The sequence below is a fragment of the Zeus faber genome (assembly GCF_960531495.2).
Source record: "Zeus faber genome assembly, chromosome: 3".
NCBI lineage: Eukaryota > Metazoa > Chordata > Actinopteri > Zeiformes > Zeidae > Zeus > Zeus faber.
In genome coordinates, this window is record NC_137190.1 from 14,009,185 (window position 1) to 14,078,990 (window position 69,806).

At 41.8% G+C, this 69,806-nt stretch overlaps 9 protein-coding genes across 11 annotated transcripts in view; 4 read left to right on the plus strand and 5 right to left on the minus strand.

Annotated features, from left to right (window-relative positions):
- Positions 1-1,682, plus strand: part of zdhhc7 (zDHHC palmitoyltransferase 7) — a 16,312-nt gene extending 14,630 nt beyond the window's left edge. Inside the window, exon 7 of the mRNA XM_079996997.1 lies at positions 1-1,682. This exon is cut by the window's left edge and continues 959 nt beyond it. The gene's annotated coding sequence lies outside the window, so the exon portion shown is untranslated.
- A 2,361-nt stretch (positions 1,683-4,043) lies between these two features.
- On the plus strand, positions 4,044-12,883 carry terfa (telomeric repeat binding factor a). The gene is made up of 12 exons (XM_079997634.1): positions 4,044-4,242; positions 4,998-5,093; positions 5,306-5,436; positions 5,953-6,039; positions 6,343-6,483; positions 7,067-7,188; positions 9,216-9,737; positions 10,129-10,236; positions 10,566-10,700; positions 11,989-12,071; positions 12,162-12,196; positions 12,528-12,883. Exons 1-12 carry the CDS (start codon positions 4,083-4,085, stop codon positions 12,684-12,686), a joined length of 1,779 nt encoding a protein of 592 aa, XP_079853760.1. The 5' UTR covers positions 4,044-4,082; the 3' UTR covers positions 12,687-12,883.
- Positions 12,884-13,021: 138 nt separating this feature from the next.
- nip7 (NIP7 nucleolar pre-rRNA processing protein) lies at positions 13,022-16,725 on the minus strand. Its single transcript, XM_079997635.1, has 5 exons — positions 16,425-16,725; positions 16,227-16,313; positions 15,581-15,719; positions 14,971-15,111; positions 13,022-13,563 (listed from the first exon to the last, which is right to left on the minus strand). Exons 1-5 carry the CDS (start codon positions 16,478-16,480, stop codon positions 13,444-13,446), a joined length of 543 nt encoding a protein of 180 aa, XP_079853761.1. The 5' UTR covers positions 16,481-16,725; the 3' UTR covers positions 13,022-13,443.
- Positions 16,726-18,787: 2,062 nt separating this feature from the next.
- Positions 18,788-23,531, plus strand: LOC307228113 (CDC42 small effector protein 2-like). Of its 2 annotated transcripts, none has more exons than XM_079997636.1 (4): positions 18,788-18,968; positions 19,866-19,967; positions 20,151-20,229; positions 20,767-23,531. In XM_079997636.1, the coding sequence occupies exons 1-3, from the start codon at positions 18,915-18,917 to the stop codon at positions 20,223-20,225; spliced, it is 231 nt and encodes a 76-aa protein (XP_079853762.1). In that variant the 5' UTR covers positions 18,788-18,914; the 3' UTR covers positions 20,226-20,229; positions 20,767-23,531. The 2 variants fall into 2 exon arrangements, with proteins under 2 accessions (XP_079853762.1, XP_079853763.1); XM_079997637.1 differs by having other exon boundaries at positions 20,935-23,531.
- Positions 23,532-26,011: 2,480 nt separating this feature from the next.
- On the minus strand, positions 26,012-30,720 carry LOC307228366 (uncharacterized protein; the record flags this gene model as incomplete). The annotated part of the gene is made up of 8 exons (XM_079998004.1): positions 26,012-26,148; positions 26,322-26,409; positions 26,542-26,594; positions 26,944-27,000; positions 27,099-27,278; positions 28,739-28,838; positions 28,948-29,041; positions 30,677-30,720. The coding sequence occupies 8 exons, from the start codon at positions 30,718-30,720 to the stop codon at positions 26,012-26,014; spliced, it is 753 nt and encodes a 250-aa protein (XP_079854130.1).
- Positions 30,369-38,647, minus strand: LOC307228196 (uncharacterized protein). The gene is made up of 10 exons (XM_079997766.1): positions 38,560-38,647; positions 38,399-38,472; positions 38,188-38,299; positions 37,417-37,571; positions 37,007-37,158; positions 33,652-33,796; positions 33,355-33,448; positions 33,156-33,234; positions 31,613-31,692; positions 30,369-31,529 (listed from the first exon to the last, which is right to left on the minus strand). The coding sequence occupies exons 1-10, from the start codon at positions 38,571-38,573 to the stop codon at positions 30,800-30,802; spliced, it is 1,635 nt and encodes a 544-aa protein (XP_079853892.1). The 5' UTR covers positions 38,574-38,647; the 3' UTR covers positions 30,369-30,799.
- A 2,916-nt stretch (positions 38,648-41,563) lies between these two features.
- On the minus strand, positions 41,564-47,239 carry LOC307228195 (interleukin-7 receptor subunit alpha-like). 2 transcript variants are annotated; one of them, XM_079997764.1, is made up of 10 exons: positions 46,695-47,230; positions 46,534-46,607; positions 46,316-46,427; positions 45,274-45,428; positions 44,858-45,009; positions 43,691-43,835; positions 43,347-43,440; positions 43,148-43,226; positions 42,841-42,920; positions 41,564-42,757 (listed from the first exon to the last, which is right to left on the minus strand). In XM_079997764.1, the coding sequence occupies exons 1-10, from the start codon at positions 46,706-46,708 to the stop codon at positions 42,022-42,024; spliced, it is 1,641 nt and encodes a 546-aa protein (XP_079853890.1). In that variant the 5' UTR covers positions 46,709-47,230; the 3' UTR covers positions 41,564-42,021. The 2 variants fall into 2 exon arrangements, with proteins under 2 accessions (XP_079853890.1, XP_079853891.1); XM_079997765.1 differs by lacking the exon at positions 42,841-42,920 and having other exon boundaries at positions 42,580-42,757; positions 46,695-47,239.
- Positions 47,240-48,098: 859 nt separating this feature from the next.
- On the plus strand, positions 48,099-57,096 carry nsmce1 (NSE1 homolog, SMC5-SMC6 complex component). Its single transcript, XM_079997768.1, has 8 exons — positions 48,099-48,225; positions 49,064-49,186; positions 50,016-50,137; positions 51,562-51,639; positions 52,462-52,608; positions 52,775-52,891; positions 56,603-56,729; positions 56,925-57,096. Exons 1-8 carry the CDS (start codon positions 48,222-48,224, stop codon positions 56,957-56,959), a joined length of 753 nt encoding a protein of 250 aa, XP_079853894.1. The 5' UTR covers positions 48,099-48,221; the 3' UTR covers positions 56,960-57,096.
- Positions 57,097-66,512: 9,416 nt separating this feature from the next.
- On the minus strand, positions 66,513-67,574 carry LOC307228367 (trace amine-associated receptor 13c-like; the record flags this gene model as incomplete). The annotated part of the gene is made up of 1 exon (XM_079998005.1): positions 66,513-67,574. The coding sequence occupies one exon, from the start codon at positions 67,572-67,574 to the stop codon at positions 66,513-66,515; it is 1,062 nt and encodes a 353-aa protein (XP_079854131.1).
- Between the last annotated feature and the right edge of the window lie 2,232 nt (positions 67,575-69,806).

Genomic DNA, 69,806 nt, shown 5'->3' on the forward strand with positions numbered 1-69,806 from the left:
TTGTTGCCGCTGTTCACTTTGACAGTGGCCGCTCCTTATCATGGTAATTTAAGAATGAATGGATGTGAATCACTGGAGACGTCTGTGCTATCGTTGCATTTCTATGTGTGGACATTGGTTACAGAGTAACATCGTCAGTTACAGTTTTTCACAGGTGCACTCTCATCTCATTGCTGGATTAGCCCTGAGTGTCTGACCACGACAGTTTTAACAATTTTGGCTTCTGCGAAGACGGAGCATTGTCGAATTTATGTTGTTTATACGGATGGGGGAAATAAATGTCTGGGCGAATCAAAGTTTTAAGTGTTTTTGTCGACAGTGATGTCACCTCGCCGTGAATCGGTGACATCACTGTCGACCGAGAAAAGTTTTAGGTAATCGAACTAAACCCTAATCTGGGCATGGTTTTTTGAATTACCAACTTGTGGGTCAGTTGAGTGAATGGTGGAACATTAGTTCCGCCATCAACTTGCCGAACAACCTCGTTTTTCAAGTTCTTACCTCTTACAGAACTGCAGGAATGGACTCCACTGTGCGGATTTTGAGAAGAGCGGACCTGCTGCACGTTGCACAAGGCTCATTGTACAACCTTAAATATCAAGCAGGTTCCGTGTTGCAAAGCAGGTGCTTGGTCTCCCTATTTCACTGTAAAATCTGTTGGCATTTTTTAAAACTCGATGCCCCAGTAGTAATCACCTCACAGCATTCTGCATCAGCATTTGTTCTGTGTGCGACAGAAAAATGTACTCTTTGCCAATTAGTGAAGTTTAATATCAGAATCTTCTGCTTCTGCAGGGGATGCCCTCCACTCGTATCTTTAGAATCTTTGTGAAGTTTGGTTTCAAAAGTTATTCTCGATACTGTCTGAACACATCATGTCAGGAGAAGAAACTCAATTTCTTATTTGTTTACACTAAATGATGTATGAGATCTGATGACCTGTGGCATTGTATCATAGAGAGATTTTTTTAAGGCAATGCTTTGATAAGAATGTAAAACTTTTGTATCTTTTTTTTTTTTTTTTTTTTTTTAGTTTTATGGAGTAAGGGAAACAGGGGCACAACACTAAAAGCTTAATGACAATATCAGGGCGGCTTTTATCGCTGCCCCCTTTTTTTACATGCAGTACAAAGTTATTTGCTACAAGTATTTTGTTGGATTGGACTGCATCTCTGTTCTGACATTCTGATGGGATCAGATCCACCGACTTTCTACTCCACGCCCAGCATGTTACTTTCTGCTGGAATGTAATCTTAGAATACATTTTAACTGAAATTATCGAGGAAAAAAAATACAAAAAACATTATTCCAGTCGATCATGAAACTAGTTTGTAAAGTGAGACTCCTAAATGGCAATCCAGAAAGTATGCACACCTCTTGTCAAGAAGGAAAATAAATCTTTTGGGTTCATGGATTATACCTGAAAGAATTTGGGTGAAGTTTTAAATAATATATAGCAGTATTACACTGGAGATTCAAATCTGCATCATACATTCATCTCTTCCGAATTCTGGGATCCAATAACAGGGTATGTCATTACATGTTATTGCTTAGTGTTAGAATCAAGGAATGCATTATGATCATTTAAGTGAATGTTCTTTTAAGAACTGAAATTATTCATCTTTATGAATGAGATACGGATTATACGGATTACATCATAATATTTAAATAGACTGTGTAGTTGGAGGTTTTTTTTTAATATAAATGATCTATATTGTCATGTTTTTCATTAATAAATTTGTTTTGTTTTAAAGTATGAAACATTGTTTTTTGTTTTTGCACTGTTACATTTTATATCCATAATTCTGGATATGGATACAGTATATCCTGCACAACATTATATGTTGTGAACATGTTGACTTTGACTGAGGGGAAACCTGTGTGACCTGTTAGAATTTGTAGATAGGCCTCTCTACAATTCACATTTTGACTTGTCATAATAGTCAATACTAGAAACCAAATATATTACTATTTATAGACATCTAAAATGACATTTGACTGGTGATTTGTTTAATAGTTAAAAGCAGAGCAGGGATGAGAAATGATTACGGTTTGTGTGTGTGTGTGTAGAAATATCTTTAGAATTGTATGAATCAAGGGGGTATTTTACATATAGATTATTTAAAAAAATATTGTCTTGAAAATTCTATATGAAACTATACTAAAAACAAAAAATAAAAATAAAAAAATTGGACCCTCCAGAACCATAGGGTCTACCCCGAGGCGTCTCATCTTGAACATTCAACATTAGATTCTGCCTCTGAGTCTTACTCTGTTACATTTCAAGGCAAATACCTAAAATTAGCTTTTATATTCCCGTGTGTGTATATATATTTATATATATATATATATACGTCAAAAGCCAGCTAAAGTAAAACACGAAATCAGAGACAGGATACATCAAACTGCTGATTTAGGATTACTCAACGTTAGTCATTCGGTTTCTATTCTTGTAAATAACTGACACCATCGACACTATGTTATTTTAAATTATAATCGGGGTATACTACAGTACTCTTTATTAAAGGTATACTACAGTACTCTTTATTAAAGGTATACTACAGTACTCTTTATTAAAGGTATACTACAGTACTCTATATGAAAGGTATACTACAGTACTCTTTATTAAAGGTATACTACAGTACTCTATATGAAAGGTATACTACAGTACTCTATATTAAAGGTATACTACAGTACTCTATATTAAAGGTATACTACAGTACTCTATATTAAAAGTATACTACAGTACTCTATATGAAAGGTATACTACAGTACTCTATATTAAAAGTATACTACAGTACTCTATATGAAAGGTATACTACAGTACTCTATATTAAAAGTATACTACAGTACTCTATATTAAAAGTATACTACAGTACTCTTTATTAAAGGTATACTACAGTACTCTATATGAAAGGTATACTACAGTACTCTATATTAAAAGTATACTACAGTACTCTATATTAAAGGTATACTACAGTACTCTATATTAAAAGTATACTACAGTACTCTATATTAAAGGTATACTACAGTACTCTATATTAAAAGTATACTACAGTACTCTATATGAAAGGTATACTACAGTACTCTATATTAAAAGTATACTACAGTACTCTATATGAAAGGTATACTACAGTACTCTATATTAAAAGTATACTACAGTACTCTATATTAAAGGTATACTACAGTACTCTATATTAAAAGTATACTACAGTACTCTATATGAAAGGTATACTACAGTACTCTATATTAAAAGTATACTACAGTACTCTATATTAAAGGTATACTACAGTACTCTATATTAAAAGTATACTACAGTACTCTATATGAAAGGTATACTACAGTACTCTATATTAAAAGTATACTACAGTACTCTATATTAAAAGTATACTACAGTACTCTATATGAAAGGTATACTACAGTACTCTATATTAAAAGTATACTACAGTACTCTATATGAAAGGTATACTACAGTACTCTATATGAAAGGTATACTACAGTACTCTATATTAAAAGTATACTACAGTACTCTATATGAAAGGTATACTACAGTACTCTATATTAAAAGTATACTACAGTACTCTATATGAAAGGTATACTACAGTACTCTATATGAAAGGTATACTACAGTACTCTATATTAAAAGTATACTACAGTACTCTATATGAAAGGTATACTACAGTACTCTATATGAAAGGTATACCACAGTACTCTATATGAAAGGTATACTACAGTACTCTATATTAAAAGTATACTACAGTACTCTATATGAAAGGTATACTACAGTACTCTATATGAAAGGTATACTACAGTACTCTATATGAAAGGTATACTACAGTACTCTATATTAAAAGTATACTACAGTACTCTATATTAAAGGCTCCGTTGGTGCAGCGGTTTGGCCCATTCTAGTCCAATAGGGGGCGCTGTTAGTTTCCCGTTCGCCGACAAGAGCAGAGCAGAAGAAAGAGTGGCGCCTCGTGATTGGCCGAGCGCAGGCGGGGCGGCGGTTGGCTGCCGTCTCCCCCGGGTCCGGTGAAGCGCCGCCGCGCACAGGGGAGCGAGCGTCGCTGCGTGCGGACATGGCGGCGAACGAAGCCGCGGGCACAGCCGAAAACCAGGCGTTCGATGTCGAGTGTATCGTCAACCGCTGGCTCGTAGATTTCTACGTCTTTCTTGCGTTGGACGCTTTTAAGAAAAACAACTACCCCGAGTTCTGCGGAGTCAGAGATGTACTCGACAGTGAGTAACAACTTTGCTAGCTCCGCTGGGTTGCCAGTCTCACCTGCGTCGTCGAGGCCCGGTACAAGCCCTAACACTTGTTGAAGGTTGTGATTCAAAACGGTCCACTATGGGCCCTTTTCGCAGTCGACCCTCTGACGTGATGGTTAAACCTTGCTGAAGTTAAGAACATTGGTGCTGATCCATTAGGCTGTTATTGTGAACCAACGTGGACGCGCTACACCCACAATTAACGTTAACGGTAGCTGTGTTTACCATTTTTTTAACTCTCCGCCAAGTGGGATTTATATTATCCATGTGATTTATGTTATTTTGTTGTCCACGTGTCTGCACATTTGATTTAAAAATCTGTACTATAATACGTTGTTCCCCCGCTGAATAAAAAAAAATAAAAGCACAACAAGCAACGGCCCTACGTCTGTCTGCTGTGTAAGCCATGCACAGTGCAGCGTCAACAAGGGTTTAAAATCTGTTTGTATTGGCAGAGAATTGACTAAATGAAGATAGATGCACGCAGCCCCTCGATTCAACACCCATAAACCACGACTCTAGCATGTCAGCTTTATTGGTGAAGTTTGAAATGGGGTCCTTTTCCCAAACAAATAAGGGGCAACAACAAATATCTGAAGAGTTGCGCTGGCAAAGATTTATTTCTTTATTTTTAATTATTATTATTATTTTTTTTAATAGTGAGTGAGTGAGTGCTGCTACAATCTAAATCAGGATTCACATCTAGCTCCTCTGTAACATTACAGGTTTGTTGTCTCGGCCTTTGGAATCCACAAAGGCTCTGCCAGCCAAGCTTCGAGTGCTGCAGTTTCTCTCTCGGATAAACGATGGTGACAAACTAGGTGAGGTTGGCCTGAAGGCACAAACATAAATGACACCGATGGTCGTATAATTGCTTGAATATTCAAATAGTTCGATTGGTATGCATGCCCGACATCAAACATGACTTGGTGATTATCAAATTGTAATGGTCCTTTCCATTTCAGATTGCATTCATGTCACCAAACGCATGTCTGCAATAGACTAATGTATGTAATGTTCATCTTATCAATAGACTACTCATTTGATTCCGATGAAACTGTCACCCCTCTGGAGTCGGCCATAGAAGTGCTGGGAAACATGAGGCAGGATTGCAGTATTGTTCAAAAGGACATGGAAAAAATATGTACTTCAATTAAGGAAATGGTGAGTTTCATTTATACCCTTTTTTTTTAAATTCATCTTTATAATACTTGTGAATCAGCTTTTGGGTTTTTTTTTTTTCATAAAGAATGTAGCATTGGCATTAATAGTTACATTAACCCTGTTTCTCCCCAAATGTAGGGTTTAAGTTGCTTTTGAATGGATGAATGTCTACAAATTAAATAATTTTGTCCCGTGTCACCTTTCAAATTGCTTGAAATTTCAGCTATGTAGAATGTAAAGCAATTAATTAAATCGAGCCATTACTGAATTTGAAACATTGGATACGTGCTGTAGTCACTGTTATAAGCCCTCGGCCAAGATCCAGTGGACACCAAAATGCCAGACAGTGTGTGGCATCATAGCACCTAGTTAAATATACAGTGATTGAAGACAAAGAACAGCGCAACAGCCTATCAGCAATTACCTGCTGTAACCCGATGTGTTTAATTTCTTTGTTTTACCTAGTCAAGCCTTTTAATCGTTCTGGTCTGAGTTGTCCATTGTTTTCTTCCTAAGCTGGTGGTGATTTGTTTAAAGAATGGTGAATTTGAGAAGGCAAAGAACGTGCTGAATAAAGATTTTCCCAAAGGAATGGTGGGGAAGGTAAGGGCATGTGGGCTTCCCAATTGTACAATAATATCATTTATATTTGTTAATATTTTATATAACTAATAGTTTTATATTGCACCTTTTGTACTAATTGTTATGACTTGCATGTAACTACAAACATCCTGAATATACTGTGATGCAAAAAAGGTTGCAATTTGAAAAGGAAATCTAACAATGGTTTATTTCTGTAAAATCACCAATTACCAAGTATTTCTAAGCACAAAAAACAACTGGAAAGGAGTACATACACATTGCTTAAGTGATGAGTTTGAAATTTGCCTTATTTGTCCTATGCAGAAAGCTATATTTTTGGGTCTGGCCAATAAGAAAAGTAAAACTCATGAAGTGCTGGAGCAGACCACTTTCAAAAAGTTCAAGGCTGAGATGGTACAGTTTTGTGAAAGCCTCTACCCACCCTCTGTCCCTTTTCTTCACAAGGTATTTTTTACCATGTAATAACTTGCCTATTGAATAATTGGACTTTCATAATGTTTTACTGAATGTTTTGGGGATTCTGTGATACTGCGTGGGCCAGGATCCTGTGCAGTATTCCTTGGTTGAATTGGTTAAAAAATAATTAATTATTGCAACCATAGCACTAGTGTTGCCCAAAAAAGTAGGCTACTAAACCATTGTAGTTCTTCATCTTTAGTTCAGTCATTCAGTGCAACCAGTTGCAATACTCTAAAGCAATATTGATAAAACAGTTTTACTTGTCCATCTACTTTGGGGCTGGGAGATTGATTGTGAATGTTGTTTTTAAGGCTGCATTACAGTAAAGTACCTCCATTTTCTGAACTTCATAGATTATTCTAGATGTGCTGATCAATCCATCTACTTATAATATCCACATTATTAGTGGTTTTTTTTAGCTTGTGTGTAAGTATCCTATGAAAGCAATAGTACTCAAAATATAATCAAATTATCAATATCTAAGTATCAGTCAAAAAATGTTGTGACTGTTTTAAATATTGCCCATCCCTATTTAAACTTATGCCACGTTATTTTTATTAACTTCTAGGCTGCAAAACAACTTATGCTGAAAAGACTTTTTGAACGAGAAGAAAATGCTGCTGAGCCTCACCCTAAAGAGGCTGTACCATCATCAAGCTCAAAGGAAAACACGGTCCAGCTGGTGCAAGGGTAGGTCTCCTGCTCAGACTTATTCATGCAAACACATACTTAAATTTATAATGATGATAATTAATCTAGTTTGTTTAAGTTTGTCAACTGAAATTGCTACATACCGACATGGACAAATTTGTTGGTACCCTTACAGCTCATTGAAACAATGCTTTATTCCTCCTGAAAAGTGACGTTAAAAGCAAGTTTCTCATGAATACCTGTATGCCTTGGGTATGTCATAGAGTAAAGCAAAGAAACTGTGAAAAGAGATAAATTATTGCTAAAGAGATCAATTATATTCTAAAATGGCATGGACAAATTTGACGGCACCCCTTAGAAAAGATGATGATAATGATGGTAATAATAATAATAATAATAATAATTAATAATAATAAATAATTGGATTATAGTGCTATTTCAAACTAACTGGTTTCTATAATTGGTATCACACATGTCTTCAATCTTTTAATCAGTCATTCAGCCTATTTAAATGGAGAAAAGTAGTCACTTCTGTTTGGTATCACTGTGTGCACCACACTGAACATGGACCAGAGAAAGCAAAGGAGAGAGTTGTCTGAGGAGATCAGAAAGAAAATTATAGACAAGCATGTTAAAGGTAAAGGCTATAAGACCATCTCCAAGCAGCTTGATGTTCCTGTGACTACAGTTGCAAATATTAAGAAGCTTAAGGTCCATGGGACTGTAACCAACCTCCCTGGACACAGCCACAAGAGGAAAATTGACCCCAGATTGAACAGAAGGATAGTTTGAATGGGAGAAAAAGAGCCAAGTACAACTTCCAAAGAGGTACAAGCTGAACTCCAAGGTCAAGGTACGTCAGTGTCTGATCGCACCTTCCATTGCTTTTTAAGTGACAGTGGGCTCCATGGAAGAAGACCCAGGAGGACTCCACTTTTGATAGAAAAACATAGAAAAGCCAGACTGGAATTTGCTAAAAATCTATATTGAAGCAGTCTGACATTCTGGGAGAATGTCCTTTGGACAGCTGAGTCAAAACTGGAGCTGTTTGGCAAGTCACATCAGCTCCATGTTAAGAGATGAAAAAATGAAGCTTTCAAAGAAAAGAACACCAGACCTACTGTGAAACATGGAGGAGGCTCGGTTATGTTTTGGGGCTGCTTTGCTGCGTCTGGCACGGGGTGCCTTGAATCTGTGCAGAGCATAATGAAATCTCAAGACTATCAAGGCATTCTGGAGCGTGTCAGAAAGCTCTGTCTCAGTCCAGGGTCATGGGTCCTCCAACAGGATAATGGCCTAAAACACACAGCTAAAATCACCCAAGAATATATAAGAACAAAATATTGGACTATTCTAAACTGGCCGATGAGCCCTGATCTGAATCCTATCAAACATCGATGGAAAGAGCTGAAACATGCAGTCTGGAGAAGGCAGCCCTCAAACCTGAGACAGCTGGAGCAGTTTGCTCAGGAAGAGTGGGCCAAACTACCTGTTGACAGGTGCAGAAGTCTCATCGAGAGCTACAGAAATCACTTGATTGCAGTGATTGCCTCCTAAAGGTTGTGCAACAAAATAATAGGTTATGGGTCCCATCATTTTTGTCCATGTCATTTTCATTTGTTTTATTATGTAAAATATTCTGTTGAATCAAAAATCAAAAGCAAAGTCTGATTTCTATTAAATATGGAATAAACAATGATGGATGTCCATTACCTTTGTGAGTTTTAAGTTGTTTCAGAGAAAATTGTGGGTTCTTCTTTTTTCGTTGAAGTGTACCAACGAATTTGTCAACGTCTCTACACTTTTTTTTATTTTATATTATTTTTTTTACCCACTCTTAAAATTGCTCTTTATATTTTATAATAGATAATTGTGAGAATGAATTGATCTCCAATGTAAAAATATGGACTAATGATATCAGAAGGGAGACAACGGGAAATATTCTAGTGATATTTATATATATAAAATAAAAACTGACACATGGAATATCAGCTAATTTGCTTTAAATCTACTGTACCTGTTGATTTCTACCATTCCTTCACTTCACTACCTGTCTTCCGTGCCAGTGACATGATCCAGAAGAAAAGACTGGAGGCCGTCTACAAGGCTTTGTCCAACAGTTCATGCAGGACGCCGTTTTCCGGGCTGGAGGAAGAAGTGGCAAGGGATCAAACTGAGACCAACAACGACTTGTGCCTGCGGATCTCAATCAGCCCCTCGCCAGACCCTGACGGCGCAGAACCACCGGAGGACCGTCTCTCTTGCACCGACGCTGTTTCCCCGAGCCGCGCAGATCCCCTCGCGAAGGCAGCTTCACCGCAGAGGAGGCGGCCGTACACTGTGGCTCAGCTGGTTGTGGGTCCAGACAGCCAGCTCCAAGCGAGCACACCGGGCTCGGCAGCCTCTGAAGAGCAGCTGGAGGAAGAGCAGCTTGAAGACGAGAAGGTAGGCGAAGCTGGAGCAGCAGAGCCAGCGCGGTCTTCAGCAGCGTCCAGTGGAGATGAGGCTGGCAGCCTGAGAACGGAGAACACGTTCAATTCGCCAACAACACGTGGAACCCCCCCTAACCGAAGAGCCAGAAGCAGAAAGTGAGTTTATTCTGTCTGCTTTTTAAAGCCGCTTTGCCCGGAGCAATTCAGAGAATAATTTCCTCTCTGCTTAACTCACTGTTGGATTTAAAATAAAAAATAAAAAACACACACACACACACACACACACACACACACACACACACACACACACAGACACACACACACCTCTTTTTGTTGACAAATCCTGATAAATCAGGTTCAGGCCAAGGTCACATTGAGCGAAGTGGACTTTATGAACTACTGACGCCCTCTAGTGGCTGCTTGACAAACTTGGATTTTATTTTCTTGTCAAATGCATGCAAGACAACCACAAGTGGCTTTTTAGTCAAATTAGAGGAAAGCATCCCACATTCTAACTCAAGGCGTTTAAATGTCCTTTTAATTGCAGCAGCTCGGCTACATTTTCAGAAGACACCGAAGACCTACTTCATATCATGGCTGTCAGGACGCCTGTGCGCAAGCCACGGAAGCGACTGGCCTCCAGTTCACCCTCCAAGTAAATCAAATTAATTATTTCTGCTATTTCAGAAATGTATATATGTCACACTTTATCATCGATCTTGTTATAAAGCCTGAACCTGCCCTGACGTGGACTTATAAAACTGTACCAAAACAGGTACAGTTGTTAGGTACAGAGGTTGAGTTTTGTAAACCATTGCTGATTATATTTTTATTGTTGTTTATCTATTAAGCACATCCTAGGTTACTGTGTGTGTGTGTGTGTGTGTGTGTGTGTGTGTGTGTGTGTGTGTGTGTGTGTGTGTGTGTGTGTGTGTGTGTGTGTGTGTGTGTGTGTGTGTGTGTGTGTGTGTGTGTGTGTTACAGCAACACAGTGGATGATGAGTGTATTCAAGATTCCTCATTGGACGCCACTCCTGATCTTTGGGAAAGTCCGTCACCTCACTGTAGTCACACACCACAGAGTGACTCTGCTCTGGACAAAAAGGGCCCAGGAAAATGGTTTGTAGCTTGGACGCTTTTCTTTTCCTCTTACTTTGATCTGTTTGACCTGTAGCAGTGTGATCCAGGGGACAGGTAAGCAGTTTTGGCCGCTATAGTTGGTGCTTTCTCTCATGGTTCAGTTAACCTCACTGTCATGAGGGCGTTGGGACTGAAGTTGACACAAGTGTTACATTTTTTTTAATCTATTTTTAATCTTCAGGCAGCAATAGACTGGGTCCAGTTGAGCCGTGTTTGATACGTATCAGTTTCCCGGGTTCTCTTAAACACAGCACGATTTTCCGAGTTAACGCTAAATGAGCTCCACCCGGTCTGTCGTCTCCTGGTTTGCTCGGCTCGCGGAGCAACCACTGTGCAGTCTACACAGCGCAACCCTCCTGTCGTTTGAAACAACCGTCCCATGTTTGCCTGTAAACCGGAACTTTGATATAACTCATTGTGTTGTCTGTGGAAATAGCGCTGCAATCTATGATTGACAGGTGACCGCTTGGTGTCGAGCACTGATAACTTGACGGAAGCGTGACCGTTCGATGCCGTGTGGGGCAACAATGACATAGTGGCATAATGATGCGGTGATGACCGTATGTGGTTACTTGTACTTTTCCCGATGCGTTTCGAGTCCACGAAACACATGGACTCCTGCAGTTTGTATCTTACGACTTCCTCGAATCCCCCGTGTTGAACGGAATGAGTTAATTTACAAAAATAGCGAAAGAGATAAAAAAATATGAATGGAAAAGCCCCGGCCATCTCAAGCAGGTATGACGATGTAGACGCCGGACAGTTTGTAACCCCTACGGAACGACGGAGTCTACACTGCGCAGCTCGCACGATGTGAATGGATGTTCAGTGCCACAACCTGCACATATAAGGAATTGGATAACGTCACAAAGCGTCTGACTCAAAGTTATCGCCCTATCGTCCACCACCCGACCGGAAGTTCTACAACCTTGGCATATCGGCGATGCGCGAACGTTCAGCTACTTCCTCCCACCCTCAAGTGGGTCCAGTGGTTGTCATGCTCCAGACGCTTTGAATCGAAAAATGCCAAGGAGAATAAAATAAAAATCGGAACAATAACAATATGGTTTGTTCCAGCCCTGTAGGCTCAGCCCCTAATTTAAAAAAACAAAAGGCCTGTAATGGTACCATCTCTAGGCTCGCCAAGTTTGAGATCTGCTCTTCAACTTTCTCATTAATATAATTATCTAAAGTGAGCTCAGTTTGAATTACTTCATGAAGCCTGAAATGTTATGCTATTGAAACACCTGCTGTCAACTGTTCTCAGGAAACAACTTTACAATAATGCAAAGGAAATTAAGGAAACCTGGGCTGAAGAAGACATGCTGTTCACCCCCGAAAAGAGAACTGGTAATATTCAATAAGAAATGGTTATATTCTGCAATTATATTCTTTGGTTCTAATAATTTATTTGCAGTTTCTTTCTTTACTAATGCATAGAAAACTCCAAAACTTCAATTGCCGCCTTAAAGAAGGTAAGCTGTGAAAATTAAAAATAAGTTATTTATTTTACCTTGTGATGCAAGGTGTCAAGAAGTGTTCCATAAACAGAATTCTAATTGGGTTAAATGCAAGGGCTTCCATTTCTGGAAGTGGATACTTCAGGTCTTAAAGAACAGTTTTGTGCTGTCATTTTTTTTTCCCCTCCCGGTACCGGTTCTGGTTTCAAAAGTATTTATTGAAGCTTATTTTTCTCCACTTTTAAGTTGGGTTTCTCAGACCAGTCTGTCTTTACTGAGTGATGTTTCTTAATTCAAAGTTTCTGACACGGCAGTGGAAATGTGACTTGTGCCTTTTCTGTTGCAGTATTGGAGTGAAAAAGAGACGAAGATGTTAGAAACTGCAGTTGCTAAATTTGGCGAAGGGAACTGGTCTAAGATGCTGGCCTACTACCCCTTCGAGGACCGAACAAATGTCAATCTCAAGGACAGATGGAGGACTATGAAAAGGCTGAAAATGATTTGAAAGGGTGACTAGTTGAGGAAACTAGGACTCATTTACAAAGATTATTTTGATCGTTACCTTTTCTTCTAGGAGGAATATCCCGTCACAATTTCAGCCTTTGGTCAAATATTATTTTGGACAGCTCTAGATCATTGTAAACGGGGCATTTGATTGCCTTTTTTTGTTGTTTTTGGTCCAACTCGAGGATTTTCTTACTGATTGCACAAGAAACAGTTTTACCACATTTATATAGCTCGATCACGTTGTCGGAACCAAATCATTTCCTATACTATCCAGCACAAACTCGGTTGACAATCTTCATTGATTTCTTCGAGTCCAAAGTTGATAGGCAAAAATAAATTTTGAAAAAATGTTTCAACTTTATTCTGAGCTGCAGTGGATACAAATGTGACTCCTGCAAAGAAAAAAAACACTTGGAACTCGTACTTTCAACGTAGTTTGGTTGACAGTCAAAGTGTAGTTTGAGCAACTTTCTTTTGTTGTAAATAAAATTCTAACTCTGATGGAGAAATGACTCTGTACCAGAAAGTTTGTCTAACAGTCTTCCAAAAAGATTTTTTGTTTTATCTTGTGGACTGTTGGGGAAAAAATAATAATAATTCCAAACCTCCAGTCTGAAGGGCCAGCGCAACTGTATTTTTATTAGAGGGGCCATTCTCGAGCGTGGTGGGCGGGGGCATGTCAGAATGTGTGCAACCACATTGGAAAAAAAACTTCTTGGGACAAGCATTCCAGTGTGTGAGGGTCCAGTTTGGGACTATGTCAATGTGTCCTCGGATCTAATAAACTCCCCCACGTCTGCCTGGTGAAAGACAACAATGGACATGGGATCCATTCGCCGACACTCCTGAGTAGTCTTTGCTGCCACGCCAAAGCCCTGTCAATTAAACACACAGTGGTAAGAAAGAGCCCAAGAGAAAAATGCAAATTACATCACCAAACAAACTGTCAAGGGATGAGGTTTTCCCCCCAGGAATCAATGTGACAATTGTACTTTAACGGGGACTTATTAGGTTCCTTTTTACACGAGTTACGTAGGTTGCCGAGGTTCCCCAAACATGTTAAGGTTTTCCTTTGGCTGAAAATACCACTCAGATTATGCATTCGGGCCATTGTGACATGCCTCTAAACCCAGACCGTTCCAGTGTGTAGCTTTATTTGTGAATGAGCAGCCACGCCCCTACACTGCAGTTCTGAGCCAATGGGGTTTGAGCACAAGTCCCCGGTTCTGTCTTTACTCCGGAATCGGTTTGATTTTCACCGATTTCACCTCATCGGTGCACTAAAACGTGTTTCTGAACAAATTTCAGGCAAGAAATAAGTCCAGTTGCTGAATCTTCACTCATTAGATCTACAATGGCTTATTAAAGTTTTTTTCGACTTTGGTTGCCTGCTCCAAGATTGTGGGAGATGCGTCCACTGCAATCAATACATACAGAATAAAAACAACTAATTGGTTTTGTTCGGAGAAATGCACAGCGGATGGGATGGAGCAGATGACCACATAAAGGAAGCTGTAATAAGCTGATGTGAGCTCAGGCTGAGAGTAGGAAAAAGATGTTGGAAACCAAGCATTCTGAGTGGTTGAAAGCCTCTGCGTTTTGCCCACAGCGATTACTTTGTCATTAGTTTACCTCATGACAAAATAAGGAAACGCATAATAGGTCCCCTTTTAGTGAACAGGCAGCAACTGCAAAATTACATTGCGAGAGTTCTAAGCAGTTACACGCACCACGCTCTTATGAAGCAATCACTAACCGCTCGAAAGATTTTCACCATTAATCTGGAAGAGCTCCTAGCTGTGTAGACACAGGTGTAGCGCATACCATTAGAGGGTGTGTTCCACTTAGGAATGCCAGTGCACTAGTATAGACACTGGGCCTTACTCATTAAACGATTTACTGTTGGTAAAAGTCTGTGCACGCTTCAGGAGTACCAGACAACGCCAGCTTGTGTTGACTTGCATAGTAATGGCCTGTTAACACTACAAAACGCAGACCTCTGGGTCGTGTACGAATAAGCCACAATGAAGGGATCCAAGAGGAGAATTGTGAGAAGATCTGGGACTCATCTGGCTTATTTTGTCAAAAATAATCCGAATATCATATACTATGCTGTGCTATAACACATACAGTATGTGGAAGGGGTCCGTTAACCTGACCAGGTATTTTGGAAAGATGACTTTGCCAAGCCATACTTCTAATAAGGCAAGTGCAAAGCCTTTGCAAAGTAAGCAATGCTGTGCCGACAAATGTAGTGAGATATCTTTATCACCAGGACTCACCAAAGGCACGTCTGCCATAGAGTAGACAACAACTCCTTGGTACTGCTGTGTGTTCTCTGTAATCCTTCCAAGGCCCGATTTCATCACATGATTCCCATAGAGGAAGGACTGCTCTGTTCCAGGCTTCACCCACACCTTGAACTGGATTTGGAGAGAATCAGTACGGAACAGTTGTTCAACGGAAAAAGAAAAATTAAAGCATAGTTTTAAGAAAAAGATAGATTAAAAAAATACACGCTCAGTAAGATCTATAATGTGTAGTGTTAACAATGACTGAAACAGTGCAAGTGGCATACCCAACACGAGTTTCAGACACTAAGGCGGAGGCGCTCAGAGTGACCTGGTTGACTTTGCGACAGCGGTGCAAACGTTGTCTATTTCTCCTTAATACCAATACATATGACTGATAATAACTCGTACCACATTCACGATTTTGCTGCCTGAGATTAGTTTCAACTGTATTTCCAAGATAATGCATCAGCATCAGGTATAAAGGGCTGTACTTTCCCAAGTCTAGTGTGTGTGTGTGTGTGTGTGTGTATGCATAGATAGATAGGTAGATAGATAGATAGATAGGTAGGTAGATAGATAGATAGATAGATTCACTTACCTTTGCATAAGGGGCGAGGAAATCCAACGCTGTGATGTGGAGACGGAACTTGAGGGTTTTGGTGAACTTTCCAAAGCAGGTTCCAACAGACACGAGCTTCTCACGGGAAATGTTTGTGGCCAACTTGAGGATTTTCTCACTGAGGGCACAAGAAACAATTAAATCATGGATGGATGGATGGATGGATGGATAGATATCGAGAGAAAGGCAGCAGACAGACTGATAGAGAAAGGCAGCAGACATAGACTGATAGAGAAAGGCAGCAGACATAGACTGATAGAGAGAGGCAGTAGATATCGATAGAGTTGCGGTGTCACGGCAGCACCAAACACCAAAACGACCGGAAATGACAGAAAAGAGAAAGCATTGTGCAATACATCGGAAAAATAAGGAATAACATTTAAAAATGGTAATATACAATAAACCCACACATATAAACGAATGGGACGTGACCATAAACGGCAATACACAATTACCTAAAAAAAGAAAAAAAAAAAAAGACTAAACTTGTGTGTCGACAATCCGCGTTGGGGTTTCAACGAGTGCTGAACGAGTTGGCTCGCAGCAGTCGTGTGCGTTCGTGATGTCATAGATTCAAATAACGGAAAGTTATACATATGACAAGACACACAAGGAGCTCGCTCGCCTCATGTAGTAGACGCGGTCGTTGTGCAGCCTGAAGCAGTAAACACCGTCGGGCCGATCCACCAGCAGCTTGATGTTCTCGCCGATGCTGTGTGTGGGGACACGGGGGAGACAGAGGGGGGGGGGGGGGGGGGGGGGGGTCAGAAACGCGCCCACGCACCCGACACCGTTCACGCCGACGGCTCGAGCGTCCACTCACTATCGGGAGAGCTTCTCGAACATCGTCCTGGTCTCCTCGTCCGTCAGGGGCCTCATCCTCGCTCGCGTCGTGGACCCTTTCTCCCGCGTGTGCGTGGGGTGGTGGTGGTGGTGGTGGTGGGGGGGGGGGGGCGGCGACGACTACGCGTGGGCCGGACCGGAAGTGGCTCCGCCGTTAAACGAGGCGCGCGGCGATGACGTGTGCGTCGCCGGGCGCAGTTCCGGATCCTCTCCAGAGGCGCAGCTCCCGCTCCCAGACCAGTCGACTGCTGCCTCCCTTTTTTTTTTTTTCCTCCCCCTCCCGCTTCGCCGAATCGACCGCATTCCGGGTAGGTTTCCGTTTATTCATCTCGCAACCGCGTTTGGTGAACATGACATTCGAGCCGTCGACGCGGCGGCCGCTTTGCGCGTTCGCGGCTCCGGTTGTTCGAGAAGTGTTTTCTCTCCCCCCCCCTCCTCCACCTCCACCACCCCTTGCGTTCCGGTGGCTACTCTGAAAGCGGGCTAGCTGGGGCGCTAACGCTAGCGCGCTAACGTCTTTAGCGATCGTCGTTGATGATGTCAATGCCGACGTCACCGCCGCGGTCGGCCCTGTCGGTTTGGTGATTCAACCCGCCGAGAATTACGACATTATAAATAGCGAATAAAAAAAAACAAAACAACCAAACAACAAAGACGCTCGACGCAACCCGAGTGTCGACGTTACGTCACACCGCTTTGTTGGTAAATAGCGTTTACGTGCCCGCGTAATCCGAGGTGAGAGGAAGGCTCGGGTCCGCTGTCACGTTGCTTGCTGCCACATCTGTGAAGTACCGGGGCTCGGCTGTCTTTTCCCCCCTGGGGTGTGACATGTAAAAGTAGGGACGTACACGCCGATCGCGTCCTAAGACGACGCGGCCGTGCATATGGTCCTCAACTGTCACACGCACGCAGCCCTCGGGGGGTCCATTCGTAGTGAAAGAAGCGCGTTATTAACGTTTAACCGACGACCTGCTACCCCCCCCCCTCTCTTGTCGTAGGACTTGAATTTATTTAGTTTAACATCGTAACGACATGTCTGCGCGTCCCTTAGATGTCTTCAATTCAATTGTCCCAAGTTTTGTCGGGCTAATAAAGAAGTAGAAAATCACTAATACAGACACATTTCCCTATTTCTACATTCTACTTACCCCTGCCCTCTGCCAAACATGTAATAGTTACCTGCAATACTGTATTGGATAAGAGAGTGATGATTTGTCCAAAAACAGAGTCATACATTTCGTTAGAAATGATCTTAGAAAACATGGAATTTAACTGTGATGCCTGCAGACGTCCTTGACGTATTTAAAGGCAATTATTTCAACTTATACCATCCTTGAATTCTTTTTCTTCAAACTACAAAATTCACAGTCGATTTCTGTCATTTCCTGTCCTTTTTTTAAAATATATATTAAAACTACACATTTATCGTATTTATTTTTTCTTTTGCGTATGCATGTGCCTAAACTAATCTATGAAAACTAGTGGATACAAATTTATGTCATGGTTTTATAATATATAATTTGATAGTTTTCAAGTGTATGAATGGCACCATAAAAATATCAGAATGATCTGTCCTGTATTGATTGCCACACACAAGTATTTTTTCAAGGAACTTTATAGTGTTTGGTATATTGACAAAAGCTAATTTTGCGGTTGAACATCTACTCAATGTCGAGCCAACGAACAAGTTGAACATTAATGAATAAGACACAACATCTGATGTCGAATAACTCGTGCTGGTAAAATGGGGCGACACACAGAAACCCAGTTCAACTTAAACTTGTCCCCCCACGTAAAGAGACGGGCAGTGCCATCATAAATAAACCCTTGCCTGTCATGCCCCAAGGATTTCATTGTACCGAATGACCTTGTGTTGTACTGTACACTTGGCAAATAAAACACTTTGGACTTTCCTCTTTTACCACATGTAAATACAGTCATTAAAATTACGCGGCAGCAAACAAAGTTGTGTGTGGTGGTGTGTGCACAATGTTCCTTCCTCTCTGGAAGTCGCTTCACCAGATGTGGCTTTCACCAACGTACAAGTCTGCAGATGCAAGTGGCATGCATTGCACACGAGAGTGTCTCGACAGGATCTGCCAGCATCCAATTCAGCGTTCTGAAATGGTCAAAAGTTAGGTGTCGTAAATCCAAAAAGGTGCCAGCAGGTTCCTTATCCAAACCCATAAAAACAAATGAACGCTGCATGCACTGTAAAAACTGTGGCTTTATTTTCAGAAACTGTCTTTTGATCCCCCGCCCGTTCATGTCCGTAGGAGTGTGTTTTCTGACGCCCGGTGGACTGTTACCTTTGTGTCAGCTGTCTGGCCTCAGAGAGACAAATTGTCTGGCACTGTCGTCAGTAACCAGCGACTGTTTGTGACGCCGGTGGCTCTGCAAACAGGAAGTTAGAGAACGAGTCGACCGAAGCCAGAGAGGAAGCGGCTGTGGCCTCTCAGTTCGCCTCAGAATGACCGAGTTCTGGGTGTGTTTCAGCTGCTGCATTGCAGAGCAACCTCAGCCCGTAAGTAGCAAAACTTTCTGCTCAGAAGGATTGGCAATCGATGCAGTTCTGCTTTTCCGTATTTAGTGAGCGAGTGTGTAATTTTTATTTCCCCAAAAACATTTCTGTGCTGTCGAACCTGTGCGCAGTCCATGACCTAGATATCCATTTACAAAGTGGGATGGTTGTGAGAAAAGGTGGTGAAGCTACAGGCACAAGACAATCATGAGTGACTGCACATGTCTAAGTGGTATTCTGTGACACACTGCCTGTTGTTTTTTTGTTTATTTTTTAACTTGTTTTTATTTATGCTAGAAGCATAACTATCGATATCTACTCTTAATCGTGTATTTTGATCACAACATTGTATATGACAAAAACTTAATATGATGATACTGGGTTTCATATTTCAAATTGCTAAAACTAAACTTTTTTTTATTTTAACTATTTTCATTTTGCTTACCTTTGCTGTGTTGCTTTCTTATACATATTGTCTCCACATATTAAACATGTGACAGAAAACACAAAACCCAGCCTGTTTCAGCAGCTGGTTCTCGCCCCGCAGTGCTGCCTATTTGTACTGGCGGCCGCGCATGACACCCATCATATGATTCTTAGCGAGATCTTTGTGCTTTGGACTAAAGTGTGTCATTTAACACTTATTATGACAACCAATTACCTACATCTTGGCAACTACACAAATATCTAGAATTATGAGGATCACAGGAGAATTATAACTCAATGTTATGTCAGCAAAACATTTAAGTTGCACAGCATAACAGATCTTGAATTTCTTTCCATGTTTAGCAACAAATTGTGTACAGTTATGCCCATATGTATCTTGAATATGGTCAATCAACACCAGTTTGTTGTTACGCAGCTGCAATTTTACTCTTGTCTTCCATATTGACTTTACAGAAAAGGCGGCGACGGATAGATCGTTCTATGATCGGGGAGCCAACAAACTTTGTTCACACCACTCACGTAGGCTCAGGGGACATGGGCCTGGGGTTGGCATCAGTAAGTGTCCTATTTAGGCTTTTTTGTTGTTATCACTCCTCCGTTTTGGGTGATATAATGTGTGTGTGTGTGTGTGTGTGTGTGTGTGTGTGTGTGTGTGTGTGTGTGTGTGTGTGTGTGTGTGTGTGTGTGTGTGTGTGTGTGTGTGTGTGTGTGTGTGTGTGTGTGTGTGTGTGTGCGCAGGTGGACCTTGTTCAGGCCCAGATGAAATCTAAAGGTGGCTACACTCATGGAGGTTCTGAGGGTTCTCAGTTATAACAAGGTAAGAAAGATGAAGCCACTCTGCGTTTTGGGAATATGTTGTGCCCGTCGCGATGTTATTTTCTTTTTAGCTAACATGGTTACAGATAAAGCCCAACTTGCATGACTATAGCTTTTGTGTGACAATACTTGAGTTTGGACGTTACCAGGAAATTTAACCAGTTGGACTACAATTTTATTTTTTTTATTTTTTAATCTACATTGGTCTTTTAGCCCATAATATGATTGGTCTGTGTATGTGGCTGTTGATGACTTTCCTTTCCTATTTCCTTCAACTTTTCATGCATGTATTTTATGTTTTTTATTTATTATACCATGCCTTGCTTATCTTTTACGCAATAGGAATATTCAAATAATAATCGTCAAATCCCTGTGCTTTCCATAGATGTTCTGAATATGTAGATGTCTTAAATAATCAAAGTTAATCGTTAGGAAAAAAAAAAAAAAAAAAAAAAAGTGTGTCAACCATCATTTGGTGCTCATTCTTTATGTTAGCTTCTGGGGGTAATTCATATTAATTCAGAAACGGTCTTCCCAGATTAGGATTTCCTCAACCCGTGTCGCTTGCATTGGTTCCATCAAGCCACATGCTTCCTGCTCTCCACCCGGAAGACAAAGTGCCACAAGGGAACAAACTCAACATGAGGCCGATGCACGTTGACACACAAGTTAGAAACCTTACATGATTCACTCTCTTCTCTTGCAGACATCAAAGAAGTATGTGGAAACTACTGTCATTGATTGAGGAAGCATTTTCAAAAGCTGTTCTGTCTGCAACAGACATAGGACCAAAATATGAAACCACTGCTTTTCCATGATGTACATAATTCTCTTCTTTCTTTCATTTTTATTATTATTTTTTTTTTTATGAAAGCACTGTTATCCATTGCCTGCCATATTATTGCACTGTATAAAGTAGATAGGAGGGTTTTAGAACGGTTCCAAATCTCAGTCAGATGTATGCTTGTGGGTATGCATGAGGAATATATTTTCAACTTTGTTTTGCTGTTTTAGCTCATTTGGATGCCTGTATTTATTATTTGATTTGTAAACGGACCTCATGGTGGCTGGGCCACTCTGGAGATTTGGACCATTCTTTTCATTCTTTATTCTGAGAGGTTTTTCAAACGAGAGGTAGCAAGGCAAAACGCGATATACCATTTTATCTGGGGAAGTACTCATGATTCACCGAGTTTCTTTCGGGGTAATAAATGCTGTTTTGTAATAAACTTGAAATGAGTAGAGCACACTGGACCATATCTTGTACACTCACAATTACTTATAAACTTCACATTAATTTCAACTTTTTTTAAATTAACCATACAGAATTTTTATAAACGATCTTATCTCAAGTTTTTGTCCCCCCCCCCCGTTCAATTTACATAATTTTTTTTTTGGGGCTTTCAGATCCACCCTCTCTGCCATGTATTTGGCTTAATGGTTTGCTGCAGGTCTTGGCCTGAACAGCTTGATATTAAAACAGTCGTTCATTTCATTGACTGTCAAAGCGAGTTGCAATGATTTGGGCAACCATTGCCAACTACCACACCTTCAGTACTTGTTATGCTCCAAATTATGTCAGCGTTGTGGACTTAATGCTATTTCCGTAGTTTAAAATTCAGTTGAGCCCATTCCTTCAAGGCAGAAGTAGAACAGCAAAAGTTTATTTAAAAGTGTCACAATTTCTTATTATACCTTAATACATTCGCCAAATGTTTTTACACAGGCAGTAAAACTCAAACTGTCCTTTCATGATGGCCATTACAATGTTATTGTTAGACAATATTTATGGTATAATATTTGCATAAATAAACCGAAAGCTCATCCCAGAGAGTTTCACACGGATCTGGTTGATGTCCATTGATGTTGGGAACGAACGGCATTTTGACTGGCGTGTCTGGCTGTGGTTAAAGGATAATACGCCAGCCTGCTTGTTTCCTGTAACTTATTTCCTAAAACTGCATCAGGTACTTGGAGATATTTGGACATCCTTACCCGCCCCACCGTCCTGTTCACACACCACCTGTAGCCAGGACGGACAAGGGCATTTTGGGATGTTTTCGATACCTTTTACTTGTCTGACGCCTCTCAAGACGCCCAGGCGCTCTGAAACAGTACCAGGCTGTCGCAATTATTACATCATCGCGCAATGACCTGATTCCACCGAAGTTTCATTGGGAATTATATACCAATTTTAGAAATGCAGCAACAAATGTACCAAGCATAAGTTTCCATCAGTTGGGTTGAAGCTAATGTCTATGTGAATGTTTAGGTTCTGGCGTTCAGTGTCAATAGATATCTCTTCTGCAACAGGTAGACGTGTTTTATTCCACTATATTAAGCTCGTACTAGGACGGTGCCGTAAGAGGAAGGAGAAGGACAATGGAAATGGAAATCGCAATTGTTTTTATGACAATCATCAACTAAGATATGATTGTGACAGCCATAGGCCTGGCTTGTAATTAGATATTATATAAGAGATTTTAAACGTAAAAATTACTTTCAATTGAAATATAGATTTATTCCATTGTGCAGACTATTAATTTGTTCATAAATTGGAAAAAACATAATAATAACTTTGCTGCCGCACTCTGCTGGCTTTGGTGCAAGAGCAGCAATGATTCCTCCTCCTTCCAGCTGTCGTACTGTCTCTTTTTTTTTTTTTTTTTTTTCTTTGCAATAGAGGGAATTTAACTGAAATCTGCAAGAACCGACGTGTATGTACAAAATCTAGATTCCAGAGTGCAGCGGTGGGGGGTGGGGATGCCATTGTCCCTCATCGGCCTTGTTGCTGTTTCCTTGAAATCTCCTCTTGTTCCCAAGACCAAACTGAGTCTGTTTCTGCCTCAGTGCTGGAAACCTCCTCAGTTCCACCTCCATTGTGCCTGTTCACGTGTTTTTGTTTTTCCATCGTGACGTGATTGTCCCTCATTTCTGTGTTTGTCATGCATCCTCCACTACGCCTCTGTCTTACCTCCTCGGAACCTCATTCTGGTGCACAACCTCAGTATCTGACCTTTAACCCATGTCCATGCGTACAGTGGATTATGGGGTGTTTAACGGTCCTCTCCTTCCTGAGCACAATGAAAACTGAGTTTGACCCTGCAGCTTTGTCTCTCGCATTCATGGAAAAATGTTTATTTTTATTTTATTATTATTTTTTCCCCAAAATCCTCCGCATCAATGTATGTAAATTAATCATGTATAAAACCCTCTATTGAGTTCAACCAGATTTGATTACATTTCACTCCGGTCTCACCAACACAGTGTTTAGTTTAGGGGTTTGGGGGGGGGGGCTTTAAAAAAGCAGTGCAATAGCAGTAAAAGATAATTAAAACGTATAATGCTGTTGTTTACTGAAATTGTCAAAGATTTTATACAAAATGTGTATAAGAACATCTGAAAAGTGTTGCAAAATAAAACTTGGATTAAAATGAGATTAAAAAAACAACTGGATCCTATTTAGGTCTGTTTTTTTATGTCAAGTTTCTTATACATCCAAGAAACATCTTTGTTGTTGTTGCATCTATTGCTAGAGCTATGGGTTCCTGTGGGTTAATCATTTTGAGGATATTTGTGAGTGTATTTTTGTCCATATTTTGGCAACACAAGTCTATTTTCTGCAATAAGAGCATGTGCTGTTTGTCACCCAGTTGTGTACCTTGTGTCTTGAGCTCTGTCAAATGTGTTGCATCATTTATTTTTCGTATCAACCGCAGCAAGAATATGTAAATAGAGAGAGATGTATTGAAATGTCTGGAAAAGTTTGATAAATAGGAATGTCTTATAAAGTTTGGTGAAGTGAGGCTGAGGTAAGAAGGGCCGAGACGGTGACCAGTAGATTTCCAGAACGTGTTTGACACAACATTTTCTACACAGTCACGATATAGAGATCTCTTCTCAACGCGGACTCCCCAACCTAAGAATGTGACATTTACATTTGTAAGTCTCGCCAAGCACAGACAAAGTTTTGATGTTAACTGCTCCAAGTAAATCTAAAAGCAAAATAAAATGTGTGTAAATACATTCAAACATTTTACAGCGCATTACTGAAAGAAAAACATGACATTAGTAGAATTCCAGAGTAAGGGATGAGCTTCTCTAGCGTGCCAACCTACCTCCATGCATTCTAATCATGTTGAAGTCTGTACTCGACCACATTTTTTTGTACCAGTTGTTTAGTGAAAAGTGAATGTATTGTGTTGCATACTCTCCCTGCGCCTCGCCTTAACACTGTCTTCAAGCTGGACTGAATGTTGAAGTTGGCATCAAAATGCATATATTAAAATCTGATTATACTCAATTAAAATTGACTGTTTTTTTTTAATCTAGTCCCCAATCTTGTCTTTTGACCTCCTTCGCTTGTCTTGATTCAGGCAATCGGTTCCTTGATCCCGTATCCATAGTAACAAAGAGATGTCGTCCTGCAAGGCACAATAAAATATTTCTCTCTGCGAAGTTTTCTTCCATCCCACCGTGCCGTTCAATTTCCATGTTCGCTTTCTTCCTGTAGACCCAGCAGAAGTAGTCTGGCTGCCAATGACACTTCTGTAGTGGTAAAACATTTTTCTATTTTCTTTTTTTTTCTCATTGTGTCTTTATCTTAAGATAAGATAGGAAACATGGTTCTGTTATACCAAAAATCCCAAGTATCAATCACCCTAAACCAGTGGTCTCAAACTCAAATTGGGGGAGCAAAAATAAACTTATATATATTATAAAATTTTTTACACTGCGTTAGTGAATGGTATAAAATGTCTAAATGTATTTATAAACAAAATGATTCATCCAGTGCAGGAGTAGAACCCTGGAGTCTCCTTCCACCCAAAGCATCGCGATCAATCAGAACAAGTGGACTGTGACAAGTGTCGGGCGTCTCCCGGGGCAGTTTACGCAACGCACTGGACATGTTTTGGAAACAAGGAGGACATTCAATGGTTATACAGCTGTTGAAAAGTTGAAAGATGAGAAAAAAAATATACCCTCTCAACACAACTGTTCCATTTGCTGAGAAAAATAAAACATTTTACAAGCTGGAAAATAAATCAAACTCCGCCCTTCTCAAATATTGTCTTATATTAAAAAAAAAAAAATGTAATTCAGCCATAAAACGGTCAAGAACCAAGGGCAGCCATTTTTTTTAAATGAAGGCAAGCAATTCTAGATCAGTAGTTGACACGAACAGAATCTACGCTGACATTCGTGCTGACATCTGGACTGTCACGATCTCAACGCAGCAATATGGCACGAAGAGGAAGACACTCAGCAAGGCACTTAACAAAATAACATCCAAACATTCATCGCATAGCAAGTGTGTCACAGCACGGCAAACCAGTTATTGTTTTTCAATTGTTTGATTAAAAACGTAGGCGAGCTTCCTCCTCTTTGTGCTCCACCAGGCTCCTCGTGTTTTGTTTTGTGTTTTTCTGCCTTCCTGTGGCTCATTTAAATATCAAAGCGTGGCTCAGTCACCAGATCATCTTTCCTTCTACAGACTTAAAGTAACCAGCAAAATTAAATCTAGCTGCAAGCTCCTGCCTGTGTGAGTGAGTGTGTGAGTGAGTGAGTGAGTGAGTGAGTGTGTGTGTGTGTGTGTGTGTGTGTGAGTGATGGTGTGTCAGAGGTGCAGCTTGGCTTGGAACAGGATCTCCGTGTCGGCTTGCTTGGATCAGCAGACACGGTAGCTGACCGCTACGCAGGCTGCCCCCTTTTTCCCAGTCTCTTTTGTCGCCACCTTCCCAGTCGCCAGAGCGGCCAACAGACGCACGGGTCGGTCCGGGAGTCTACGGCGTCGTCGCCCACTGTGCTTTGGGCCAAACGGAGAGTTCTTTGTTACAGCACTGAGCGGCGGAATCGTCATTTTCCGTCCAGAGCATGAAGCTGTCGGAGTAGACGCTGTTGAGGTAGTCCTCCCCGTCACCTGAGGCACCGCATGAGATACCAAGAGGGGAAAAAGGAGGAAAAGGGTTAATAATTAAATCAGAAGTGATAGTCTCTCATCCAACAATGTGTAAACACGCACACGCGCGCGCGCGCAAACACACACACACACACACACACACACACACACACACACACACACAAGTGTCTTACAGTTCCAGTGGTCTCTCAGTGTGTGTGCTCTCCATCCTCGCTGTTCTGCACTCTGGTTCCACAGTTCAGCACTGCCCAGGTCCATCAGCTGCAACGGAAGAGACAACACACAGTGAGCCAGTCAACCGGTCAGTCGGCCAATCAAACAGCTAATCATTCAATCAGCCGGACAGTCAGTCAGTTAGTCAGTAGTCTGTATGACAACATTTGTATGTTTTACCTTATAGACAGCTTCACTTTGCTCCTGCTCCTCCTGCCTGGTTTCCCACAGACCTGTACAGGAACAACAACAGAAAACAAATGATCAACTCTGTGAGACGAGACGTCATCATGATAAACCATAACTTTACACAACCAGACATGACGGCCAGTTGGAATAAAATGACATTGCCCATAGCTGCCGTTTGTGTGTGTGTCCATGTGTGTGTGTCTGTGTGTGTGCGTGCGTGCGTCTCACCGTGTGTCCTTGCGTTCCCGCACGCATAATCAACCGGCGAGTCCACCCACGGTCCCTCTTTTCCCAATTTAGTGTTTGTTGAGTCGAGAGTGTGTGTCGGGCTCGGTTGCGGGGTGTGTGTAGGGTGCGCGGTGTGCGCCGCGTGGTGACATCGCGCATCGCCACCGGCCTCCCCCGACGCACTCATCGGCCGCGGCCTCAACCTGGCGGGCGTCCGCTTCCCTGCAGAGGAGAGCGAGGGCGAGAGAGAGAGCGAGGGAGAGTGGGAAGGGGGCCGCGCGGCCCTGGTGGCTGTGCGCCGAGTCAAACCGCGGCCTCACCTCTATTGCGTGTGTGAGTGTGTGTGCGGGGCAGCATCCTGTAGACCCTGGAGGCATTGTTCCCTTTCTTCCTGCTCTGCTCTGGAAGCTCGCAGACGTCGCGCAAAGAGTTTAGAGCGCAGCGGAAATTGGCCTTCCACGTCTTCGGGTCCGGTTGGTCCCGGCCCGGACGGTAGCGCCCTGGAATGGAGGAGAGGGCAAACGGTTTCCGTGTGTGTGTGTTTGTGTGTGTGTGTGTGTGTGTGTGTGTGTGTGCGTGTGTGTGTGTGCGTGTGTTGGCGTATATGTAAGAGAAGGATCCAGGTCCTATACATGTCTATGCCTACATTATTAAGGCAACTTGAAATGCTCAGTGAGCATCTTTACACCATGATAATTAACCCATGATCAGCTGGAGAGTTACAGATTACCGTGAATCAATAATCACGGCTCTACCGGGGTTTTGCCTAATTTGGCCATATTTGATGGACGAAGTGACATATGCTAGTTGGGAGAGTACATAATATACATTATATCTGCATTCTCAATCGTGATAAAAAGGTATTTGAAGCAAACAAAAACTGGATACAAAAAGACAGAATAAAAAGCTGTAGCAGGGCTTTATCCATTATTGAGACAGGGGGCAGTGATGACCAGAGTTTTTGCAAAACTGAAATCGACACTTGCTTGGCAACGAAAAAGGAGAACTCATTGTGTTCCTCAGCTTTGCAGGAAACTTGCTTCAATCGGTAGAAAGGTATTTGATATGTCTTTATATGTACAACTGGCTGTTGACAGGCCTGTCGTACTTTGTTAGTAATTCGATAACCCGTCACACTCACCGGAGTGGAGCTTTCCCATATTGTGGTGTGAACACAGCAGCTTGGGGTATCGTTCCCAGGGCCCAATTGTAATGGGTCATTACACTTAAAAACATGCAGTCAGGTTGAATTTGTAGGAAAAGTGGGTTAATGACTTGCTTTCAGTGTTGGTTATCTAACAATTGTGCTTGTTATATTGTTACACAATTATATTATATTGTTATCTCTCTTAATAAGTGGTTAGGATAAAGTATTAGTAGTAAAAACAATGATATAATAATACCAACAATAATTACAATCATCATCATAATCATAATAATATAATAATATGAATAATAATAACAAAATAATAATAAAAATAATAATATCAAATAATAAATTATATAATAACTAAATATATGTGGTGCAGTGGTTGTTATATTGCCATACTGTTTCACTATTATATTATTATCTGTCTCAATAAGTTGCTAAAGTATTGGTCATAAAATGATTAGTAAGTGAAATACAATAACAACAATAGTAATAATAAAATAATAACAAAAAACAAATTATAATAATAATATAAAATACTACATAATAAATAATATAATAACATATATGGTGGTGCAGTGGTTGTTATATTGTTACACTATTATATTATTATCCATCTCAATTATGTGAGTATTGGTAGTAAAATGTTATAGTGATATATCATATAACAACAATAATAATAATAATAATTATTATTATTGTTGTTATTATTATTATTATTATTATTATTATATGAAATAATAATATGCAATATACAAACATAATATATTGTATAATAACTACATATATATGGTGGTGAGGGGGTCCTACCAGTGTGCATGGCCCAACTCATGAACAACGTGGCGTCCTGGTCGATGCTCCAGCCGTGTCGAGCTGCGTGTCTCCATGGGATCTGGAAGACTTGTGCTGACTGTACGAGAGAAAAGAATGAACAAAACAACAACAACACAAAACAACATAGAAAGCTGTCCAACAAAGTTAAAATTGCCCGCCGCGTGCCACGTGACAGTGGCATGTACCTGGTCCAGCCAGCTGACCCCCGGGTATTTCCCGGACTGGATCTGTTCCTCCAACCACGGCCTCAACCTCGAGCGACGAGCCGCTTTGTTCATCCTGTGTGACAAAAAACATATTCATACACCATCAAAAATAAACCCTCAAGTCGTTTTTCAGATAAAGTTTCTCCTATTAAAGGGTTCTTTATAAAGGAGGTTTTGTAGGTGCAGTACGTACGCTGTTATTTCTTTTTCTTCTTGCGTGGCTCCACTATCGCCGCCGCCCTCTTACCTTGTGAGAAGCCTTGGTTTCTGAGTAAATGGGGTGGATTTCCAGTCCCAGGTTATCAAGCACATTGGCAGATGGAATAATCAGTTTTGCCTATCCGGTTCGTGGCGACAAACAGGTCGATCAGGTGCAAGTACAGAAAGGAGGGGAGATCGAGGGCCCGGTCGCACCTCAAATAAATATGTACGGTGAAAGTACAGGTAGAGGTGCCTGGCGGTGTCAGTATGTGAGCGTGGGGACCTGAGGTTGTCTTCAGGGAACCCCTCCTCCTGTCAGGACGGTTCTCCAATCACCGATCTGACAGTTGAGACCTTGACACCGTGAAAAACCATCGTCCCACCATCCGGTCACAGGAGAAGCATGAGAAAACATGAGAAAGGAGAGATGCTCGCTGAAGGCAGGAGTGGGAGCATGGTTTGGATTTGAGGATTTTTATTATTTGTGTATTGAGGGGACATATTATATCAGAGTTAGATTCAATACTTAAAGACATTTTATATTCAATTGAGAACTGTTTTTTTGACAAATCATCTCTCTTATTCAATGTAATAATTCATGGTATGTAATAATTCAATTCAATTATTCTATGGTTGTTTTGGTTTGGGGTTATGGTTGACATCAGAAATGTTGACTCTGATGTAGAAGAACTGAAGAAGGTAAGGCTTAATATTTGTAAAACAGAATTGAAGACATTAGGGTTGAGTGTATTGGAAGACGCTTGAGTATGAATTCATGTAATTATCAATTTATTTAATTAAATTAAATAATTAATAATAAATTGACCAATGCTGTGTATGATGATTCCCCAAAATGAACTCCACAGGGTTTCAATCTGTAATATTTGCACCTAATCCAGTGTACTCTACAGTACATCTTCGGATGTGATATATTCTTTAAGGTTTTCTACTGACTTAAGAGCCCATGAAGCTCAGGTAGACAAGAACACAAACTTAGATTTGATATGATGTCATGTTGAGGCGTGCACTTCTGCAGCAGCCGTTCTGCTTTTCTAGGGAACGTCTATAAGGAAGTAGAAGTCGTTCCTGTTGTTTAAAAACCATGCAGTGTGGTAAATTTACTTTTTGAGAACAAACATTGATTGGATTTGTTTCTCACACCAGAACCCAACACAGTCAATGAAAAACATACACAAAGAGAAACTTGAAAAATAGATGTAATGTGCAATGGTATATATATACATTTATACAAATTCAAAAGTTAACACAGTAACAAGATGGTGAAAAAAGAAATCCAGCCCGTGTGATGCCTGTGTCTACCAGACAATGCATCTAGACTGTCAGTCGTTTAAATACGTTTACAACATTGGTGTCATCATACTCGACTTCTGCCGTAACCTGAAGAATATATGTGTGAACACTGGCCAAAAAGCAGAGGCATCCCAACAAAAAGTAAATAAAACACAAGCATTAAACACTAAGATAACAGCTGACCATCAACTCAGACCAATCTGCTCTGCTGGGTTTGGTGTTCAGGGACACCTTGGCCATGGCACATTGTATTTTGCGGTAAGGAGCTTTGAGGCATTTAACAAAGGAATTTGTCTGGATATTTGTCTAACTGGTCTGTTCACTCTGTGGTGCTATAGCTTGATCTCACCAAACTCTGAAACCCTTGATAGTCCTTGTCGATTTGGAGAACGCACGGCTTTGCGTCACAAATTGAGTCTCGATTCTGAGAGGGAATGCCTGACTCATTATTCAAGCGCTCAGCCCTCGCCTCTGCTTTTAGAGAAACACTGGAGGACACAGAACAGTTTATTCCACTTGAGAAGGACGAGCAGCTGGAATCACGTGTGGATGAAAGGTTCTCAGAATCCATGTTGTACGGTTGGTATGAAAGGTCAGTTTGCATTGAATTGGATGAATAAACGGCCAGCGAAGTCAGCTCTGGTTGTCCAGTAGCCTGAGGAGTTGGGGCTTGAAAACCACTCCCCTCGCTGGGATGGTAGCCAGGCTCACAGCACATTGCAGGCTGTGCCTGAACCTCAGAGCTAGCTTTTAAATCTGGCTCTCCAAAGAGAGGGGTGGAATAAGTCCTATTGTCATATGTATGTGACCCGTGAAAACCGCCAAAGTCATCCCCTCCTAAATTACACAAACTGTGGTCAATGGACGGCAAACTGGAGTCCATGTTGGAATTAGGGAGTCGGGGGAGGGCGTCACGGAGGGCTTCCTTGACTTTGTCGATGACGTCAACAGAGGGCTTGATGTTGTAGTCCAGAGACAAGGAGTCGCTGGTTGTTCTTCTACTTTGCTCATAACTTCCACAACTGGTGTCTGTCGATGAAAATTGGGACCTAGGAGATGAGGAAGACAAGTTGAAGCAAGAATTCAAAACAGAACAGACTTTCCTTTCTCATGTTACTGCATCAACACTGACCAGGGATTTTTATTCAACGGATGGTCTTGAATGGGACAGACATTGATAGAGGACAAGGTGTCTCGCTCAAGCCTTAAGACCTGAAACAAAAAGTTACATCTTTCAATCCAAGAAAATATATACAGACATGAACAAATTTGTTGGTACCCTTACAGCTTATTAAAACAATGCTTCATTCCTCCTGAAAAAGCGATAAAATTAAAAGCAATTTTCTCATGTATACCTGCATGCCTTTGGTATGTCATATAGTCAAGAGTCAGTAAAGCAAAGAAACTGTGAAAAGACATGAATGATTGCTAAAGAGATCAATTATATTCTAAAACCGCCTGGACAAATTTGTTGGCACCCTGAACCTAATATTTTGTTGCACAACCTTTAGGAGGCAGTCACTGCAATCAAGTGATTTCTGTAGCTCTCGATGAGACTTCTGCACCTGTCAACAGGTAGTTTGGCCCACGCTTCCTGAGCAAACTGCTCCAGCTGTCTCAGGTTTGAGGGGTGCCTTCTCCAGACTGCATGTTTCAGCTCTTTTCATCAATGTTCAATAGGATTTAGAAGGCCACTTCAGAATAGTGCAATATTTTGTTCTTATCCATTCTTGGGTGCTTTTAGTTGTGGGTTTTGGGTCAATAGCCTGTTTGAGGACCCATGACCTGGGACTGAGACAGAGCTTTCTGACACTGGGCAGTACGTTTCGCTCCGGAATGCCTTAATAGTCTTGGGATTTCATTGTGCTCTGCACAGATTCAAGGCACCCCGTGCCAGACGCAGCAAAGCAGCCCCAAAACATAACCGAGCCTCCTCCATGTTTCACAGTAGGTCTGGTGTTCTTTTCTTTGAAAGCTTCATTTTTTCGTCTCTTAACATGGAGCTGATGTGACTTGCCAAACAGCTCTAGTTTTGACTCATCCGTCCAAAGGACATTCTCCCAGAAGCATTGTGGCTTGTCAATATGCATTTTAGTAAATTTCAGTCTGGCTTTTTAATGTTTTTCTATCAAAAGTGGAGTCCTCCTGGGTCTTCTTCCATGGAGCCCAGTGTCACTCAAAAAGCGACGGAAGGTGCGATCAGACACTGAAGTACCTTGACCTTGGAGTTCAGCTTGTACTTCTTTGGAAGTTGTCCTTGGCTCTTTTTCTACCATTTGCCAACAAATCTGTCCAGGCCATTTTAGAATATAATTGATCTCTTTAGCAATAATTTATCTCTTTTCACAGTTTCTGTGCTTTACTCTATGACATACCATAGACATGCAGGTATACACGAGAAAATTGCTTTTAATTTCATCACTTTTCAGGAGGAATGAAGCATATTTTCAATGAGCTGTGAGGGCACCAACAAATTTGTCCATGTCTATATTTAAAATCCCATGTCACTGCTGCCAAATTATTTTAGGCCTTGACTCATAACCTACTAACCCCTTAAAGGAAACAAGGACCCAAAACAGAACAGTGATTTTAGCCGGCAGCAGTGATGTTCCATCATAAAACGCACTATTATTCATGATCTTCCATAGAAAGCAAACTCTCACTGGGAAATTCACCTTTTGTTCTCTGGGAACCAAATATAAATTAGATGGTTTTGTATATGTGCAAACTTTGTCCCACCACTTTGCTTTAAACCTGCAGACAGTTGAAAAATAAAGAGCAGAAAAGTTGCATAAATTAAAATAGAAATAATTTAAAACTTCAAAGAAACATATAAGAAATAAAAACACTAAAACGTTGGTCTGAGTGACTTACCTTACGCAACAGATGAAAAAAACGCTGGTTATGACGACCGCTGCGAGACCCAGGCCAATGGACACACCGAGCAGGATGCTGCTGAGGGAGGCAGCTGTGGAGGACAAAGAACTCTTAGCACAGTCGTTCTTCCTCTTTTAAAAAATAGTTTATGGCAGCTCGAAGTAAATGAGCAGCATACACAGAGAACGATCTGAGGAAGAGCAAGACCGAGGAGCACAGAAACAGATGTGTTGATAACTTGTAGGTTCTGAAACAATGGTGAAACGGTTGAAACGATGAAAAAAACGCACTTACGGGTGGTAAATTCATAATCCGTACTGTTGTCGCTGTAAAAGCCACTGAGGGATATGTAGCTTCTGACATTGACAATGTACGTAGTTGAGGGATCTAGGTATTTCCCCAGAATTTCATATGACGTTGATCGAATTTCTTCTGATTCCTAGCAGGGAAACACAATATGGTTATTTTTGTAATTCTAATAGCATTAATTATAACAAAAGCTGCAATCACACAAACGAAAATTGAACAATTGTTGGACATTGGTTTAACTGTTCTTCTTGATCCGAAAATTGATGCTGTGATAACTAAATTTCCCCTCTATTTTAAAAGTAAAAATATTATATATGCCCTCAAAGACAGTCTTACACACAATTTCTTTATTCTTCTTATTATTATTAAACACAATTTATATTCTGCACTTTTAAAACATAAATCTACTTGGTACTGCCCAAACCATGAAGCAGATTTAACTCAAGCTCATAAAAATACCTTTCTTCAAAACTCCAAAACCCAGTGTATACAGTATACTTTCCTTGACAATGAATTTGAATGTCTTTTGATCCTTATTTATTGACTACGATTCCCAACCTATGGGCCGTGGCCCAAGTGCATTGCAAGTGGGCCGCCAAACCATGGTCAAAACACATAGATTTTATTGAAAAAATAAATGAAAAATGATTAATTACAAAAATGCTGCCCACTGCTCCTGGCTTCCCCCCCGGAGGAAGGACAAGCCAGGATGTGTTAAACGCAGAGGCCTCATTTCACCGGCCACCATCCAAAGCGTGTGTGTGCGCGTGGTGTGTTGTGTGATAAGATTCTTCTCCATGTTAAGGGTACTACGTCCAAGCCGGACCACGATCAACCTGCACCTGTACAATTTTGAACTTGCGGTGATAAACAAAATGGATCAGGCACACTGAAAAGGAAAGAAGCCACAAGCGAAGTCCCCGCGGGACAGTGCTGCCTGTCAATCAAAAAAGAAAGGTTCGGAGAAAGTAAAGTGCTGGAATATTTATCAATGGGATTTTTTTGGACAGGCACGGAAGAAGAACTGTTACCACTGTGCTTGGTGTGTTCCGAGATTTTATCAAACGAAGCTCTGAAGCCATGCAAACTGCGTCGCCACCTCTAGACAAAACGTTTATTTCCCACTTTATGTGACGAGATGGGCCATAACCAGCTTCTGTTACACACCTAAGTCTGGTGGCTCTCAAGGGGGAAGGTACTGATGGTACCTTTTGAATTGCGTGGTGAGGTGAGGGTGTTTTTTTTCTCGAAACAAAGTTTGAACTCACACGTCGCTTCAGCTATTTTGAGTGGCTGGCTTAATTGGGATACCTGGTCGACATTTTCAGCCACTTAAATGGACTCAACCTCAGTCTCCAAGGAAAAGCAGTGACGATGTTCAATGTCCAGAATAAAATAGAAGCGATCATAAGAAAAATGGATATGTGGGCCAAACAAGTTGATCGGTCAAACTTTGACTCGTTTGAGAATCTGTCCGATTTTTGGACAAAGGAAGAAATGTGGCTTCCTGTCACCGTGATCAATCATATCAAAGAGCCGCTGCATGGGTAGAGGACCAAGCTGCGCGACTACTTCCCCATCGCAGATGTGCAGTGCGGCTGGATCGAAAACCCCTTCGCCAGCCACAGTGACGAGACCCGCACAGGCCTGAGCGCAAAAGAGAAGGACAATCTTGTGGATCTCGCCTGTGACAGCGCATTTAAACAGGCTTTCTCACAGAAGTACATGACAAACTTTTGGCTTCATGTTGCTTCTGAGTATGTGCGATTTTTGATGCGTCTCCCGACGATGTACCTCGGTGATACTGGCTTTTCAGCGCTTGTGGCATTGAAGATGAAATACAGGAATAAAGTGAATGTTGAGCCAGATCTTCACCTGAGACTGTCGTCCCTTAAGCCAGACATCAAGCATTTGTTGTCGGCCATGCAACGTGAGCTTTCTCATGAGGTGAATTAATATTAATGTGCTCTGGTTATTGTAAGTTTTACGTTACGAACAATATGCAAAAGTTCCATGGATATAAGGTTATTTTTAACCCACCTCTTTTTTTTGTTTTACCACTACTGCACTGTTTGTATGAGAATGCTGACTGTATGACTGTTAAAATATACGTCCTTTGAGAAGGCACTATGCTGCTCCCGTATTACTTCTGGTCAGATGTGGGCTGCGAACACTTTTGAGATTTTCAAGTGGGCCGCGAGTCCGAAAAGGTTGGGAACCGCTGGACTAGGACATAATGATAAACATTCTCAGCCTGGGGGCCGCGACCCCATGCGGGGTCACTCGATGTGCTCACTGGGTCTCAGGACAGTTCTAAGATTGATATATTGATTGATATATTTTTGATTTCGATAAATATTAAAATAGGTTTTAAATATATAATCATTTCTATACGTAAACTATGTGGAGCTCCCTCCATGCTCTATTATAGTGTGAGGGAAAAATGATTACGATCAACTATTTTGAATGAGGACAAAGGCCTCTACCTCCAAAAGGGGGTTTGAAAACATTTGTCTGTCTTCCCAGGAACCCCCCAGAGTTCATGTAAAGAGAAATGTTTTGCTCCTACAATGTCAATTCTAATATAAGAGAATCAGATCACACGTGGCCTGTTTACCTTCTATAGAGATGGGGGACACCTAGAAGTGCATTATCATGCAACCCCCATTCGGCCAGGTCAAGGTTGCAAGTACCTGTTATTTACATTCTAGGAAGGGGGGGCACCCAGGAAGACAGTTAGAGGGGAGGCAGACTCGTCGGAGACCTCTGACCCAAACCACACCCTGTTTCTACTGTATAAAGCCTCCTGTCTTTCTCTGTGATATCAGATCGATCCCAGCACTGCTTTGGAGCAGTACTGAATCTTTCTCTTTATTCTGCAGAATAAATAATCTTGGATCATCTCAGTTTTGTCTTCTTGTAGCGGGCAGATTAACCTCACCGATCATTGCGGAAGAATTTCCTGAACAGTTGGTATAATAACATTTGCATATGCAATGCTCAGTTGCGGAATATGCAAAGTGGAATATCTGCACTTTGAGCAGTAACGCACAATGGCACAGAAGTGAATTCTAACTCCAGTTATGAAAGGTGCTGGCTCTAATATATATCACACATTTCGGGGTTAGGTCATGGGCCAAAAAAGGTTGAGAACCCCGGTTATGAAATGTACGTAGAAGTCGCAGCAAGGATTACAACAACGCCAATCATACACACTGTTCAACATTTAGTAAAGGAGATCAGAAGTGTTCAGTTCCCGCCAAATCCACACAAAGCATCAACATGTATCCATTAAAGCTTTTATCTAAAAGAGGTTCATTGTCTGCCACCATGTCCCTACCACGGCGTCGCCCCCCCCTCTCGGGCGGTAGGTGACCTTGGCGGTCAGCTGGTCCGTGAAGCTTCGTTTGTTGTAGTTTGTGTTCCACGTGACGAGGAAATTTCCAATTTCCGTTGGATTCACTGAGGTAATAGTTGGTGCTTTCGGCTTAACTGAGAAAGAACAGAGAGGGTTATTTGGCATCGAAATCTTTCCCAAATCAGAATTCTGTTCCATTTCTATTTTTGACATGTGAATGTAAAAATGTTCATTCGTCATCCGAAATGTATCCAAAGGGGCAAAATGTTTTATAATCTTCATTTCTGATACATTATCTGTGACGGATTTTCAGAAGTGCAATGTCCATACATTTTTTGGGAGCACAAAAAATTTAGTAAGTATATAATATAATATTGTGTTAATGAACTTACTGCTTTTAGTGACATTAATGTCTTTAGATTTCAGCCGCTTCCCACCGCTCAGGAGTTTTGTATTGAGCTTATCTCCAAGTATGAGCATCAGTTTGACGGAGCAACTACATTTTCCAGGTGAATCCTTGTCAAGTCCGAACCTGCAGTATTTTACACTGTGAAAGAAAAAATAACCAGCGCTGTTCAGCAACATTGTTTGAATACAGTTTATTTTAATCCCGTCTGTTGTCAAAATTTCCCTTCTAATATTTTAAATATAGATATTAAATCAACACAACCTCATAATACTAATAATACTAATACTAATAATTCTAATGTACTCGATGTTTTCCAACTATAAAACAGAATTAAAACACATCATAAGAGAGCTATGTCTAAGCGGGATTACGGGGCAATTCACTAGTGTGCGGGAATAAGACTAAACAAAACAGAACAAAGCTGAGGTCGCTGTTGCATATTTTCTGCTGGTCGTTGCTGTGGAGGACGCCTCTGTGATTGCTCAAACTGTGGTTGTTGTTGTCATAACGCCCACATAAGGTAAAAAATAAAAATAATTAAAATAAATAAATAAATAAATTTCTAATGAAGCTTTAGAAACCACGGTTTTCGAGTTGGCAACGCTAAAGCAGGTGTTTTCGGGTGATTTACCAACCTCCAACGTTTACAAAAGCAACAAACCGGGGACTGTTTCTGACAGCGGCCTTTGGAAGAACCACCCCCCCCCCCCCCCCGGCCAGTGGCCCCCAGGGCATCGTTGTCAACTTTGTTTACCTGTGTTGGTTTATTACCAAAACGTATCCAGCACAGTCGGGCTGGTCGGGTGTCGGTGTCAAACTGCAGAACATCACGTCGTCGTAGTCGTTGGTACAGCGGATATTTAGTCCTGTGGAAAAGCGGGCGGGGGGTCAAAACGTAAGGTAAACAACGACATAAACACGTTGGAATCGCGTAAAAGTCCGCTGCTCCCGGTAAGCATACACACCGTCACCAGCCGTCACAGAAACGACGCTTTTCACGAGCAGCAGGACTAAGCTCGTCGCTGCTCCGCGCACGGACCTGAAAGTGAAGACAAAATGATCATATATCGGTATAATGACGGATCGTTAATAGAAGGTAGACGTGGGTGAAGACGTGTGCACGTACCTTCCACGGTCCATGGCCGCTTCCTGGGAGACGTTCCACTACTCTTCGTGGGACCCGCCGTCGAGTCGGAGCCGTAGCTGGATGCGGCAATCGCGAACGGATCGGTCGCTGCGAAATTATCTTTTGAACGAGTCGAGAGTCGGGAGCCACTCCGACAGAAGAGACCAGCGGGTGAATATTCGACTTACAAACTATGAATAACTACCAAGGAGTCGGGACTACGTCAACGTGGTTGTTAAAAGACCTAAGACATTCGGCGTCGTTCATATTGGTATGGATTCTGACAGGCGACTGATTTACACTGTGACTGGTTGTTTCACCAAAATAAAAACAAATACTTTTGAACCACAGTTCGGATTCTTCCGCCCTAATCGATACCTTGGACACGAATCAAATGTGGGGTTTTTTTTTTTAAGAGGATTCACGATCGAACGAACCGAGAGTCGGATAATCGAACGCGTCGTTTTACTGAGCGACTCGTCAGGAAGCGACTCTCGGGAAAAGAGTCGAACCTGACATCACTGGACTGACGTCGTTTTCCAGAGAAACCCTCCTCATACTGGAAGTACACTGGGAATGCGTCACCTCTCCGCACAAACTTGAACGACGCTGCTGGGAGAAGTCTCGTTTCAAGTGAGGAACTGCCTGTTCCTCACAAAACTTGTATGTCTGCGCATATAAACTGACAGAGGGCAGGGAAGGGCCGGACCAGGACAGCCCGGTTGGTTAGATTGTGTAACATTTAAAAAAATAAAAATAAAGTTCTTTTTTAACGGCAGCCTTTGCAATTTGAAAATTGCGTTCTATTAAATTACTTTTCCAGGTTGCATTCGATCAATCAAATGACTAAGATTAAGACAAACAGGTCGATTAAGGTGCAAGTACAAAAAGAAGGGAATACCGGGGGCCCAGACGCACCTCAAATAAATATGTACGGTGAAAGTACAGGTAGAGGTGCCTGGCGGTGTCAGTGTCAGTGTATGTGGGCGTGGGGACCTGAGGTTGTCCTCAGGGAACCCCTCCTCCCGTCAGGACGGTTCTCCAATCACCGATCTGACAGTTGAGACCTTGACACCGTGAAAAACCATCCTCCTACCATCTGAAGGCAGGCGTCAGAGTGGGAGCATGGTTTGGATTTGAGGATTTTTGAGGTGTGTATTAAGGGGACATATTATATCAGAGTTGGATTTAATACTAAGACAATTTATTTTTAATTGAGAACTCATTTTTGGACTCCGTTTCAGTGGGGGGTCCCGGGCCTTGTTGATCAGGCCAGTTGCAGATGGGAAGAAAATGTTCTTGTGGTGAGGGGGTTTGGCCTTGTTGGACCACAGCCTCCAGCATGAGGAAAGTGTTTCAAACTGTTTGTGTCCGGGGTGGGAGGAGTCAGCCACAATCGTACCTGCACGCCTCAGGGTCCTGGAGGTGTACAGGTCCTGGAGAGATGGCAGATTGCAGCAAAGCACCTTCTCAGCAAACCGAATGACACGCTGCAGTCTCCATTTGTCCTTGGATGTTGCAGGAGTGTACCAGATGGTGATGGAGGAGGTGAGAATGGACTCAAGTTGTAGAAGTGGAGTTGTAGAAGTCTCTGGCAGGTTGAACTTCCTCAGTTTGTCCTTTGCTGGGCTTTCCTGACGATGGAGATGATGTTCAGCTCCCACTTGAGGTCCTGGGAGATGATGGTTTCCAGGAAGTGGCAGGACTCCACAGAGTCGACTGGGGAGTCACACAGGGTGATGGGGGGGGGGCTGCGTTCTTCCTGAAGTCCACAACCATATCCACTGTCTTCACAGCGTTGAGCTCCAGGTTGTTCTGGCTGCACCAAGACACCAGATGGTCAAGCTCGCACCTGTAGGCGAACTCTTCACCACCAGAGATGAGCCCAATGAGGGTGGTGTTGTCTGCAAATGTCAGGAGCTTGACAGACTGGTGGCTGGAGGTGCAGCTGTTGGTGTACAGGGAGAAGAGCAGAGGAGAAAGAACACAGCCTTGAGGGGAACCGGTGCTGATGGTCCGGGAGTCTAGAGAAGTGTTTTCCCATTTTCACGTGCTGCTTCCTGTCGCACAGGAAGTCTGTGATCCTCCTGCAGGTGGAGTCAGGCACGCTCAGCTGGGAGAGCTAGACCTGCAGAAGAGCCGGGATGATTGTGTTGAAGGCGGAGCTGAAATCCGCAAACAGGATCCTGGTGTAGGTTCCTGAGGAGTCCAGGTGCTGGAGGATGAAGTGGAGGGCCAGGTTTATTGCATCGTCTACTGATCTGTTGGCTCTGTCGGCGAACTGCAGGGGGTCCAGGAGAGGGTCCGTGATGGATTTGAGGTGGGAATGCACAAGGTGTTCAAAAGACTTCATCACAAGAGGTCAGGGTGACGGGTCTTTAATCATTAAGCACTGTGGTCCTTGACTTCTTTGGGAGTGGGATGATGGTGGAGGATTTAAAGCAGGCTGGTACATGGCATGTCTCCAGTGAGGCGTTGAAGATGTCTGAACACTGGAGACAGCTGATCAGCACAGTGCTTCAGGGTCAGCAGTCCTGAAAACGTCCCAATCGGTGCAATCCAAGCATGCCTGCAGATCCTCCACAGCTTCACTGGTCCACTTCTTTGATGTCCTCACCACAGGTTTGCACAGCTTTAACTTCTGCCTGTATGCAGGAATCAGGTGGACCTTGAGGTGGTCAGAGTGTCCTAATGCAGCTCGGTGGACGGTGTCATAGCCACTGCTTGCTGTGGTATAACAGTGGTCCAAAGTATTCTCCTCTCTGTGGGGCAATTAATAAACTGCCTATATTGGGGGAGTTCGTGGCTGAGGTTTCCTTTGTTAAAGTCGCAAAGGACAATAACCAAGGAGTAGGGGTTTGTCCGTTCCACACACCGTATCAGGTCAGCGAGCATGCGCTGTGCATCCTGCACGTTGGCTTGCGGTGGTATGTAAACACCGACTACTATGAATTTGTCTCTAACACCAGAACCCAGAACAGTCAATGACAAACACACACAGGGAGAAACTTGAAAAATATATATAATGTGCAATAGTGTATACATATACATTTATACAAAAGCAAAAGTTAACATAACAAGATGGTGAAAAAATAAATAAATAATAAATCCAGCCAGTAGATGCCTGTGTCTACCAGACAATGCATCTAGACTGTCAGTCGTTTAAATACGTTTACAACATTGGTGTCATCATACTCGACTTCTGCCGTAACCTGATAAATATATGTGTGAACACTGGCCAAAAAGCAGAGGCATCCCAACAAAAAGTAAATAAAACACAACAAGCATTAAACACTAAGATAACAGCTGACCATCAACTCAGACCAATCTGCTCTGCTGGGTTTGGTGTTCAGGGACACCTTGGCCATGGCACATTGTATTTTGCGGTAAGGAGCTTTGAGGCATTTAACAAAGGAATTTGTCTGGATATTTGTCTAAATGGTCTGTTCACTCTGTGGTGCTCTAGCCTGGTCTCACCAGACTCTGAAACCCTTGATAGTCCTTGTCGATTTGGAGAACGCGGCCTGCAGGGGCAGGTGGAGCTTCACTGCACGGCTTTGCGTCACAAATCGAGTCCCGATTTTGAGAGGGAATGCCTGACTCATTATTCAAGCTCTTAGCTCTCGCCTCTGCTTTTAGAGAAACACTAGAACAGTTTATTCCACTTGTGAGGGACGAGGAGCTGGAATCACGTGTGGATGAAAGGTTCTCAGAATCCATGTTGTACGGTTGGTATGAAAGGTCAGTTTGCATTGAATTGGATGAATAAACGGCCAGCGAAGTCAGCTCTGGTTGTCCAGTAGCCTGAGGAGTTGGGGCTTGAAAACCACTCCCCTCGCTGGGATGGTAGCCAGGCTCGCAGCACATTGCAGGCTGTGCCTGAACCTCAGAGCTAGCTTTTAAATCTGGCTCTCCAAAGAGAGGGGTGGAATAAGTCCTATTGTCATATGTATGTGACCCGTGAAAACCGCCAAGGTCATCCCCTCCTAAATTACACAAACTGTGGTCAATGGAAGGCAAACTGGAGTCCATGTTGGAATTAGGGAGTCGGGGGAGGGCGTCACGGAGGGCTTCCTTGACTTTGTCGATGACGTCAACAGAGGGCTTGATGTTGCAGTCCAGAGACAAGGAGTCGCTGGTTGTTCTTCTACTTTGCTCATAACTTCCACAACTGGCGTCCGTCGATGAACATTGGGACCTAGGAGATGAGGAAGACAAGTTGAAGCAAGAATTTAAAACAGAACAGACTTTCCTTTCTCATGCTACTGCATCAACACTGACCAGGGTTTTTTATTCAACGGATGGTCTTGAATGGGACAGACATTGATAGAGGACAAGGTGTCTCGCTCAAGCCTTAAGACCTGAAGCAAAAAGTCACATCTTTCAATCAAAGAAAACATATATTTGAAATCCCATGTCACTGCTGCCAAATTATTTCAGGCCTTGACTCATAACCTACTAACCCCTTAAAGGAAACAAGGACCCAAAACAGAACAGTGATTTTAGCCGCCAGCAGTGATGTTCCATCATAAAACGCACTATTATTCATGATCTTCCATAGAAAGCAAACTCTCACTGGGAAATTCACCTTTTGTTCTCTGGGAACCAATTGCAAATTAGTTGGTTTTGTATATGTGCAAACTTTGTCCCACCACTTTGCTTTAAACCTGCAGACAGTTGAAAAATAAAGAGCAGAAAAGTTGCATAAATTAAAATAGAAATCATTTCAAACTACAAAGAAACATATAACAAATAAAACCCCTAAAACGTTGGTCTGAGCGACCTACCTTATGCAACAGATGAAAAGAACGCTGGTTATGACGACCGCTGCGAAACCCAGGCCGATGGTCACACCGAGCAGGATGCTGCTGAGGGAGCCAACTGTGGAGGATAAAGAACTCTTAGCACAGTCGTTCTTCCTCTTTTTAACGATAGTTTATAGCAGCTCGAAGAAAATGAGCAGCATACACAGAGAGTGATCTGAGGAAGAGCAAGACCGAGGAGCACAGAAACAGAAGTGTTGACAAATCAAACTCGTAGGTTCTGAAACAATGGTGAAACAGTTGAATGAATGAGTGAATAACAAAAGAAACTAAAGAAAACGTTGAAAAAACAGCATGTGGCGACTTACGAGTGTTGAATTCATAATCCGGACTGTTGTCGCTGTAAAGGCCACTGAAGCGTATGTAGCTTTTGACATTGACAATATACTCAGTTCTGGGATCCAGGTATTTCCCCAGAATTTCGTATGACGTTGATTGAATTTCTTCTGATTCCTAGCAGGGAAACACAATATGGTTATTTTTGTAATTCTAATAGAATTACTTATAACAAAAGCTGCAATCACACAAACGAAGTTTGAACAATTGTTGGACATTGGTTTAACTGTTCTTCTTCATCCTAAAATTGATGCTGTGATAACAAATTTCCCCTCTATTTTAAAAGTAAAAATAACTTTCAACATTTGCTTAAATACAAAAAGTGTGATACAACTATCCAACTCCGGGTTACTTGTCAAAACTTGCCAAGAGTTTTTTTTTCCCTAAAGACAGTCTTAAACACAATAATTCTTCTTATTATTAAACACAATTTATATTCTTCACTTTTAAAACATAAACGTACTTGGTGCTGCCCAAAACATGCAGCGGATTTAACTCAAGTTCATAAAAATACCTTTCTTCAAAACTCCAAAAGTATACTTTCCTTGACGATGCATTTTAATGTCTTTTAATCCTCATTTATTGACTATCTTAGAACAAATGACACACATTCTCAGCCTAGGGGTCATTCAATGTGCTCACTTGGTCTCAGGACAGTTCTAAGTATTGATTGATATATTTTTAATTTAGATAAATATTAAAATAGGTTTTAAATATATATAATCATTTATATACGTAAACTATATGGAGCTCCCTCCATGCTCTATTATAGGTATTATAACATTTGCATATGCAATGCTCAATTGCGGCATATGCAAAGTTGAATATCTGCACTTTGAGCAGTAACGCACAATGGCACAGAAGTGAATTCTGACTCCAGTTATGAAAGGTGCTGGCTCTAATATATATCACACATTTCGGGGTTAGGTCATGGGCCAAAATAGGTTGAGAACCCCGGTTATGAAATGTACGTAGAAGTCGCAGCAAGGATTACAACAACGCCAATCATACACACTGTTCAACATTTAGTAAAGGAGATCAGAAGTGTTCAGTTCCCGCCAAATCCACACAAAGCATCAACATGTATCCATTAAAGCTTTTATCTAGAAGAGGTTCATTGTGTGCCACCATGTCCCTACCACGGCGTCGCCCCCCCCTCTCGGGCGGTAGGTGACCTTGGCGGTCAGCTTGCCCGTGAAGCTTGGTTTGTTGTAGTTTGTGTTCCACGTGACGAGGAAATTCCCAGTTTCGGTTCGATTCACTGAGGTAATATTTGGTGCTTTCGGCTTTACTGAGAAAGAACAGAGAGGGTTATTTGGCATCAAAATCTTTCCCAAATCCGAATTCTGTTGTTCCATTTCTATATTTGACATGTGAATATAAAAATGTTCATTCGTCATCCGAAATGTATCCAAAGGGGCAAAATGTTTTATAATCTTCATTTCTGATACATTATCTGTGATGGATTTTCAGAAGTGCAATGTCCATACATTTTTTGGGAGCACAAAATGTTTACCAAGTATTCCATATCAAAAAAATGTGTTAATTAACTTACTGCTTTTAGTGACATCAATGACCATAGATCTCAGCTGCTTCCCACCGCTCAGGAGTTTTATATTGAGCTTATCTCCAAGTATGAGCATCAGTTTGATGGAGCAACTACATTTTCCAGGTAAATCCTTGTCAAGTCTGAACCTGCAGTATTTTACACTGTGAAAGAAAAAATTACCAGCACTGTTCAGCAACAGTGTTTGAATACAGTTTTATTTGAATCCCTTCTGTTGTCAATTCAAAGTTTCCATTCTAATATTTTAAATGTAGATATGTAATCATCATAACCTCATAATACTAATAATAGTTCACAATATTGTTTTAAATAAACAAATAAATAAATCACTTTGGATAAACTAGGGGTCTCAAACTACAGGCCCGGGGGTCACCTCGGGCCCGCGAGACAATTCAATGTGGCCCGCTACATGGTGATAATAATGATAAACCTGGCCCGCAAATCATTTTTTCAAATCACAATGTTTGATTAATCCACCCAAATATACTGTTTTCCAACTATAAAACAGAATTAAACACATCATAAGAGAGCTATTTCTAAGCGGGATTACGGGGCAATTCACTAATGTGGGGGAATAAAACAAAACAAAACAGAACAAAGCTGAGGTCACTGTTGCATATTTTCTGCTGGTCGTTGCTGTGGAGGACGCCTCTTGTTGATTGCGCAAACTGTGGTTGTTGCTGTCACAACACCCATATGGGGTAATAAAATAAAAAAATATTTAAAAAATAGATTTCTAATAGATGTCTAAATCGAATTAAGTAATTTGTATTACTGCAGTTTATGAAATAAACTATGGTTACATTTTCTAAAAATGTGTTTATGATCTCATTTGTGCGTGCACGTATGAGTGTTATTTGCATCAGCTGATCTTAAAGGTTCTTTTGGGCCTACCTACACAGTCATATTCTTTTACAAAGGCAACAAACCGGTGACCGTTTCTGACAGCGTCCTCCAGGTCATCGGGGCCAACTTTGTTTACCTTTTAAAGCCGCTTTAAGAAACCCTACAACAGAAAACGTGGACTCACCCGTTATGGTCTATCTCCAAAACGTATTCAGCACAGTCGGACTGGTCGGGTGTCGGTGTCAAACTGCAGAACATCACGTCGTCGTAGTCGTTGGTACAGCGGATATTTAGTCCTGTGGAAAAGCGGGCGGGGGGCGGGGGGTCAAAACGTAAGGTAAACAACGACATAAACACGTTGGAATCGCGTAAAAGTCCGCTGCTCCCGGTAAGCATACACACCGTCACCAGCCGTCACAGAAACGACGCTTTTCACGAGAAGCAGGACTAAGCTCGTCGCTGCTCCGCGCACGGACCTGAAAGTGAAGACAAAATGATCATATATCGGTATAATGACGGATCGTTAATAGAAGGTAGACGTGGGTGAAGACGTGTGCACGTACCTTCCACGGTCCATGGCCGCTTCCTGGGAGACGTTCCACTACTCTTCGTGGGACCCGCGGTCGAGTCGGAGCCGTAGCTGGACGCGGCAATCGCGAACGGATCGGTCGCTGCGAAATTATCTTTTGAACGAGTCGAGAGTCGGGAGCCACTCCGACAGAAGAGACCAGTGGGTGAATAATCGACTTACAAACTATGAATAACTACCAAGGAGTCGGGACTACGTCAACGTGGTTGTTAAAAGACCTAAGACATTCGGCGTCGTTCATATTGGTATGGATTCTGACAGGCGACTGATTTACACTGTGACTGGTGGTTTCACCAAAATAAAAATAAATACTTTTGAACCACAGTTCGGATTCTTCCGCCTGAATCGATACCTTGGACACGAATCAAATGTGTGTGTTTTTTTTTTTTAAGAGGATTCACGATCGAACGAACCGAGAGTCGGATAATCGAACGCGTCGTTTTACTGAGCGACTCGTCAGGAAGCGACTCTCGGGAAAAAGAGTCGAACCTGACATCACTGGACTGACGTCGTTTCCCAGAGAAACCCTCCTCATACTGGAAGTACACTGGGAATGCGTCACCTCTCCGCACAAACTTGAACGACGCTGCTGGGAGAAGTCTCGTTTCAAGTGAGGAACTGAAACGAGTGAAAATAAACCTCTTGAATCGTATAACATAAAAAAGACAGTAGTTAAAATCGAGTTTAGAAGTGTTTAAAAATTCGAGGGAACATTGTTCAACCTTCAACTTGCCCCCAAATTTCGACTTGGAATTGCGATTTAAAATTCAGTTGAGACGTGTTTGTGACAATAACAACAATGAAAACAAACAATGTAATCTATTATTAGCGCTTCGATCGTGACGTCTTCGGGTAATTCTGGCGCATTCCCGTTACCGTGGAAGTCGGAGCTGGGAATGACGTCACACCGGAGTTGACTACCCCCGAATCTCATGACTTTTGTTTAGTCAAGCAGTGGTGACATACAGCGACGTTGGTGACAAAGAATAGCCGTGCTATACGATTTATTTATATGTGTACACACATACATACATACATACACGCACACACACACAGCAAATAACATAAATCGTCCACACGGTGCTTTTAAACACTCCGAGTCGGTAGTTACCACTTCAGAGGTAAACATGTTCTGTTAGCTCTGCAGGAGCCTGCGGCAAATTCGCCTTCGTTTGTCGGGCAAACGTGTGGATTCTATAAGCTGTCCGGCGTATATGAACATACGAATTCCGTCTTCAGGTTCGACGTGTTTTGAAATAGGAAGCCACCAAAAAAGGGGAACTTCGTTCGTGGGTGGCCGTGCTGCTCTGCATGCGACGTCATCTTTATTATCCCGACGAACTCGGAGCTGAGTGATCGGCCTTGAAAACTCCTCCCAGCAGCGGATCGGCGTCGTGCGAGTTCCGGGTCGAGTGGAACGCGGCGGAAACAGTAGCCACAGCCTCGACGGGACGCCGGGGCCCGAGCACGTCGCAGCGCAGCGGCGTGCTCCAGCAGCGACATGAGTAAGAGTAATGACGCGCTCCGTGACTTTCCAGTCGTGAACGTCGATCGGCCGTCGCTCTCGGGTGCCAACAGCCGGTTTAAAACGTCATAAGTGGGCCGTCAACGCCACCTCGACGCGGGTGGTTTGGCGGCTAGCTCTTGCGATGAGCGGGGCACGCTTGTTTCCAGCCTCCTCTGAGGTGGAACAGCCCCCCGCACGCTGCTGCCGATTCGTACGTTTTGTACTGTTTCGGTTGTTGTTCTTGTTTTTACTATTTAACGGGACTTCGCCCAAGTCAGTTATTGCTGTCAATATCGACCCAACTCCGCAAGTTCAAGTTCAAGAGATTATTTGTCACATACATATACATACGGTCATACATATATGCAGTGAAATGTCACGACACCCGGTGATTACGCACAATAAGCTCTATAAGCTCTAAAAATACTAAAAAATACCAAAAATGTGCATAATCGACACAAGGTGCTCGTGCAGGCAGCCGCAAGGGGAGGCGCCACAATCGCGATTCTGGGTCCTATAATTATATAATAGAATTGTATTATGTTTTATGATGTGACGTATCATGCCATTTGCTAATCCTATCTCTATCCAGTCAGTCAAATGTCAACACAGTCTCCAGCAGCAACATCGTGGACGGGCAAGGATGTTCATTTGAGGGGGAAAGTGCAAAGACGAAGCGTCTTTCTTCACTTGACTTCTCTTTGTCTTTACTTCCCTGGCGTAACTTGTCGAAAACCCAAGTCTCACGGCAACCCAACTCCCGTGCGGGCTGACCATAACGCCACCTTTTATAATCGTGAAATATTTGGCGCTGGGCGTTCTCTTCTGTGTTGCAGGTCAGTCCAGAGCTGCGATGCGGGACAGCCACCGACGCTTCCTCCAAACCGTCATGTACAATGGCATCGTTAGTGAGCAATTGGCAAAGAGCCTCCATCAGCACTGTTGTGAGACGCACCACGGTGAGGGAGACGTCAGATAAGCAGTAAACTGACCTTTTGACACAGTGCTCATAATGTGGCCTAGAGTAGTTTTGTATGTACAGCCTCAGTGGGATAGAATGTTAATAGTTCACTGCTTTACTCAAGAATATTTTCAACTTGTCTCTCATAAGTTGAGACAATTGTAATGATCCAAAGGGTGCATGAGGTGTATTTACTAAGTAGGTTTATGCTTTTGTGCAGAAGTGCAGCATGTGGACATGTATAATTCCATGCATGTTTGCCACCCCCTTTTACCTGTTCATTTGTCTGTAACCTGATTGATTTGTTCGAAATAATAAGATAAGATCAACTTTATTAGTTCCCGTAGGGAAATTCGGGTGTCAGTGCAGCAAAAAGCAGTGCAATTCAAGAAAGGCGTAAGAAGTGAGATAGAGATAAAAATAAAATACGATAAAAATAGCATGTACACATTGATAATATAGGTAAAAAATAGCATGTACACATTGATCTGCAGATTTTACTTGGAGTAGTACTATGCTAACTAGTAGGAGTGGGCATTAGTGGTAGTAACATAAGCGGCAATGCAATCATTTGAGATGTTCATGTAGTTCTTAAGTTATATTAACACTACCAGATTTCTTTTTTTTCATAATTATTTTTCAACCATTGGTCCACTGCACTGTTATTGGGGAACATTTTGCCACTGTTGAGGTTTAACTGAATGGCAACTTTGAATTTCACTCATTTAGATTTCATACCTTTGTATCCTGGCATCGTTCTTATTTCAAATTTTTGCTTGTAAAACTCATTAAATAGACTCTTTGTCTTACAAACAATTTCCCTAAAGAGCAATATGTCGCCGATGGACTGGACGACTTCATTGGTGTCATCAACTCACAGCTGCAACCTGTATTCATGAATCTCCGAAAGGGGCTATCAGAAGACGACGCTATGCAGTACTATGCTCTGGTTAGTGTCTTCATTACCAGCATTGTTTTAGTTTTTTAATAATGACCTGAATACATGAGTGACATAAGTTACTGCTTGTTCTGAACATGATGGAATATGTTGTTCACCTATAATCGTTCAGCAATCTACACTACAGCTGGAACATTTCCTGGATTGTTGAGATCCTGTTTGTTATTAATTGTACGTTTTGACACGGTGATATCTAAGGCTGAACGATTTGGGGAAAATCGAATTGCGTTTTATTATTATTATTATTTTTTTATTGTTATATTTTTGTTTAGACCAATATTGCGATTTAGTATACACATTTTTTTCAAGTTCCTTATTCTCTGTATTATTCACTAAACAAGCAATAAATGATTCTATAGTATGACCAACATAACAATGGATAAAGTCTTAGCAGTCTACAGTCTTTGCTGTAGATGATGTCTTATGATGAAATTAATTGATGCATGAATTGGTATGAATAACACCTTCATTTAACTATTTAGTTTTAAAAATGAAAACCTTCAATTACAGTAGAACATTGACTCATTTATATAACATCAAGCCTTGTAATTGTTCGAATTTGAAAAAATATTAATTCAAAATATTAATTGAAAAAATATTCAGTGTTTCAGCAGAATTATTATTATTTTTAATTTTTTTAAATAAAAATGTTGCAAGCATACGTGCACATACACTTAACACTGCTCCGTCGGCTCAGGGACAGCTTTATGCTCATTTAAAAATAAATAAACAGACACCGTGTTCTGGCAGAGGCTCCTACCGGACTGTACATGTGTTCCGGGCTCTGTCCCAGCACACACCCAGCACAGCGCACCGCAGCCCGGGCCGGAGCACACCGGGGGACAGCGGGGAGGTTCGGTTAAAACAATCACTATAGGCGGCAGGGGTGGGGTGGAGGTGGAGCAGTGGAGAAAGTGTCCCCATTATGCACGTTTCATTCCATAAGGAGACGTAAATTAAAAACAGTTGTGCAGGTGCACAAATACCGCCCCGATCAGTCCCTCTCCATGGGATGGCGCTAGGCGGCCGCCTATCTCGCCTATAGGAAGAGCCAGACCTGGACACCACTATTGGTTAGATTGTGTAACATAAAAAAAAAATCCCCCAAAAAAACGTTTTGTTTTTTTTTTGTTTTTTTTATGGCAGCCTTTACAATTTGAAAATTGTGTTTTTTGGGTTGAATTTGACCAATCAAATGCTAAGAATTGATATACGGTAGTTGTCTGTGAAAATGCATCACGTCAGATCTGTCAACAAATAGTAACATGGGAATAATATTTAAAAGACAATTGAACGCATGGATGTTAGCAAGCATAAAGTATGTGCAAAACCTATCACAAATCTGTTTATTCGACAAATCTATATATAATAGGACCAGATAACATTGCAAATTATAATTTTCCCTTTGCATCCAGGTTAACACAGCGGAGACGCATGTGACGAGGATGTCTTCAGATTACAATGACAGCGAATTGGAAGTCTTCAAGAAAGTGGTGTGTTGAATTCTCTGTGGGGAAAAAAACTGAATAATAAATAAATGTGTAAACTTTGGGTATCACTCCTGCATACATATATTCTGAAACTCAATCCTCAATTAAGATTCTGATAAGGTTCTGACTAATCGCCGTACCTTGGTTTTTGAAAATGGGAATTCCTTCCTAAATCAGCATTTACTGTACATCCTCATTCATGTAACTTTCAAAACCAAGTCTATATATGTTCATAAGGTACAAATTAATAAAGTTGTATATGATTTTCCAAATTGCACAGCCATACTTTAGGCACTCGATGACGAACAGCATGCAGATTTGATAAACAAAGGTTCACTTTAAATGATGACCTGGCCATGAGCAGATTTTATGCTCACTGAATTAGCAGTGCGCATTTTTTTTTTTTTTTCTATCTTTCCATTTTCAAATTGATGGCATACTAAACATTCCTCAGAGATGTTGGTCGCTCACTGGATATTTTCTCTTTTTCGGACCATTCTCTGTTAACCCTAGAGATGGTTGTGCGTGAAGATCCCAGTAGGTCAGCAGTTTCTGAAATACTCAGACCAGCCCGTCTGGCACCAACAGCCATGCCACGTTCAAAAGTCACTTATATCCCCTTTCTTCCCCATTCTGAGGCTCGGGTTGAACTTCAGTAAGTCATCCTCACCATGTCTACATGCCTAAATGCAATGAGTTGCTGTCGTGTGATTGGCGGATTAGCTATTTGTGGTAACTAACAATTGAACAGATGTACCTAATAAAGTGGGTGGTGAGTGTATATGAGGTTCATTAATTTGATACTTACTGCAACTATTTACTCAGATCGACCTGATTGTGGGCTCTGACACTGGAACGGCATCTTCTACGGATATTTTAAACAGCACTGACGCTCTCCAAACCAAGAAACTGAAGAAGAGTGAGACGGAGCATCTCCTCGACCGACTCGTGCTCGAGAAATGGCTCAATGAGGTACCTCACTTCTCACTGCATAAATGACTTATAGTTATCTAAAAATAATGCTGCGTGTATTTACACAGGACATGGTATAATCGTCACGCTACCATTGATTTGAAAATGTAGTTGATGTGCTTTTTTTTTTTTTGTTTACTTTGCAATTTTCTCGCAATTATTGTAGAAACGAGGAGACTACAGCTTGTCGACGAGATGCATTTTAGAGATGGAGCCGTACATCCTCACTATGTATGCCGACCAGGTTAAGATGTGCCACATTTGCCACAATATTGCTTTACAGGTAAACATTTTTTTTTCTTTTCATAATTAAACACATTTTAGTATTTTTAGAGCTTCTAGGGCTTATTGTGCGTAATCACCAGGTGTGACATTTCACTGCATATACAGCGGGGGAAATAAGTATTGAACACGTCAACATTTTTCTCAGTCATATATTTCTGATGGGACTATTGACATGAAATTTTCACCAGATGTCGGTAACAACCCAAGTAATCCACACATACAAAAAAATCAAAACATATGTCCATAAATTAGGTTATGTGTAATAAAGTGGAATGAAACAGGGAAAAAGTATTGAACATACTTGCTGAAATGTATTTAATACTTGGTAGAAAAGCCTTTGTTGGTAATGACAGCTTCAAGATGCCTCTTGTCTGAAGAAACTACTCCCATGCATTGCTCAGGTGTGATCTTTGCCCATTCTTCCACACAAACTGTCTTCAAATCTTGAAGGTTCCAGGGGCCTCTTCTATGAACTCTGATCTTCAGTTCTTTCCATAGATTTTCAATTGTATTCAAGATTGACTGATGATTGACTGGGCCATTCTAGAAGCTTTTATTTTCTTTCTCTGAAACCGATGGAGAGTTTCCTTGGCCGTGTGTTTGGGATCATTGTCTTGCTGAAATGTCCACCCTCGTTTAATCTTCAGCATCCTGAAGATGGCAGCAGATTCTTATCTTACATTTCTCCATTCATCCTTCCTACAATTATGTGAAGTCTGCCAGGACCATACACTGAAAAACAGCCCCACACCATGATGTTTCCACCTCCAAACTTCACTGTTGGTATGGTGTTTTTAGGGTGATGTGCAGTGCCATTTCTCCTCCAAACATGGTGTGTGCTATGTGCCAAAGAGTTCAATTTTGGTCTCATCTGACCAGACTGTTTTATCCCAGTATTTCATTGGCTTGTCCAAATGTTGTGCAGCAAACTTTAAACAAGCCTCAACATGCTTTTTTCTTCAGCAATGGTGTCTTGCGTGGTGAGCGTGCATAGAGGCCATGGCGGTTGAGTGCATTAGTTATTGTTTTCTTTGAAAAAACTGTACCTGCTAATTCCAGGTCTTTCTGAAGCTCTCTGCGAGTGGTCCTGGGACAACACTGAGGAGCACCTGGTCGTGGCCGGTTGCTGGTGAAATGATGTTCTTTCCACTTCTGTATAATGGCCCCAATGGTGCTCACTGGAACATTCAGAAGTTTAGAAATAAATCTGTAACCAATGCCATCAGTATGTTTTGCAACAATAAGCTTGCGAAGGTCTTGCGAGAGCTCTTTGGTTTTACCCATCATGAGATGCTTTTTGTGTGACACCATGGTAATGAGAAACCTTTTTATAGGCCATCAATTAGGACTAAACCAACTGATATTAAGGGGTGCAGGATTGCTACCTAAATAAAGACAGATTTCAGCTGGTTTCTTGGCTTCCCATGCCTTTTCTCACCTCGTATCATGTGTTCAATATTTGTTCCCTGTTTCATGTCAATAGCCCCATCAGAAATATATTTACTGAGAAAAATGTTGACGTGTTCAATACTTGTTTCTCCCGCTGTATGTATGACTATGTATATGTATGTGACAAATAATCTCTTGAATTTGAACTTGAACTTGAAACAGGATGTTGATTCAACTTGGTCCTTAAATGTAATAGTTCAATTAAGTACATACAGTGGGGAGAACAACTATTTGACACACTAACGATTTTGCAGGTTTTCTCACTTAAAAAGCATGTAGAGGTCTGTAATTCTTATCATAGGTACACTTCAATTGTGAGAGACTGAATCTAAAAAAAATCCAGAAAATCACATTGCATTATTTTAAGTAATTAATTTGCATTTTATTGCATGAAATAAATATTTGATACATCAGATAAACAGAACCTAATATTTTGTACAGAAACCTTTGTTTGCAATTACAGAGATCAGACGTTTCCTCTAATTCTTAACCAGGTTTGCGCACACTGCAGCAGGGATTTTGGCCCACTCCTCCAGTGAGTGGGCCCACTCCTCCTGTGTTGCCCAGCTGTCGCTGGGCAGCACAGACTTTCAGCTCCCTCCAAAGATTTTCTATTGGGTTCAGGTCTGGAGACTGGCTAGGCCACCCCAGGACCTTCATATGCTTCTTACGGAGCCACTCCTTCGTTGCCCTGGCTGTGTTTCGGGCCGTTGTCATGCTGGAAGACCCAGCCACACTCCATCTTTAATGCTCTTATTGAGGGAAGGAGGTTGTTGGCCAAGAAACTCGCAATACATGGTCCCATCCACCCTTAATATGGTGCAGTCGTCCTGTCCCCTTTGCAGAAAAGCATCCCCAAAGAATGATGTTTCCACCTCCATGCTTCACGGTTGGGATGGTGTTCTTAGGGTTGTACTCATCATCTTCGTCCTCCAAACAGGGCGAGTGGAGTTTCAACCAAAAAGCTCTATTTTGGTGTCATCAGACCACATGACCTTCTCCCATTCCTCCTCTGGATCATCCAGATGGTCATTGGCAAATTTCAGACAGGCCTGGACATGCGCTGTCTTGAGCAGAGGGACCCTGCATGTCTGCAGGATTTTAATCCATATCCAATCCAGGGCGTAGTGTGTTACTTATGGTTTTCTTTGATACTGTGGTCCCAGCTCTCTTCAGGTCATTGTCCAGGTCCCGCCGTGTAGTTCTGGGCTGATCCCTCACCTTTCTTATGATCATTGAGGCTCCACGAGGTGAGATCTTGCATGGAGCCCCAGACCGAGGGAGATTGACTGTCATCTTGAACTTCTTCCATTTTCTAATAATTGCACCAACAGTTGTTGCCTTTTCACCAAGCTGCTTGCCTATTGTCCTGCAGCCTTGTGCAGGTCTACAATTTTGTCCCTGAGGTCCTTAGACAGCTATCTGGTCTTGCCCATTGTGGAGAAGTTGGAGTCTGATTGATTGAGTGTGGACAGGTGTCTTTTATACAGGTAACAAGTTCAAAGAGTTACAGTTAATACAGGTAATGAGTGGAGAGTGGTAGGGCTTCTTAAAGAAAAATGAACAGGTCTGTGAGACCCGGAATTATTACTGGTTGGTAGGTGATCAAATACTTATTTCATGCGATAAAATGCAAATTAATTATTTAAAAATCATACAATGTGATTTTCTGGATTTCTGTTTTAGATTCTTGTATTTCACAGTTGAAGTGTACCTATGATAAAAATGACAGACCACTACATGCTTTGTAAGTAGGAAAACCTGCAAAATTGGCAGTGTATCAAATACTTGTTCTCCCCACTGTAAAGACAAAGTGACATGTATGACAGTGTTCTGCTCAAAGTGTAATGGGGATATAACAAGCAGCTTCACAAACAAAGTTTGTTCTTAAAAGGGAAAAAAGGAGAAAGTCACTAACATGTGCTGACATTATTTTTGAGATTTGTGCAGCATTGTGGGAGGAAAAACAGTATTTGCATCTCATGATTGAGGCACAAACAACTTACCAAATTGTCCTGTTTAGTTTAAATGATATGATCCTGTAGGCTATGTTGCAGCCATTATCCAATGAAGTACTATATTTGATATATGGTCCAATTAATCAAATATACTGACATAAGTTTTAAGGATACTCATACTGCATATGTTCAACACTGCTTTGTTTTTGTCTTTGTTACCATATTATGCAAAATATAACATTTGTAAAATGTTACAAAATTGGCACCATACCTCTGAATAACAAATTACACATTTTTTTCAGTCCCAAATGTGTGAGAATCCTTTATGTGGCATAAAGATACACAACCCATGTGCGGCCAAATACTTCAAAGGAAGAAGAGAGCCAAAGTGTCCTGCCTGTAATGAAGTTTGGTCATTGGAAATCCCAGGTAACAAGTTATTTTTTTATTTATAATTTCCCAAATACATATCCATCTGTCCGCCACAGCTATTGATGCAGTTATAATCAATTTTCTTCTCAAATCACCTGATTTAAATCAGATAAGTTCTTTAAGATGAAGCGCAGCAGTTGTAAATGAGGAAACGTGCAGGTTGTATTGATCCATCGTTCTGTTTCCTTTCAGTGGTTGGACCGAGCCCCTCTCAGCCCAGAAGATGAACAGTGTATTTTGTCCCTTTTTTTAAATCACTATTTTCCTTTTGTTTTTCCCAAAGAGGAAGCATTCCTGTTTCATTTTGGTTGACTTTGTGTCCTCTCATTGTACACGTTTTTTAATAAACATTTATTTAACACGTCTTGGACTTGTTTCGACATTTGTCTCGTTGTTTGTTTGACTCTGTATATAGTCTGTAACAATATATTTCCTATAATGGGAGATGGGGTACAGTTTTTAAAATTGTCTTTACTTCTTTACCGGTCCCTTCCATTTATGCAAAGAAATTGACAGAATTACTATTTATTTTTCCAGTCAACTTTAAATTCAATATCACTGCTCCTTAAAACCGCAAATTGCAATTCTGCAAATGCATGATTTACAAAAAGGTTTAGATTTACTGATATTTGTCCTCCAGTTACGCTTTCAGCTACTACTGTTACATACAGCTCATGACATTTATTTGATAAATGTACTGAACATATTAATGTATTAAGTGTGTCTTTTGTATTATTATCAACCACATAAGTTTCCTAAAAAGTGTTTTTCTGAAATATGAGCTGCAATCTATAACTGAATATGGCATCAGGTTGCATCATGTTGCATTGTTGATGTTGGTAGGGATGGTGTTTTCAACACCTTTGATTAGACCAATGCCACTGTGGTCTTATCACAAGGATGTGTGAACATACTCCTACAGGAGAATGATACACAAACAACTGGAACGATAATTACAGGTCTGTGTTCCCAACAGTGGTAAAGTCATCAGGCCCCGCAGGAAGACTAATGGTCGAGCTTAATTTACCCAAACACCATGGGAATTAGAATGAAAGGATGACCGAGACATGAACAAATTCACCCAAAGACAGAATATTTGGCAACATACTGCCAATTGTACAAGAAGGTATATGCCTAAATCAAATAAACTTAACAAAATAAATGTTTAAGATGTGAACAATTACCGGAGATGTGATGCAATGTCAAAAAATGGCATGAAGCAGTGGCAGCTCTTGAGGGATGCATGTCGTAGTGGCAGAAAACCACACAAAAGATCTTTGCCACCTATGCTACATAGAGGCCACTCGGACGCAAGCTCCTTTTTCTGTTTGTGACAAGTTTTCTACATTATGTATGCAGTTTTTATCAGGTTGTCAGCTTTGAATATTTGGCCATTTGCTCTCAGAACTCCATTGGACACTATGATAAGTTAACATCAAGAGCAATAGTTTACAACGCTGAGAAAACTTAAACATTGCTATTATGTCAGAACCATCATCTGAAAATAATCAACTTCTCTCCAGTTGATCATAGTCAATTATTCACCCCAGCCATGGTATAAGTTTTATGCTGTCATCCATTAAAATGTGGATATTATTTTTTTTTACATATAAAGTAAAGTTAATTATAAAGTTACATATAAAGTCAAAGTTTACTTCTAATAGGTGTCTTGATTGTGATTTTGGAAATCGTTCTTCCTTTTTTTCCCTATTCTTTTTAACCTGTGCTGTCAGCATGCTTGGCATACAACACAGGGTATTTGATGTATTTGTGATGGTCTCGCACTGGCATCCCTCCCCAGACTGGACTGTGCCCCAGTGCCCCACCCAACCTACCGCGACAAGCCACAGGCACAAAGCAACCCACTATGTGTACCCGCCATGGCAGTCTGTCCTGTGCCCCCAGCAGGCCCCAGACCAGCCCCCCGCCAGACCATGGAATAAACGACAGCAGACGCCCCCCCAGCAACAAGCGTCCCGAGGGCAGCAGAGAAACGATGCCCGGAAGGAGATCGCCACCTAGGCCACCTGCACCGAGAACACCCAGCCAGGCTCAATATATCCTGTTTGGCTTTAAATTATTTGATTGAAATCGTCTTTTCCCATCGGCTGGTTTTGTGTCTAATATCCTGTTGACAAACGACAGAATATGTATAGCTAAATTAACCAAACTAGTGCAGACACGCCTGTTCGGAACGTCCTTCGTTTCCTGAAGCCACGGCCCACAATTGCAAGAGATGAGCCACACACTGTTCGCTTGTTTATTCAAAGTTTATTAATATTACACGTGTCGCATGTCCGAATTGCACCAAATTCGACGCTGCATGTCTTTGAGTCCCCAAAAAAACACCCGCCAATTGTCAAGTAAATCGGATGAACAGTTGTCGAGAAAATTAAAGGACATACAGACAGAGATTCCTTCGTCTTTATAATTTCCTTCATTTCTGAATTTCACCTTAAATGCGATCAGAGCTTTTATACGGCTTGCTCTACGATTTTAGGGACGACCACTCCTGGTGTTGGCCTTTCCCTACTTCTACACCATCTACTGTCTGGGTGAGTAGAGCTCAAACTCCTGATGAGCATCAACAGCTGTTTATACTCAAGTTTAACTTTGATCGAGGCATGTTATGCTTCCACAAACCTGTGCGGTGAAGATCAGACTTTGACAGTGAACACCTTGTTTTTTTTATATGGCAGGGTCCCTCAAACTCACTCTTGATTTTCATCCCATTGATTAAAACTTGTGACTAATCATCCCCATGAGTGAATGCAAAATATTCACATACTCTAAGATATTTGATGTTGTATCACTTTGCTCAAGAAAATGTGAAAAGTATAATGTTTTGTGGTATTTGTTAATTTGGGTTCATTGTCGATTTTGAGTAAATAGATGAACATCTGATCACATTTTAGGACACACACACACACACACACACACACACACACACACACACACACACACACACACACACACACACACACACACACACAACATCCTGGTCGACAATATTGGCAATGAACGGCAGCAGAACAACGATTCAACAATCTGACAATAGTTTGCCCACCCAAAAACTCTGAATGCCTCCCCAATTTCAGCATTCTAGAACGGGGAAACAAAAATCTGTGATGGATATGAGATGTTCAGAACTTGTCATACCTGTGTAACTCAGTATTTCTACTTCAAAATGTTGAATAAGACAGCAATTTAGTCTGGTCCCCAAGTTGCGGTCAACCCTGTTACTTTTAATGAAAACACCCCTTCAGAGATAATGGACTGTTCTGAAGTTGCATAATTTCCAGGAAGTGAAATAATCAGACTTTTATGAAGGTGATGGTGAAAAGACGAGTAAGTGTTCTCTTCTTTTAATTAGCTTTCTTTGAGTTATAATGGGACCTTTATAAGGGGAGGGACCCTAATGAAACAACAACAAAGGCAATATGGTACCTCGCCTGGAATAGGGAAACAGGGGCCCCCTCCTGGAGCCAGACCTGGGAGGGGAGCTCGCCGGCGAGCGTCTGGTGGCCGGGCCTTGACCCATGGGACTCGGCTGGGCACAGCCTGAAGAAACACCATGCAGCTGCCACCCTGTGGGCCCACCACCTGCAGGGATAGGCGTTGGGGCCGAGTGCATGTCAGCCGGGTGGCGGGCAAAGGCGGGGGCCTGGGCCTGCTGATCCTCGGCATTGTGGACTAGTTCTAGGGATGTGGAATATCACCTCTCTGGCGGGGAAGGAGCCGGAGCTGGTGCAGGAGGTGGAGAGGTACCAACTAGATACACAGTAGTTGGGCTCACCTCTACGCACAGCACTAGCTCTCGAACCAAACTCCTGGAGAGGGGCTGGACTCTCTCCTTTTCCGGAGTTTCCCAGGGTGAGAGGCACCGGGTGGGTGTGGGGATAGTCACAAGCCCCCGGCTGAGTGCAGCTGTATTGGAGTTCTCCCCAGTGAACGAGAGGGTCGCCTCTATGCGACTACAAGTTGCTAAGGGGAAAGCTCTGACTGTTGTGTGTGCTTATACACCTAACACGAGTTCAGAGTATTTGGCCTTGGAGTCTCTGGGTGGCGTCCTGGAAGGGGCTCCGTCTAGGGAATCTATAGTTCTACAGGGAGACTTCAACGCTCACGTGGGCAACAATGGAGAAACCTGGAAGGGGGTGATTGGGAGGAACGGCCTGCCTGATCTGAATCCAAGTGGTGCTTTGTTATTGGACTTCTGAGCTAGTCATGGATTGGCCATAACGAACGCCATGTTCGAGCATAGGGTGGCTCATAAGTGTATGTGGTACCAGACCACCTTAGGTCAAAGATCGATGATCGACTTTGTGGTCGTGTCATCAGATCTCCGGCCGTATGTCTTGGACACTCGGGTGAAGAGAGGAGCAGAGCTGTCAACTGGTGGTGAGTTGGATCAGATGGCGGGGGAGGCTGCCAGACAGACCTGGTAAATCCAAACATGTAGTGAGGGTAAACTTGGAACGCCAGGTGGATGCCCCTGTCAGCGAGGTCTTCAACTCCCACCTCCAGAAGAATTTTTTGCGCATCCCGGGGGAGGTTGGGGACATAGAATCTGAGTGGGTCCTGTTCAAAACCTCCATTGCAGAGGCAGCTGCTAGGAGCTGTGGTCGGAAGGTAGTCAGTGCCTGTCGTGGCAGTAACCCAAGAACCCCCACCAGCGGTGAAGGAAGCCGTCAAGCTGAAGAAGGAGGCCTTTCACTGAAGCAAAAACCCGGGTGTGGGAGGAGTTCGAGGAGGCTATGGAGAAGGACTTTCGGTTGGCCTCAAGGAAGTTTTTGCAAACTGTTCGGCAACTCAGAAAGGGAAGCCAGGGCTTGGCTCAGGCTGTGTTCAGCCGGGGAGGAGGGCTGCTGACCCGGACTGGGGATATTGGCGGTGGAAAGAGCACTTTGAGGAACTCCTGAACCCGATCAATACGTCCTCAGGGGAAGAGGCAGAGTCTGAAGACTGAGGCAGTCAAAAATCTTCTCGGTGGCAAGGTGCTGGTGGTGGATGAGATTTGCCTGAGATGCTGAAGGCTCTGGACATTGTTGGGCTGTCTTGGCTGACATGCCTCTTCAGTGTCACGTGGATGTCGGGTACAGTACCTGTGGCACTCCACAGGTAGACCGGGGTGGTGGTTCCCATTTTTAAAAAGGGGGACCGGAGGGTGTGCTCCAATTATAGGGGTATCACACTGCTCAGCCTCCCTGGGAAAGTTTACTCCAGGGTGTTGGAAAGGAGGCTCCGGCCGATTGTCGAACCTCAGATTCAGGAGGAGCAATGTGGATTCCGTCCTGGACGTGGAACAGTGGACCAGCTCTTTACCCTTGCAGGGTTGCTGGGGGAGTCGTGGGAGTTTTCCCATCCAGTGAATATGTGTTTTGTGGACCTGGAGAAGGCTTTCGACTGTGTCCCTCGGGGGATCTTGTGGGGGGTACTGAGAGAGTATGGGGTACCGGGGCCGTTGGTACAAGCCATCCGGGCCTCGTACAACTAAAGTGAGAGCTGTGTTCGCATTCTCGGCACAAAGTCAAACACGTTCTCAGTGGGTGTTGGACTCCGCCAAGGTTGCCCCTTGTCCCCGATTCTGTTTGTGATATTCATGGACAGGATCTCTAGGCTCAGCCAAGTTGAGGAGAGTGTCCGGTTTGGGAACCTCAGAATTGCATCTCTGCTTTTTGCAGATGATGTGGTTTTGTTGGCTTCATCAGACCGTGATCTCCAGCCGAGTGTGAAGCAGTCAGGATGAGGTCAGCACCTCCAAGTCTGAGGCCATGGTTCTCTGCCGGAAAACGGTGGATTGCTCCCTCCGGGTCGGGAGCGAGTTGCTGCCCCAAGTGAAGGAGTTCAAGTATCTCGGGATCTTGTTCACGAGTGAGGGGAAAATGGAGCGTGAGATGGACAGGTGGATCGGTGCGGCATCAGCAGTGATGCGAGTGTTGTGGTGAAGAGGGAGCTGAGCCGGAAGGCAAAGCTCTCAATTTACCAGTCCATCTACATTAAGTCCCAACCCTCACCTATGGTCATGAACTTTGGGTAGTGACCGAAAGAACGAGATCGCGAATACAAGCGGCCAAAATGAGTTTCCTCCGTAGGGTGGCTGGGCTCAGCCTTAGAGATAGGGTGAGGAGCTTGGATATCCGGAGGGAGCTCGGAGTAGAGCCGCTGCTCCTTCTCGTCGAAAGGAGCCAGTTGAGGTGGTTCGGGCATCTGATCAGGATGCCTCCTGGGCTGGCCCTTGGAGGTTTTCCGGGCACGTCCAACTGGTAGGAGACCACGGGGTAGACCCAGAACTCACTGGAGGGATTACATATCCCAGCTGGCCTGGGAACGCCTCGGGGTCCCCCAGGAGGAACTAGAAAATGTTGCTGGGGTGAAGGGGGCCTGGAGCTCCTTGCTCAGCCTGCTGCCACTGCGATCCGGCCCCAGATAAGCGGAGGAAAATGGATGGATGGATGGATGGATGGATGGATGGAGTTATAATGTCTGACAGAGGGAGGCAAGCTCATTGTGTCAGCCCTGTTACCACAAAAGCATACAATAAAAAGGTATTTGTTTGGAATTTTAAATGTACAAATAACAACATTTAAGCCTCTCCTGAATGCACACCATGTGGTGTCATGACCTTTACCACATGGCTAGTAATGGCTGCCAATAACATTTTTCATCAACCCTGTTGGAATGGAAACAGGTTTGATGGTAATAGGGTTGAGAAAAATTATTTTAGCAACAAGTTTTGGCCCAAAAGGTTTCCTGTGGGAAAATAAAGTGCAGCGGAGAATTCCAGTCGTCATGGAAACACGTGTAAACATATCAGTGGAATTCCACACAAAGCCCTGTAGCTGCAGGAACTAGCCGGCATTGTGTGATGTATTTATAATGTCGCAAGTTTCCCCCTCTTAGAGTTTGGAGGATACAACAGAGAAGGCACAGACATACACATAGAAAACACATACTGTATGTATGTACAACCGCAACAAAGCCAAATACACACACATTGTCTAGATATAATATCCCATTGTGGCTACACTTTTACTGCAAGGATTATATATATTATATTAGATAGATCAGGGGTTCTCAAACTTTTTGGATGGCGACCCCTAAAAAAGAAAAACCCCATCATTTAGACTCGCCGATGTTCGACAACAGCATAGTAAAGTACGCGTACAAACCTCTGTGTAGTTGGCATCCCAAGTGATTAGAATTTGAATAACATTATTTCCATTCCTGCTGTGTCAGTGGTGATTTGTGCTGTGAAAAATACAATTTGTGGGCAATGGTTTTTGATGTATTTAACATTATATTTCACAAGCTTTTTTCTAACTTTTAGCCCCATCATCGTCCATATCGCTCGATGGGTGACCAAACATCACGATTTTGTGCAGGACAGTCCCACATTTTGACCAATTGAAACTTGTAAATTGAAATATATTATTTTCTATCATATTGACATTTATTCCATGAATGCTGCGCAGAGAGTCAGTGCAGCAGTCTTTCTTTATGTCTCTCTTATGGAAAAGTGAATCCTACTGAAAAAGTATGCATTGTGCATCTATTGAATAGAAGAAGAATCTTTAATTATCACACAACAACACATGCACACACATGCTTTTGGACCCATCCTGGCTTGTCCTTCCTGTGGTGGGGGGGGCAGGCAGCCAGGAGCAGTGGGCAGCATTTGTTGATGTGCCTGGGGTCCTTACTGATGTTAGGTGGGGGAAACCCCACGTGAGAACATGAAAACTCAACACAGAAAGGTCCTATTTGGGACATAACCCACCCACCCATAATGCACTGCGCCACCGTGCCACTATATTTAATAGTGGCAATAATTATAGAATAGAATAGAATAATTGAACTGAGATTGTAATTGATTGATTGAGAATTATTTCTGAAAAGATATTTTATTTTGGGAAAAATAAATTAAACCCCCCCTTGCCCGTCTCCTGTAAAGCGACCTTGGGTTCTTTGAAAAGCGCTATACAAATTGAAGTTATTATTATTATATTATTTTTGCGCATGTTCGGAAAATCATCTGTTGACCCCCAGAAAATACATACACATACAGATTCCTTAATTTATAGTTGGGTGGCTCAGGATCAGCTACTAAAAACCAACTGAAAGAACTGCATAAATATTTTGGAAAATATTGTTCTCTTTGTTTATCTTCTTGCTTTTTGTGTATTTGTTAAACGTAAATTGTCAACGGAAAAGAAGACATTTTTAAATCCTGTATAAAGAACTGAGTTCATGGATTTTTTTTTACACCATAACAATTGTGAATCTATTTCTAAAATAACTAGTGAGAATGTCCTTGTTCAAATCGCAATCGTCAAGCAATATTTGCGAAAGAATCATTTATGTGTCATATTGCTGGAAAATGTTTGAACTCTTTATAATTTCCTTAATTTCTGAATTTAACCTAAAATGCGTACAGAACTTTTATACGGCTTGCTCTACGATTTTAGGGACGACCACTCCTGGTGCTGGCCTTTCCCTACTTCTACACCATCTACTGTCTGGGTGAGTAGAGCTCAAACTCCTGATGAGCATCAACAGCTGTTTATACTCAGGTTCTACTTTGATCGAGGCATGTTGTGCTTCCACAAACCTGTGTGGTGAAGATCAGACTTTGATAGTGAACACCCTGTTTAAAAAAAAAAAAATATATATATATATATATATATATATATATATATATATATATATATAAATATATATATATATATCAGGGTCCCTCAAACTCACTCCTGATTTTCATCCCATTGATTGAAACTTGTGACTAATCATCCCCATGAGTGAATGCTAAAGATTCACATAAGATATTTGATGTTGTATCACTTTGCTCAAGAAAATGTGAAAAGTATAATGTTTTGTGTTATTTGTTTATTTGGGTTCATTGTCAATTTTGAGTAATTAGATGAACATCTGACATCTTTGCAATGTAGAAGTTTTCTTTTGCTTTTCCAAAGGAGGATGAATTTCTGGTCCATTACGATTGCATTTTATGTCCTGTGAAATATTTTAATTCAGACAAAGTAATTTGTTAGACATGTCTTTTTTGTAATAATATTACAGCACAATACAAATGTTATATTCTGACAAGTCATTTCTCTGTATATCCAGTCACAATAGATTTTTTAGAACAGGTACACAGGGAAAAAACAACACAACACACAACACACAAAAAGCACTGAAATTGATTTTGTTTGTATAAAAACAACTGCAGTTTCCCTCTGGGGATAAATAAAATATCTTATCTATCTGTCTGTCTGTATCATTGCTGCTCACAAGTTGAAATGAATGAATGAATAATTGATCAAATATATTCCTGTCAAGTTTCAGGTCACACGATAGCATTGCTTCCCAAGGCCTCAACATCATCCGCAATTCTTCATATATTCAGGCAATTCCTGTTATAAACAACACAGAACCAGACCTACTTCTCTCTAAAAACTGACCTGACACCCAGAAAAAATAGCTTCACTGAACCAACAATGGCTATCTTCAAAAATACGACTGTTTCAGCAAACAAACAATGCATTACTGGGAAGATTCATCCTGCCCTGAACCCATTAGGTACAATTTTCTCAATTTCTTTAGGTTCAAACGTAGTGGTTGTCATTAATCACAATATTTTGTTTTATGTTTTATGATGTTACATATGATGCAATTTGCTAATCCTATCTCTATCCATTTCAACTTTGTCTCATGTTTAAATCAAAACCACCGTAGAATGTGAAACAGTTTCCCTTCAAATGTTCCTTGTGTGTTGTGCTGCTAGAATATCTTTGTCTCACAGGAGCCATGCTCCAGTATCCGAAGGGTCACAATTAACTTAATGGCTCTTCTAAACCAGGGATAGAATAAAGCGTAAATCAGTGGATTCAAACAGGAATTGAAGTACAACAGCCAGGACACAATTGCAGAAGACAAGGTGTTGGTTGATATGTCCTGTCCTGCAAGAGAAGGGTAGTAAAATGGACAGAAGCACATTAAAAACACCATGACGACAATACCTAGAGTTCTAGCTGCTTTTCTTTCTGATTTCTTCGCAGTTAACGTGCCAGGCACAACAGTTGTAATGTGAGATTGCATAGCGCGTGCCTGGGACACAGCCACTGCAAACACTCTCATGTATAGAATTACAATTAACACACAGGGGCCGATAAAGGTAAACACCAGGTCAACCGTTCCAGTGACATAGTCAATCACCACCACACACTCTCCATAGCACCTGTTGTGCTTGTTCGGCTGCTGAAGATGTCCCTTCAAAATAATACCGTTGTACAGAATGGAAGAGGCCCAGCACAGACAAATGGAGCATTTTACTCTTTTATTAGTTATTTTGGTAGAGTAGTGCAGAGGATAGCAGATGGCTACATAGCGGTCAACAGATATTAGGACCATGTTTGCCACAGAGGCCGACGTCAGCATGAAACCTCCGATGTAAGACAAAGCACACATGAGGTGTCCCAGCAGCCAGCACATCTCTATGTAGTGGATATCCACAGGCATCACCAGAAGACCCACGAGCAGGTCTGAGATGGCCAGGGAGAGCAGCAGCAGGTTGGTGGGAGTGTGGAGCTGCTTGAAGTGGGAGATGGAAATCACAACCAGCAGGTTGAGAGCCACAGTGAGCAGAGCAATGGAGAACAGCAGAGTGTAGAAGAAAACGACTTCAGAGAGAGGGCGGACTGGTCTTCGACACGAGCTGTTAAGAAGTTGAGGAAAGCAGAGCTCCTGTCTCTCCATGATCAGAGGGATGTCAGAAGCCTCAAAGGTGGAGGAGACAACTCCGAAGAGGAGAATCTCTCTCTGGCCAAACAAGGCTTTGTGCATTTCATTTATCTTTTCCTCACCAGTTCCCTCCCCTCTGTTATTTCCTCGTCACCGTTTGAATCACGTGACCCTCAATCTCTTTCCTAATCCCCCGTCTCCACAATGATGCAACAAAACCTAACCTAAGGATGATGCCAAGTTGTGCAAGTACAATACTTGTCAAGTATCTGCACGTATAGTAGGCTGACTACATTTCAAAGCAAATATTTATTATTTTTGCTCTAAGAAAAACAGGATTTTTATACATTTGGGTCATTACACGAAAACGTGGCATTTCCCATTCTTAATGTCTGAATGTCTTTTTAAAGTACTGTTTTAAGAATCTTTAAGCCCTTTTTTGGATGAAGTAGATTCTTACCTCTCAGAAAAATATAATCCACATATAATCAACATGCATACGTGTGTTTCGTCAACCCTTTTACCAACATATCAATTACTGTTTGATAAGGTTTTCAATCCATATTTACAACAAATCTGATATGCTATGAAAGATTAAAAAAAAAAAACCTTGTTACACTAAGTGTGTTTGTAAAGTGAGAATATAGAGGAGTTGAATTTTTGCATGGATAGATATGCTACTTGTGAGAGAAAAATGCATACGATCAACTATTTTGAATGAGGACAAAGGCCTCTACCTCCAGAGGGGGGTTTTAAAACATTGGTCTCTGTTTCCTCAGGAGCCACCCAGAGTTTATGTAAAGAGAAATGTTTTTGCTCCCTACAATGTCAATTCTAACATGAAAGAATCAGATCACATTTGGCTCTGTTTACCTTCTATGGAGATGAAGAAACTCAACAGGGGAGCCTAGAGGTGCATTGTAAGGGATTGTAATCCACGTCTGCCTGGTCAAGTTTGCAAGTACCTGCGAATTTCACTGTCTGAGGGTGGCACCCAAGGAAACAGTTGGGGGGCACAGACTTGTAACTGACTTCTGACCCAAATCACACCCTGTTTTTTTGTATAAAGCCTGCTGTCTTCCGAAATGATATCAGATTGATCGGAATGCTGCTTTGGAGCAGTACTGAATCTCTTTATTCTGCAGAATAAATATCTTGAATATTCTCAGCTGTTTTCTTGTCGCGGGTAGATTAACCTCAATGATCTTTGCGGAAGAGTTTCTTTCACATGATTTACAATTGACACTTTCACAGCATCTTGTTTTCAGAAAAAAAGTTATGGAAACAAAATAATACCCACATTTATCTGAGTGGATTACTGGTCTTTTTATTCACGTATAAAATGAATGGATTTTACATTTGCTTTTAAATTTTTTAGATTATATGAGAATATTAAATACTAACAGGGCTGACACCTCAGTCACTGGGTTGACAACGGTTACTGTATTAGTTATACTGCCTGTTTCAGTTAGTTATTGTTGTAATGGAGTTATAATGCGACATTCTTAAGCCTTTCATTCAACATGACAAATCAGAATATTTGAGCTACATTTATTGAGGGTTTTAGCATAGAAGATGATACTGTGGATGTAAATTTAAACCAATTGTTTTATTCAAAACATGAATAATGAAATGATATCACAATTAAATGATCTATCGAACATGTCTATCCTTGACAGAACAAACAGAAGCCTAATATTGTTTCTGTTGTGCCCCCTCAAACGTAATCGGTACTATCGCCGTTGATAACAGTGGTGAACCTCTGCGATGAGCGATAGCGGAACACCCTCCCTGTCAATCTACCGAACACCCCCCCCCATCACAGCACTCTCGAACCGGGAAATAAAATCCTAGATATAAACATGAGATGAAACAGCAATTCAGTCTGTTCCCCAAGTTGTCGTCAACCCTGTTACTTTTAATGAAAACACCTTTTCAGAGATAATGGACTGTTCCGAAAGTTGCATCATTTCCAGGAAGTGAAATCATCTGGCTTTTACAAAGTTGATGGTGAAAAGACAAGTGCCCTCTTCTTTTAATTAATTTTCTTTGAGTTATGTCTGTCAACGGGGGGCAATCTCATTGCGTCAGGCCTGTTACCACAAAAGCATACATTAAAAATTATTTTGTTTGGCGCCCTGTCCCTCCCGTATCCTGCCGACTATGCCACTTGTGGGCTTCTCTACCCATATGTACAGGTCCAGGGAGGGAGACGGAGTCATACGGGCAGTGGAGCGCTGACATGTCGAGGAGTTAATTCAAAGGGGTAACGGCAAGGCTTGCTGGCAACACAGGAATATAACAAAAGGCGTGAGCACAGTTTGATTTTAGTGG

Coding starts and splice junctions, on each gene's coding strand:
- terfa (XM_079997634.1), top strand. CDS start 4,083: ATGGCGGCGAACGAAGCCGCGGGCACAGCCGAAAACCAGGCGTTCGAT. Junction 5,094..5,305: donor AAACGATGGTGACAAACTAG/GTGAGGTTGGCC, acceptor TCTTATCAATAG/ACTACTCATTTGATTCCGAT. Junction 5,437..5,952: donor GTACTTCAATTAAGGAAATG/GTGAGTTTCATT, acceptor TTTCTTCCTAAG/CTGGTGGTGATTTGTTTAAA.
- LOC307228195 (XM_079997764.1), bottom strand. Junction 45,429..46,315: donor TTGGAGATAGACCATAACGG/GTGAGTCCACGT, acceptor TTTCTTTCACAG/TGTAAAATACTGCAGGTTCA. Junction 42,921..43,147: donor TGGTTCCCAGAGAACAAAAG/GTGAATTTCCCA, acceptor TTTTTGCTTCAG/GTCTTAAGGCTTGAGCGAGA.
- LOC307228113 (XM_079997636.1), top strand. CDS start 18,915: ATGACCGAGTTCTGGGTGTGTTTCAGCTGCTGCATTGCAGAGCAACCT. Junction 18,969..19,865: donor TTGCAGAGCAACCTCAGCCC/GTAAGTAGCAAA, acceptor TTGACTTTACAG/AAAAGGCGGCGACGGATAGA. Junction 19,968..20,150: donor TGGGCCTGGGGTTGGCATCA/GTAAGTGTCCTA, acceptor GTGTGTGCGCAG/GTGGACCTTGTTCAGGCCCA.
- nip7 (XM_079997635.1), bottom strand. CDS start 16,480: ATGAGGCCCCTGACGGACGAGGAGACCAGGACGATGTTCGAGAAGCTC. Junction 15,720..16,226: donor GACCGCGTCTACTACATGAG/GCGAGCGAGCTC, acceptor TTGTGCCCTCAG/TGAGAAAATCCTCAAGTTGG. Junction 13,564..14,970: donor CTATGGCAGACGTGCCTTTG/GTGAGTCCTGGT, acceptor TTTAATTGACAG/GGCTTTGGCGTGGCAGCAAA.
- LOC307228196 (XM_079997766.1), bottom strand. Junction 38,300..38,398: donor TTCTGTGACGGCTGGTGACG/GTGTGTATGCTT, acceptor GCTTTTCCACAG/GACTAAATATCCGCTGTACC. Junction 33,449..33,651: donor GGATTATGAATTTACCACCC/GTAAGTGCGTTT, acceptor TGTCCTCCACAG/CTGCCTCCCTCAGCAGCATC.
- nsmce1 (XM_079997768.1), top strand. Junction 50,138..51,561: donor CTATGCAGTACTATGCTCTG/GTTAGTGTCTTC, acceptor CTTTGCATCCAG/GTTAACACAGCGGAGACGCA. Junction 56,730..56,924: donor TTGGTCATTGGAAATCCCAG/GTAACAAGTTAT, acceptor GTTTCCTTTCAG/TGGTTGGACCGAGCCCCTCT.